Source organism: Dasypus novemcinctus, chromosome 4, assembly GCF_030445035.2.
Source record: "Dasypus novemcinctus isolate mDasNov1 chromosome 4, mDasNov1.1.hap2, whole genome shotgun sequence".
NCBI lineage: Eukaryota > Metazoa > Chordata > Mammalia > Cingulata > Dasypodidae > Dasypus > Dasypus novemcinctus.
This window is the reverse complement of record NC_080676.1, coordinates 72646126-72714788: the sequence shown is the minus strand read 5'-3', so window position 1 is coordinate 72714788 and position 68663 is coordinate 72646126. Positions and strand designations below refer to the sequence as shown.

Below are 68663 nucleotides of genomic sequence, written 5' to 3'. Positions count from 1 at the left end.
ATTATGGAGATTTGTTTGAACATCTACATTAGTTGTCTCAACTCCTTTATGTCATCTGGAGGCTTATCTTGATCCTTTAACTGGTCCATGTCTTCCTGTTTCTTGGTGTGGAATGTAATTTTTTGTTGGTGTCTTGCATCTGGCTTACTAGATTATTTATTCTGGGTGCAGTTTTTCTCTTTAGTTTAGGGCTTCCTGCCCTTTCTCCCTGGCTGGTTGCACATCAGGAGCCAAGGATGTAGTTTGTGGAATAAACTTGGGAGGTTCAAGCTGCCCTCATTGCCCCAGGGCCAGATGAAGCTTCTCCCAACTTTCTCCTTTGCCAGGAATAGGACAGAGTCACAGCTGTGTGGTATAACCCAAATTGTGCAGGCCTAGACTGTATTTGCCCAGAGAGAATGATGAGGCTTCATGCCCCTTTCTTCCCTGCCTGGGGCAGGAATGGAGCTGCCGGTGTGGGCAGCAATTTATGCAGTGCGGATCCAAGATGACCACAGTTGCCCTGGTAGACTTTCGATTATTCAGGCTGTGCCAGTCAAAGATATCTGTAGTTTCCTAGATAGGCTGGTGCGGGGTCTGCCAGCCTCCTCCCTGCCAGAGGTGGGGCTGAAGCCTAGGATAGGTCTTCAGGCCCATCTGGGTGAAAGAAACCAGTTCCTATCCTCACTGTGATTTTCAGTCCTGGCTTCCCCTCAGGCTGGGGGTGGAGTCAAAATGGTGGCCACTGGCCTCTTTCTGACTTGGACAGATTCACACCCTAGCTGTTCCTAGGGTTGTACCTTAGCCAGCCAAATCTACTAATCAATAGCCAAAATCAGTGGCCAACTGTGTCCTCATCCTGTTTTTGGAAAATGGAGCTTCCAATTCAAGCCACAGAATAGCTTCTGGGGCAGCTTGCTTGGCCAATGTAGGATAATCACTGGCCTCCATGGCTTGGCCGATAATTTCCTAAAGAGGTTGGTGCAGTCATCCCAGGTCCCTCCCTCCCAGAGGTGGGGCTGGGGCTTAGGTAGGCCTGCAGTCTGATTTGGATGGAAGAAAGCCAGTTCCTACCAGCACTGTGATATTCAGTTCGACCCGCTTCTCCTTGTGGCAGGCCGGGAGTTAAGATGGCAGCTACTGGCTGCTTTCTGACTTGGACAGTCTCAACCTTTAGCTGCTCTCAGGATTATACTTCAGCCTTCTGAAATGACTCATCAGTAGCTGAAGTTGGTGCCCAACTGTCTCTTCTTCCTCCGTTGTTGGTAAGTGGAGCTTTCAATTCTAGCCACAGAATAGCTCCCAAGGAGGCTTGTGCCTCCAGTGGAGGATGGGCACTGGCGTCCGTGGTTTGGAGCGTTCTACTTATGAATATTCTCTGCAGATGGGCAGTCTCTTCCTTCCATTCCTTCAAGGATGTGGCAGAATGCTCTTCTGGTCTCCTGGAGCCTCCAAGCAGGTGCTTCAGCTAGCTCCAGATAGCTCTGACTGTTTACTAAGAGCCCTGTAGCAGGAGCCAACCCTAGGAGCTCCTTACTCTGCTGCCATGTTGCTGGTTGTTCCCCCCTATATTTTTTATGTAACATTTATATAATCTAAAGCTTCTTTTAAAATAAAAATAAAAGAAAAAATAGACTTTAAGTAAAAAACTGTTATGAGACAAAGAAGGACACTATGTATTAATAAAATGGTCAATCCACCAAGAAGAAATAATAATCATAAATATTTATGCCCTTAACCACTGTGTCTCAAAATACATTAGACAAACACTGGTAAAACTCATGGGAGAAACAGACATCTCTACAATTGTAGTTGGAGACTTCAAGACAAAACTCTCATCAAAAGATAAACCATCTAGAGAGAAGATCAACAAGGAAACGGAGAATTTGAATAATATGATAAATGAACTAGACCTAACAGATATACACAGAACATTGCACCTCAAAACAGCTGGATATAAATTCTTCTTGTGTATACAAGGATCATTCTCAAGAACAGACCACATGCTGGGTCCTAACCAAGTCTACATAAATCTTGGAATACTGAAATCATACAAAGCATCTTCTCTGACTATAATGGAATGAAGATGGAAATCAATAACATGTGGAGAACTGGAAAATCCACAAATATATGGAAGTTAATCAACACTCCCTTAAACGATCAGTGAGTCAAAGAAGATATTGCAAGGGAAATGAGTAAATATCTTGAGATGAATGAAAACAAGAACATAACTGTGGCATTTTGAGATTTTTATGAATTCCAAACAGACATTGATTATGCTTGTAAACTGGTCTGTTCCTCTAGGTATGATACCCCTTTGACTGTATTAAATTTAGAGGTTTCACTTTTACTTTATTAAATCAAGATTAGGGTTTTGATTTGGTCATGTCATTAGGGCATGAAGGGTTGAGTCCCTGTGCCCTTGGTGGGCTATATAAACAGATGCTCAATCAAAAACACAGAAGATACATGGAGAAGAATACAGAGGAGGTGAGTCAGCTCCACAGATATGGCAGAGGCCCTGGAAGAGAGATGAGCCTGATAGTCTACAGCTGACCTTGTGAAGAGACCAGAACAGCTAAGTCCAGAAAGAAATAAGCCCTGAGAAGAGAGACAAGACCTGTGCCAGCCTACATCTGAGAAGGAAGAAACTGGGCCCATGAAGCCTTAAAAGGAAAGAGGAAGGCTGAAATCTTGCAGACATTGCCTGCCTTCTTGCTTCAATATGTGGCAACAGAGTTTGGTGAGAAAGTACCTCTTCAGTAACCTTGAATTGGACTTTTTAGGGCCTTGTGACTGTAAGCTTCTACCCCAAATAAATACCCTTTAAAAAGCCAGCAGATTTCTGGTACTTTGCATCAATATCCCTTTGGCTGACTAATACAATAACATATCAAAACTTATGAGGGAAGCAGACATGGCTCAAGTGATTGAGCTCCCACCTACCACATGGAAGGTCTCAGGTTTGGGTCCTGGTGCCTCCCAGAGAGGACAAGCAGGATAGTGAGCTGGCACGACAGGCAGGTGTGGTGACCTGATGCAACAAGATGATGCAACAAGGAGACAAAAAGAGAAAAGACAATGGGAGACACAACAAAGCAGGAAATTGAGATGGCTCAACCAATTGAGCACTTCCCTCCCACAGGGGAGGTACCAGGTTCATTCCCAGTACCTCCTAAAAAGATGAGCAGACACAGAGCACACAACAAATGGACACAGAGAGCAGACAGCAAATGCAAACAATGAGGGGGTGGGGGATAAATAAATATAATAAATCTTAAAAAAAAGAAGAACTTGTGGGATGAAGCAAAGACAGGGCTGAGAAGGAAAGTTTTAGTCCTAAACACTTACATTAGGGGGGGAAAAGATTAATATCAAAGACCTAACTGCACACCTGGAGAAACTAGAAAAATAAGAGCAAACTAAACCCAAAGCAAGCAGAAAGAAAGGAATAACAAAGATTAGAGTAGAAATAATGAAATTGAGAATTAAAAACAATAGAGACAATTAACAAACTCATAAGTTGGTTCTTTGAAAAGATTAATAAAATTGACAAACCCTTATGTAGACTGACAAAGAAAAAAAAGAAGTCACAAATAAATAAAATCATAAATGAGAGGTAGGACAATACTACTGACCCAACAGAAATAAAAAGGATCATAATAGGATACTATGAACTGTATGCCAACAAATTAGACAATCTAATGAAATAGGCAATTCCTACAAATACAAGAACAATCTACACTGACTCTATGAGAAATAAAAGAATCAACAGACCAATTACAAGCAAAGAGATAGAATCAGTCATCAAAAACCCCCAACAAAGAAAAGTCCAGGACCAAATGGCTTCACAGGTGAATTCTACCAATTATCCCAAGAAAAATTAATACCAATTCAGTTCAAACTCTTCCAAAAAATTGAAGAGGAGGGAACATTTCATAACTCATTCTATGAGGCCAACATCTCCTTAATACCAAATCCAGATATATAAGAAAATTGAAGACCTAATTTTCTTATGACTATAGATGCAAAAATTCTCAACAAATACTTGCAAATCTAACCCAACAGCATATCAAAAGAATAATACACCATTATCAAGTGCATTTTATCCCAGTTATGCAAGGGTGGTTCAACATAAGAAAATCAATTACTGTAATATATCATATCAACAAAACAAAGGAAAAAAACCACATGATCATCTCAAATGACACAGAAAAGGCACTTGACAAAATACAGCATCCTTTCTTGATAAAAACACCTAGAAAAATAGGAATAGGAGGAAACTTCATCAACATGATAAGGGCATATATGAAAAACCCACAGTTAACATCATACTCGATGGTGAAAAACTACTCATCTAAGATCTGAAACAAGACAAGGATGCCAGCTGTCACCACTGTTATTCTACATTAGACTGGAAGTTCTAGACAGAGCAGTTAGACAGGAAAAAGAAATAAAAGGCATCCAAATTGAAGTAAAACTTTGCTATTTGCAGATGACATGATCCTATGTATAGAAAGTCCTGAAAAATTCTCAACAAATCTGAGTGCTAATAAGCATATTCAGCAAAGTGGAGGGTACAAAATCAACACCAAAAAATCAGTAGTATTTCCAGACTAGTAATGAACAAGATGAGGAGGAAATCAAGAAAAAAAAAATTCCATTTACAATAGCAAGTAAAAGAATAAAATATCAGGAATAAATTTAACCAAGGATATAAAGGAATTATACACAGAAAAACTACAAAACATTGCTAAAAGAAATCAAAGAAGACCTAAATAAATGGAAGGACATTCATGTTTATGAATTGGGAGACTAAATTTTTTTTAAAGATTTATTTTTTATTTATTTCTCTCCCCTTCCCCCCGCAGTTGCCTGCACTCCGTGTCCACCCGCTGTGTGCTCCTCTGTGACTGCTTCCATCTCTATCAGCGGCACTGGGAATATGTGTTTCTTTTTGTTGTGTCATCTTGCTGCGCCAGCCCTCTGCATGTGTAGCGCCACTCCTGGGCAGGCTGTGCTCCTCTGTGACTGCTTCCATCTCTATCAGCGGCACTGGGAATATGTGTTTCTTTTTGTTGTGTCATCTTGCTGTGCCAGCCCTCTGCATGTGTAGCGCCACTCCTGGGCAGGCTGCACCTTCATTCACACTGGGTAGCTCTCCCTACGGGGTACACCCCACAGGGCACAGCACTCCCCATGCACATTAGCCCCACGCATGGGCCATCTCCACACTGGTCAAGGATGCCGGGGCTTGAACCATAGACCTCCCATGTGGTAGGTAGACGCCCCATCCATTGGGCCAAGTCCACCTCCTGGGAGACTAAATATTGTTAAGAGGTCAATGATACCCAGAATGATTTACATATTCAATGTAATCCCAATCAAAATTCCAATGGCTTACTTTGCAGAAATGGAAAAGTTAACTATTAAATTCATTTTGAAGGGCAAGAGGTCCTGAATAGCCAAAAACATCTTGAAAAAGAACAAAGTTGGAGGACTCACACTTTCTGAGTTTAAAGAATATTGCAGGAAAGTGGATGTGGCTCAAGTGATTGAGTTCCCACCTACCACATGGGAGGCCTGCGTTCAGTTTCTGGTGCCTCCTAAGAAAAGAAGATCAGCACACAACTAACAGACATAGCAGATGCAAACAACAAGGGGGTGGGGAGAAATAAATAAAATAAATCTTAAAAAAAAATAAAAAATAGAAAAATAAAAAATATTGCAAAGCTATGGTGCCCAAAATACATGGTACTGGCACAATGGTAGATATGTCAACCAAAGATAGATATATTGAGCATCAATAAATAGACCCTTATATCTATGGCCAAGTGATTTTTTACAATGCTGCCAAGTCCACTCAATTGGGAAAGAATAGTTTCTTCAACAAATGGGGCTGGGAAAACTGGATATTCATATGCAAAAGAATAAAAGAGCACCCTTATTTCATACCATATACAAAAGTTAACTGAAAATGACCAAAGACCTAAATATAAGAGTCAGGACTATAAAACTCCTAGACAAAAATGTAGGGAAGCATCTTCAGGATCTTAGGTTAGGCAATGGTTTATTGACATTACACCCAAAGCACAAGCAACAAAAGAAAAAACTAGATAAATGGGACCTCCTCAAAATTAACATTTTTTTTACATCAAAGGACTTTGGTAGGAAAGTGAAAAGACAAACTACTCAATGGGAAAAGATACTTGGAACTCACATATCCAGTAAGAATTTAATATCCAGATTATATAAAGAAATCCTACAACTGAAGGAAAAAAATATTTTAAAATGGGCAAAAGACTTGGACATTTCTCCAAAGAGGATATATGACTGGCTAAAAAACATGAAGAGATGCTCACTCACTATTAGGGAAACGAAAATCAAAACCACAATGATATTATCACTTCACACCCCCTAGAATGGCTACTATTTTTTAAAAATAGATAATTACAAGTCTGGAGAGGATGTAGAGAAATAGGGAAACTCATTCATTGCTGGTCAGAATGTAAAATGGTGCAGCTGCTGTGGAAGAGAGTTGGGCAGTTCCTCAGAAAGCTAAAAATAGTATTACCATATGAGCTGGCAATCCCACTATTAGGTATATACACAGAAGAATTGAAAGCAGGGGCTCGAGCAGGTATTTGTACACCAACATTCATAACAACATTATTCACAATTATGAAGTGATGGAAGCAACCCATGTGCCCATCAACCAATGAATGGATAAACAAAATGTGGTATATACATATGATGGAATATTATGCAGCTATAAAAAAAGAATGAAGTCTTGATGGATGTGACAATGTGGATGAACACTAAAGACATTATGCTGACTGAAATAAGCCAGACACAAAAGGAGAAATACTGTATGAGCTCACTGATTTAAAACAATTAGAATAAGCAAAGCGATAGAGTCTAGAATCTAGAATCTAGGTTACCAGGAAATGGGGTGGGGATAAGGAATGGGAAGTGAAGGCTTAAAATGTACAAGATTCCTATATGGAATGATGGGAATGATTTGGTAATGGATGGTGCTGAAGTGGCATATTACTGTGAGTGTAATTAACAGCGCTGAGTTATGTATGTGAATATGGACAAATGGGTAAGTATTGGGTCATATGTTACTAGAATGAAAGTTAGAAGATAAAAACATGGGGCTGTACAACACAGTGAACCCTGTTGTGGATGATGGGCTAGGCTTAACCACACAAGTATAAGAATGTACTCTTATGAATTATAACAAATGTATAACACTAATATGAGGTATTAATAATAGGGTGGTATATCAGGAAAAATACACCTAGTGTCAACTGTGGGCTATTATTAATAATAATATTTCAATATCCTTTCATCCATTGTAACAAATGTACCACACTAATGCAAAGAGTCAACAATAGGGAGATATATGGGAGCATTGTATTTTTTACGTAACTTTTCTATAAACCTTCACTTTCTCTAATTAAAAACCAACCAAACAAACAAAAAACTCACAATGAGATATCACCTCTCACCCACTACAATGGCTACTATTTTTAAAATGGAATGAATTTCTGGTATATGTGACAACATAAATGATTCTAATGTTTATTAAAATGTCAAGAAATAATCATAAGCAATCTTTGGAGGTTTTAGAGGAATCTTGAAAATAATGAAGACATGATGTTGAGTGAAATAAACCAAAGAAGGATATATATTGTATGATTTCACTTATATGAAAACACCTGGAATAAGCAAATAGAGTCAGAAAGCAGATTATAGGTTACCAGGGCTGGGTGATGAGGAGTTATCTGTTTTTTCTGGTTTTTGCTCCCCCCCCCTTCCCCCACCCTGCTGTTATTGCTGTGTCCATTCACTATATGATCTTCTGTGTCTATTTCTTGTCTTCTCGTTTTTCTCCTCTAGGATTCACCAGGATTCGATCCTGACAACCTCTGATGTGGACAGAGGTTCCCTGTCACTCGTACCACCTCAGTTCCTGGTTTCTGTTGTGTCTCACCTTGTCTCTCCCCTTTGTCTCTCTTTTTGTTGTGTCATCATCTCGCTGCGTGGTTCAGCGTGCGGGCACTGGCTTTCCACGTGGGCACTGGCTCACCGTGTGGGTATTTGGCATGCATTTACCAGGAGGCCCAGGGATCAAACTTGGGCATCCCATATGGTAGACAGAGGCCCAACTACTTGAGCCACATTTGCTTCCCAGGATTTACTGTTTAATGGGTACAGTGTCTGTTTGGGATAATGAAAAAGTTCTGGTAATAGATGGTGGTGGTGGTAGTGCAATACTGTCAATGTAATCAGTATCAGTGAATTGTACATGTGATGTTGGTTAAAATGGGAAATTTTGTGTTGTACATATGTTAATACAAAATTTTAAAAAATTATTTAGGCTCATTAGCAAAAATAACACTATACTTGTGTAATTTTTCAAGATTCTTCTAAAACCTCCAGATTGCCCACAATTATTACTTCCAGACATTTTAATATTAGATTCATTAGATAAGCATTGTGAGCCCTAATATGATTGCTTTCATTTCATTTAACATTTGCATCAAAGGCACCCTAATGGTCATCTAAGTCAACCCCTTCACTTTTATCTTTAGTCTTAAGAAGTTTTATTTTAAGTGATCATCTTCATTTTCTATATTAAACTTAACAGTTAGACTTAATTGTCTGTCAAAAGGCATGCCAATGCAAAGTGCCGGGAATCTGTTGGGTTTTATAAAGGGTATTGGGGCAAAAGCTTACAGTTCCAAGGCCTTAATAAGTACTTTCTCACCAAAGTCAGCTGCTACGTGTTGAAGCAGTATGGCTGGTAATTTCTGTGTTTCAACCTTCCCCTCTGGGCTTCCTCTCTCAGGCTTAGCTGCTCTGCTTCTTTCTGATTTCAGCAGCAGGCTGGCATAGGGCTGTCTCTTAGGGCTTCTTTTATCGGTCTCGGCTGCCCCACTCTTTTGCCAAGGTCAGCTCTTCACTTCCTGGGGCTTCAGCTGTTTGAGCTCTTTTTTGTCACATAGCAGGATCAAAATAGAGATCTCTCTCTCCCTGTAAGTCTGTTTGTGCAAGTGTCTGTTTATATCAGACCCACTGAGGGGCCAGGGACTCAGTCTGAGTCATATCCACTGCTATAGTCAAATCACACTCCTAATTGTAACAGATAACCTAATCAAAGGCACCTCAGCTTAATTGAATGCAGTCAAAGAATATCATACCCAGAGAAATAAATTAGTTTACACACATAATCTTTCCCTTTTGGGGATTCATAAATAACCTCAAACTGTCACAGGTATCCACCTGTTCGGTCAGATATATTTATTCTTTAGCAGTTGAAGAATTTACCATAGATAGTCTTTCAATTCTTAAGAATGTGGTATTCATTATGTTTGAGATTGTTTGGTCAGCCTTCTCGGGGAGACAAAAAGGTCCAGGAATAAGCCTTTAAACTATCCACCTGCTAGTCCTACACTACTATTTTTTTTTAACTGATTTTTAAAAAATATATATATATATATATATATATATATATTTTTTTTTTTTTTTAATTTTTCCCTCTTCTCCTCTTTCCATCCTGCTGTTTTTGCAATGTTGTCTTCTCATTTCCTCTCCTCTAGGATTCACCTATATTTGATCCTGGAGACCTCTGATGGGGAGAGAAGTTCCCTGTCAACTGTGCCACCTCAGTTCCTGGTTTCTGCTGCGCTTCACCTTGACTCTCCCCTTGACTCTCTTTTGATGCGTCATCATCTTGCTGCATGACTCACTTGCACACGCACTGGCTCACCAAGCAGGCACTCACATGGGCACTGGCTTGCGGTGCAGGTACTTTCTCTTCTTTTTCACCAGGAGGCCCCAGGGATTGAACCTGGGTCCTGCCATATAGTAGGCAGAAGCTCTATCACTTGAGCCACAACCACTTCCCCCTACAACACTATTTGAACACAAAAGTTCTATTGATATTTGGTCAATTTCTATGAAGAAGGCAGAGAGATATTAACAACGATGTAAAGTGGCCAGTCTTATACATCAAGAGCTATGATCTTTTTTCCATTGCTCAATCCATTTCAATATCTAATTTATATTATTCTACTCTTCTGGATTATTGCTGGACAATTGATGCACTATTTCTCCCCTGTAAGTTTAAGATACTATGACTTCTTCATAAAGAACTTGAAAAATTTCACACTGAATATTTCCTTGGAGTTTCTTCTCACTATGACCCGTTTCAAGCCTTGTACAATACACTGTTATATGTTTTCAGCACAGAAACTATACAAGGGGAACAGATGCTGCTCAAGTTGAGCACCTGCTTCTGATGTACGAGATCCTGGGTTCAATCCCTAGTACCTCCTAAAAAACAAACAAAAAAATAAAAAACTATGTGAAACCAGTGTTCAGGGAAGATTCACAACATGGTATCAAGAATTCCACCTTCTTTTATTTGTTCTTTTTAACTCAACTACCCTGTCTTCACCAAAAATGGTATAATCATATTCTTTATCATAGCCATAATTACCCTTCTTTAGCTACATCACCCACATTAATATATTTTTGTCCTGATCCTGATCCAAATCTTTGCCTAGTTTGGTTTTCCAAACCCCTGGTGTACCAGTGAGATGTTTGGCTGCAACATGGTACTCACCACAACAGCTTTGCAACCCTTCACTTTTTTTTTCAATCTCTAAAGTTAGGTTTCCATATTAGCAAGATTTTTTTTACATTTGACCTTTTTTAATCAATTGCTTTATGTAAAAGATATCATATTGGTTCAGGTGATGTGGCTGGTGTAGCTGGATCTGCTTCCACTTATGCCCATTCATTTCTCCAGGGACCTTAATTGCTTTCTAGTATGGAGGAAAATTCTTTTATTCAGAAACAAATTATATATCAACTTAAAAATTTTTGTTTTAATTTAAAAAGCATTAGGAAGTGCTTGAGTATGTTTAGAAATTGTTCTTTTAAAGAAATTTGTATTGGACAACAACATGCTTGCTTTTCTTCTAGTAACTGAACTAATTTCAGTCTGTCCCAATTCATTCCCCTTCAACCATAAGACTGGTTAAATGACCCAGGCTTTTACTAGTCATAATTAGTAACTTGTTCTGGAATGAGCATGTGACACAACATGGACCTATAGTCAGTCTTGGGAATTTTGGTAGAACCTTTGAAAAACAGATTCACTTCCAATTGGGATGATTAAGGGGTAGGAGACTATGTAGCTACACCCATGGGAAGCAGAGCTAACAGAAAGAAAAAACATCAGATATTAAACATCTTGTTCCAACGATGCCTATCTGACTATCCCTGGATTTCTCAGTTATATGAACTAATAAAATTACTTTTTAATTTCCTTAGGCGATTTTTAATTTTGTTTCTGTCACTTGCAGCAAGAGTCCCAGAATGTGACATCTATGAGATGTGAATAGCTGTTATGGAAACAGGATTGTGATCAACCTTGGAAACTGATTAGACATATGACTCATTTTTTTTTTCTGAAGGATTTAAGAATAATCCAATATTCATTGAGAATCTCCAAGATGGTAACTTGGCATGCATAATATTCTTAACTGATTTGACCCTGCTACCCTTTTCTTAGAAACATTAGTAAGGTTAATTGCTATTTAAGCCTCTATGTTTTACACAAAAGCAAGAACAGGTTTTCTCTTACAACTTGGAATGGATTCTTACCAAGAATGTCTTGCTAAGAAACACCTTTTTATAACAAATGTTATAACTAATGTAGTGACCACATTTGGATCAGGATGTGGACTTCTCTAAGGCAGGAGGCTGGACAAGATAACCAAGGTCCTTTTCAGGTAAGTAATTGTGCCTACTATTTTCCTGGAACCTGAAGTTACTTAACATAGCTGAGTCTTGAGGCATTAAAATGATGGAAATCACCCACTTTATTGATTTGGAAGAAGAAATGATAATATATGTGAAATGGCTGTTACATGGTCAGAATTCAATGAATATTAGTTTTCTTCCTCCCAGTTTGTTTTTATTTGCTTTTCTTTTTCCAAATTTTAATGTCATTTACTATATGAAGCATTACCCAATTGTCTTTGGCCAAGTGTCCTAAAATTTATATAACGGAATAGTTTAATTCTATATATAACAAGCAACTGAAACAAAAAATCAGAATTTTTTAACTACAAAAAGTGTTCCACAGTTCTTCAAATATTTTTATTGGATTTAAAATTCATTTAAGGGATATACAGATATACAACCAGTCTGATCAGCTACTAAAATATTTTGGCATCCCTTTATTTTTGTACCTAAGAGCCAGTTTACTTTTTCTCCATGTTCAATACTTAGCTTTGGTAAAATTTTGCCATGTTCTTCATCTGTTACTGAAGCATCAGTGTTTCCATCCTGCTTGGTATAAGTTGCTCTTTTAGTTTTTCTCCTGTGGGTATGTTTGGTAGGACTCTTCTGTTTTTTCTCAGCTTTCTTGCTTACATCCCACAACACAATCTTTCCATCATTGCCTCCAGTAAGCAACAGATAGGATTCTGGCAGAAAGCAGACCTGGGATACCCCCAAAGCATGGGCCCTAAATCCCAGTTCCTGTTCACACTTGACTCCCATTACCCTAAAAATTCGAACCTTACCATCCTCTGCACCACAACTAAAAATATTGCCACATGATGCCACAGAGACAGAGTGAGCTAGAGCAGGATTTAAGAGCTGACCAGGTGATTGTTGGTTTTCCATTTCTTCTGTTTCATCCTCTTGTAAATTTGTAATCCAAAGTGGTCGGGCTTTCTGAAGGTTCCACAGCATCACCTTTAAATTAGATCCAAAAGTCACACAGTCATAGACAGTTCTAGCCATTTTGCTCAACTATCATACTTAATTATTCAGGTTTTTAATAAAGACATCAAAATAGTCTGAGAAAATGGGGAGTGAATATAGCTCTAGTGGTTGCACCTGTTTCCCATGTATGAGGTTCTGGGTTCAATCTGATGTACCTCCTAAAAACAAATAAGCAAGCAAACAAATGGAAAAGCCAAGTCTCATTGGGAAGTGGGTATAGCTCAGTGGCTGAGTGCCTGATTCCCATGTACAATGTCCTGAGGTCAATCCCCAGTACCTCCTAAAAAAAAATTTTATATTTTAATTATAATTATATAATAATTGTATATTACATAATTATACATAATTTTTATTACTATTATAGTCTCAAAATGATTAATATGATAAATTCCCAGCAATATTAAAAAAAAAAAATAGACACTACCACAACATGCCTGTAGAATGCGACCCTGCAGGGAAAATTAAAATCAACGAGAAGTCAGGGAGAATTTACCAAAAAATAGATAACTTTCTAATAGCAAACCCCATTAAGTTGTAATACAAAATTTTAAGCAGCTGTCAGTTTAAGTCATTTAACCTTGTGTCTTCAAAGAGTATGAAATTTATTAATTTTAGTCTATGCTAATTACAAGACTTAATTACCTAACTAAACTAAATCTAGAATATCAGTGAAATAATTTCAGTCTGGAATGCTTTTCCTTTCCTTTCACATTATCCAAATGACCCATTCTAGGGGCTAACCCAAGTCTCTGTCCCTCCAAGAAGGCTTTCCTAACTATTCCAGTCTACTTCTCTTTCCCATATCTAATTCCTACAGTAAAGAATAATTATTAGCCTATTCTATTAATTGGCATATAGAACTACCTTGTCAATTTCTTGAGATTTAATTCATCCTTGCATAATTCTAGAAAAGAGCAGCAATCCCAACTGCTGTTGCTTAATTGGACACACTGGTATTGTAGTTGGCTTTTTGTTGGTCCCCTACCATACTGTTGGATCTACTAAGTTGATTTAATTTGAAGTGGTAAATAAAACCTGTTTACAACAAAACAAGAAACATAGTGAATGGATTTTACACTATAATCTGTGATTCATTTTCTTCCCATTGTAATCATTTGAAAAGGAAACTATTCTTGATACTTTGAAAGAGAACAGACAGCTTTATTTAACCATGTTGTATTATCCCTGAATTAGGACTTATAATTTAAAATGGACACTAGGATAACAATTACCTTGTTTAGAGGATCTAAAGCTTTTATCTGAATTGACAAGATTACCATTACTGATGCTATTAAGGATTTGGTTTTCTAGTCAGGATAACTTTCCTCACCAAGATACGATTACTCTATTAGCCTTTTTTTCAAAAGAAATGACATCTAATAACATTTATATTCTGTTTCCATTAGGGAGAGCACTGAACTCCAATTGGGCTGGATTTACAGTATTATACTAAGCGTTAGCAATCACTATTTGAGTAAAGCCAAAACACTACCAAATTGAAATAAACTACAGAAATACCAGAAAATGTAATACAAACAAATACAAGTACTGAAACTAGATACGAAAATAAGTCTATTAAAAAACTGAACACAAGGAAAATGGGTATTCCAGAATCAGACTGCTTAACTATATTGGCAGCTATCCTAGATCTCTCTCCACAGACCCCATATTTCCTGGATTATATTCTCTGTCCTAAGACACTCGCACACATACTGCATCCAAAGTGTTTTCATTAGCTTAAACATTTTTGTATTTGACTTAAATCATGTAAGTGTGTTAACAGCCAACCCAGATTCTAATTCCAGAATCATTTCCAAGTATTGAGGCTTCCCAGGTTGTTCCTAGCCTAGACAATTCTTATACTTTCTCTCCCTAACTGCTGAAGACTCCAAGGTGTTTCACACTCAATTTCTCAACCACCCATTCAAGCAGTATCAATCACCCTAAGCAGGAGAGCTAGAGATGCTAAAGAAAAAGAATCCAAGAGTTTGGGGTTTATGGTCTTAATAAATAAGAGAGAAAGTGGACTATTGGTAAATGTTCAGAAGTGAATGTGATCATGTTAAAGTAACCCTACTCAAAATTCAACCCCTGCACACACACAAAAATAAATTTCTACATAAAAGACTCATTTTCAAGTCAGAGTGTCTTTTATAAAAAACAAGAGCCGCCCCCCTTCATCCTGATCCTTAAGTGTTCGTATTAGAGATCTTTCAAACCCAAGAACAAATCCTCAAATCATTTGTTTTCAGATACAGAAATGAGAAAGAAAAAAAAATCATGTGTTTGCTACAGAAATATATGATGGTGTCAAATTTTCAAAGGTCCTTTTGAAAAAAAAACTACAGTTGGGTAGTGAATACAGAGGTATTTACTTAATATTATTTTTATTCCTTACACATGTATTATAAATATGTTGTGCCTATTTAATAAAAATCAAGCAGTCTCAGTATCTTAATAAATTACACTTTGTTCATTAAGTCCCTGTCTCTCTGAGTGAACTTTGCCTAATTATTAAAACCTATCTAAAATCAAAGAATATTTGTTGGCAAATGTAATATATGGGCCAGAGTTAGTAATATTTTGAGGATATTCTTTCAGAGTTTGCAACAAATGTTTCACAACAATGCAAGGTGTTGGTAGAAGGTTGATCTACGGGAGCACTATATGATGGAATGCAGGTCTGTTTTGTAAGTTCACAATATTTACTATATATTTGTTTTATGTATGTTCATGTATGAATGATATACCTTAATAAAAACATTTTAATGGAAAAAAAAAAGATGGGTTTGCTGAACATGGTAACAAATTCATTTCCTGCTTTGAGATAAAATGTGTTTTCTCAGGGAGAAATAACTCTCAAAAATTCTTTCCATTAATATGCCTACATTCTTGGGCTCCTTCCTAGTTTGACTATTCTTAAACAGTAGACTAACACTGGTTTTAAAAGGCATATACTGTAGAAGAAATTACAGAGTTTCAACTTCAATTAAGGATGGAATCTCTTTAAAAGCACAGTTGTGCTGTCTTAGCCACTGTTGTTACATCACAACCCAGTGCAGACAGTAATATACAGTGAACTTTTAACAATTTTTGGTAGTCAAATAAGCAATTACCTAGGCTTCCTTTCATACAATATTAATCTCCTAGACTGTTTTCTAACTGTATGGCGCTAAAACCTCTGGCCTAGAATTGAAGGCAAAATAGTAAATTTTGGGTACCTACTTATCTAATCTGAATAATACTGGTTACTTTTTGCATACCTAATTATCTAGTGCCATGTCTTGTGGTGAATTAATTAACCAGTGATTGAAAACTGGTATAGCCAAAAGAAAAAAGATTAGTCAAAGACCTGGTGATGGATGAGGATTGTGGTTAATAGTATATAAATACAAGAATGTTCTATAAACTAGAACAAATGTACATCACTATTACAAGGTGGTAAGAATACAATGCATAGGAAAAATATAATTAAAGTAATTTATGGACTATAGTTACCAGCAATATTGTAATAGTCTTGCTTCAATGTCAAAGAAGGTACCACATCAATGCTAAGGGTAAATAATAGGGGGCTTTGGGATTTTTTTCTTTTGAACTAAGGAAAACATTCAAACATTTACTGAGGTGATGATTGTACCACCATTTTGGATGGACTGTACAAGGCATGGGACTGTATAACAGAGTGAACCATGTGATGGATGATGGACTATGGTTAATAGTGCAAATATGAGAGCATTCTCTCATGAGCTATAATAAATGTACAATACTAATACATGGTGTTAACAATAGCAGGGTATATGAGAAAAATATAGCAAATGTAAGCTATGGACTATATAGTTAGTTGTAATAGTTTGATGATATTCTTTCATAATCTGTAACAAACGTTCCACAACAATGCAATGTGTTGGTGGAAAGGTGATGTATGGGAGTTCTGCATGTTACACACGATTGTTTTGTAAGCTCACAACTTCTCTTATAAAAAATACATATTTATAAAATTAAAATATAAAAAAATTTATATTTCTTTCATTTATTAAACCAAAATCTGCTTCTCTGAGATGTCTGCTATTTAGAAAAGCATAATGCATTTTCCCCCTCCAGAAACACCACACATAATGAGGTTTCTAGATGTATTTACAATCCTGATGGCCTTTCTCTGGATCTGGGTTAATTTGTTAATGCTCCTTTCAAAACTCAGCATTGAATACAATCCTTTGATCCTGGTCACCAGGACACAACACTTCAATTAATACATCCCAGAACTTTAAGCCAAACAACAGACCCAGCCCTTCCAACTTTTTTTAAACAACATAGTTTATAGAGAATGGGTGGTAAACTCTGACTTCAGCATGCCCCTTTGTTTTAAATAATGTTTAGAATCAAATATCTGAATTCTCAGGTTTTAGGAATACCTTAAAGCACAGAGAAAAACTAAAAGATTAATAATCACTGTGAATAAAATCTATTAGGCTTTGTCAGGCTAGTACTAAATGTGCAATAGACTTAAAGCTTATGGTTCATAAATGGATGTTAAGAGGACAGAAAATGCAAAGATACATTTAGCCCAATCAATGATTTGATTCTGTTAGCAAATCTCATTTAGAATTACCCAGGTACTCTCTGCAAAAGCATCACCTGCATATCCAGTCCACATGACACCAGGCTCTGAGGCCTCTGAGGCCGAAAAGCTACGGAAGAACAGATATTGGAATGTCTCTTCAGGGATCTGCTAACTTTCTTATTTTCCAAGTCTAGGATTTTGATTGCCCCAGAGTCATCAGCAGAAGCCAGCAGGTTTTCCGTTTCATTCAATGAAAGACAATTGATTTCTTCTTCATTCACATGAAAATGATCCAAGGAATCTTTGAGTGACCTGACATCCAGAATGCTAATGGATTCTCCATGTGAGGCATAGAGCTTGGTGGGGCAGGTTGGGGAGAATAAAACACTGGTAACATCATCAGCTCCTTGGAATCGCATGTGTCCTATTGGAGTCCCATCTTCACCCCAAGTCATGAGTTCTCCACCCTCTGCTCCAGAAGCCACTAGCGCTTCTTTACTTGCATTCAGACAGAGAATCGGAGAAGACTGTCCACCAGTCCACTTGACTGCCATAATGGCCCAGAAGACTCTGTGAAGGGGTAAAAAACTATAATTGCAGGTTTCATACGGTTTCATACAAAGATTTAACAATAAGCAACAAATACAATTTTAAATAACATTAATGAAAAGACATTTTACAATCTCATAATAATGCCTGCTGCAAAATGAGTACTCAAGGAATGTTACCATTATTACTTTTCCTTAGTAATAGGCTGGTCAAAGTGGCATGATAAATAATACACCAGTGATTCTCAAAGTGTGATCCCCAGACTAGCAGCATTTACATCACCTGGGAACTTGTCAGAAATACAAATTGACGCCATCCTAGACTGAATCTGAAGCTGGAGGTGGGACCAGTAATATGTTTAACAAGCCCTTCAGGTGATTCTGATGCATGCTAACATTTATATAATGCATATATAACATATATGATGTGTATAACATTTATATGACACCAATAATCTTCTGGGAAACTATTTAAAAATGCAGATCCTTGGGTCTCACAAAACAAAACTACACAATGTTCACACATACTATATAGATGAGTATAAATATAATGTATCCATATATATTATACATTCATAGTGTTTTGTATTACTGAAGGGAAAAAACATATATATATAAAATATACAGGATGTTAATTGTCACTGGGAAAGTGTGTTGGGGACAACAGTCAAAGGGAAGTCAAATAATTTTTAAATTAACTTTTGATATATTAATGACTGTTATTAAAAAAAAATTGGACAAAACATTTGCAGTATATTGCTTGTTGCATCAGTGAACCAATCTCCAAGCTGAGAAAACACACGGGTAAGGGGAAGAGGAGAAAGAATTTTGATAGTGCCAAAGCACCAGATTTCTCTGAAAAGCATAGCACATTCTCATGTGAAGGAAAGAATTTTTCAAAAAGATATTAGGTCAAAAGTGCCAAGTGTGAGTCAGTAAGAAAAGTCTTATCACCAGAGACTAATTCAGGACGTTATCTAATTTTATTCTCAAAACAATCCTTTGTGTTAGTATTATTCCACTTTACAGATAATAAAACTGAGTCTCCAAAAGGTTAAATAATTTTCCCAAGATGAGTTGTTCCTTAGGATTTGTACATGGGATTCAATATAAAGGGATCCCAAACTTTTAAATAATGAGAATCCTTTTCTAACAACTGGACAACAATTTTACTTATTAGTGTTCTTTGAGAATACAGAAAATGATTAAAGCTAATAATTCATTATTGTTTTTAAATGTACTCATACATACATATTTTTCTACCAGACTATCATCTACTTTCACTTATGCAACAGTTTTGCTTATGCGCAAAATTTTAGATTCCTGGTCCCCTGGGCACCCAGATCCATAAACTGGGAATCACCACTTAATACTACTGTGCCCTAACTGCCTGTTGAGCAAGGTAAAAAGGAAATTTGGGCAATTTATACAGTTCTAATGATCAGGTGAAAGGAAGCAAACAAATCTATCTGGATAAATTTTTCATTTCACAAGCCAAGGGAGAATTTAGCGAATGAAAAACTGCCATAGTTGTTCAATTATTTTCAGCTAAGACACCGGAATTTAATCCAATGGTATAGAGATAAATTTCCTAATATTTCTGAAAAAAAAAATCATTTAAAATAATCTAATAATTTGCCTAAAATTTCCATTTCCAACAACAAAGCTTCTTGTTTCCTCCCACTTTTAGATACGCACAAAAATTGTCTATCATCAAACTGCAAAACATCACTAATTTAGCAGTAATTTTGATAACAGAAACATGTCCACAAAATCAGATAAAGCAATTTGCATAAAAAAATGGGAAAAAGACAAAAATATACATTTTAAAAATTTCAGCAGAAGCACTCAATTAGCATAGAGAGGAAACTAATAAATAGATATGGAGCAAATAAAATTTAAAGGAGAGGTTTGGCAAGGAAATGACTCAGAGGGAGGTAAAGAGAGAACCTTAGTGGTTTGACTTTTTCTGACAAATACTGAAACAGTAGCTAAATAATTTTATGCCCTACTAACAAAGGTTCTTGTCAAATGCCCTATATTAACCAAGAAAAAGGGATACTTAACACAATCTAAAATGAAAGGTACCTATTGCATATAACTTAAAAGTTTTGTTTAGAGCAGTTAATATCTGAAGTATCTAATGCAGTATACTCAATAAGTGGGAAACCCTTTCGCATGGTCCTTTGGCTTATAATATGCATTAAATAGTTTTCCATATTGGACACCATTAACTGGTCTTCGAAATATGCATGTATTTTATATTTTCAATATTTGGAATTTAGCATGCACTTGTTTTGATGCATAAAAATTTACAAATGCTTACTATATGACTAAAATTAAACAGCTCAAATGAGAAAAAAAAGGAATCAATATTATTACTGAGCTTTAAAACTGTCATCAGTGGTGACTCCTGACCTAATATATGATAGGACAATACCTTATCTTAAAATATAAAATCTGAATTAACTACAGGGACATTTAAGTTAAAAATAATTTTGTTTTAACCCTATTATGAATCTTTAGGGTGTTGATCACTTATTCCCTAAACTGCAGTTTTAATTTGGTATGATGAATCAACTTTAAAGTCTAAAAGCTGACACTTCAACTTTAGGGTTTGCTGAGTTTTATATGCATACAGATTCTGCATCCCTACTGGGATTTTATGTTTTCTCTAAGACAAGTATGAGGCAAGGTTTCTAATACTTTTATTTCTAAATATTAGAAATTTTTTTTCTAATAATCCAAGTAAATGCTGAGTAGCAAAATTTTAGATTTACTTCGTAATCTAATTCTTCTCTGGAAAAGATCAACATAATCTTAAAGGTACTTTTGGTTACCCTAAACTGTGACAATCTAGACTGTAAATGAGTTTTTTACTACTATAAGGAATAATACAATTCCTATAAATTTTCCCATAATGCAATCAGTGGTAACTATGGCTCATCTCACAAGATACAAAGACAGTCCTACCTAAACTCTCTACACCAGAGTAAAAAACAAATTGCTAATCTCTAAACTATATGGCTAATATTCACTGATCATGTAGCTAGTCAGAAAATAATATAGAGACCTATTATGGGAGACTGTTAAGAAAAAAAATATTGGGATAACCCTAGAAATCCATATACTTTGTGAGGCTGTTAATTTTAGTCAATCAACATTTATCATGCAGAACACTAATGATTTAACCACAGCCTTGGAAATAACTTGTTTACTTGTCTACAAAATTTATTTGAAACACACCCAACACCATCACCAGAAAGTATTAAACAATCAGAATGCTGTGGTAGAAGGGTAGTGGGAAAAAATGTAATTCAATCTAGGTTAAATCAAAGCAAATGTGCAGATATGAGGTGTCAAGACAGATTCTTGTTTTTCCATTAATAGGACTGGAGAATCTACCAGAAATAGCTCAGTGCCACCATTTCCACATTCAGTTATCAAGACAAAAAGCTTTTCTTCTCATTCATAGATAATGTAAAGGAGGGTCAAGCACAGCAATTAATCATATCCTACTGTGAATTAGATTTAATTGGATAATAGAGCCCTTCCTTTCAACACTTAATGGGATTATAGAGTGGGTGGAAAAGGAAGGTGGGGTAATTTGGGAGCATTTTTGGAAAGGGTGGAGCACCACTGCTGGCAGTTCTGATTAGCCAAAGAGCAGAATGAGGGCACTGGACAAGGGAGAGGGAGAACGGTGGGGAGAGGGAGGTGCAGGGGAAAGAGTTGTAGAAAAAACCGAGTTAGTGAAAAGGCAAACTTGTCCTACCTTGATATCCTACCTGGGCCACTTGAGGGACAGACTATCACTGAAAGTCACCTCAATGACAGGACTAGATTAATACCAGAATTATCTCATCAGATCCCTCAATGCCTCTAACTCTCCTACACTGGAATAACAGGAAGAAGGCCAAAGTCTTTAACAACTGAACGATCTCTATTCTAACTACTCTTCTTCAGTCACACCTCCACTTATCCACTTGTCTTCTTCAATTATCTGTACCTTTAAAGCTGTTCATTTTGCTTGGCTCTTTGCTCCCTTCTCAGGTGGACCAACTCTACTTATCCTTAAAGATTTAAAAGAAATATAATTGCTTTCCAGACTAAACTAGTTCCTCCTTGGTGTCCAATGGTTGAAAGATTAATAAACTGAAAATGAACGAAATTCCCTAGTTTGCATTTACACTGCCATTTAAGATTCAAATGTGAGCCATAGTCACCATCACATCACAATAATCAGTATAGCTCAAACTTTCTCCACCTATTTGGGTGTTTCAAGGTTGGTTTTCATGTGGAGAAGCTGGATAGCAACCAAAATGATTGAAGGACTGTGGCACTGATATTAGTAACATGGAAAAGAATCTTACTGAGCTAGGAGAAAAAGAATCTAGGAACAAGGGACCAGCAAGTCATAATCAAACACCGTATATCAGAGAGTAGGGTAGAAGGTAGTTGCTGTTCTTTCGTTTTGGCTAGGAAACAAGAAATGGATTTTACACAGTAAGGAAACTCTAGTAAAAATTTCTTACATAAAAGTTGCAAGACACTTTAGTTGACAACTAAGGGAGTAATATAATTATTATAATTACATCACAGGGTTGTTTGGAGGAATTATATAAAAACCCACGTAAAGGATCTACTACAGTGCCTGCTCACACGGTGGCTCAAACGATGATTATTATTTTCTTAATAGATATTTTTTTAAAGGCTGTCAAAACCTTTTGGGTCACCTAGGAAAGGTAGTATGCCCAAATATTGACTAAATTATTTCCCTTCCAAGAAGTCATCTATAATTATAACCTCCATGTCATTCTCCCTATTGGAATGTTTAATTAAATAAAAACACCTTAATACACCTACTAAGCAGTGGACCTAGGAAAAACAATTTTCTCCAAAATAACTAGCATTTAAACGGCACTTGATGGCTTTCAAGACATAGTGAGGGTGAGCGTACAGATGTGGTGACCATATTTTCCAAATATAGGCTGGGACACACGTTCTGATAAGTACCGGTATTTAGGAAGACGAAAGGACCCGACCGGGAAAAGACGGCTTCGGCTGCAAGAGGCTCCAACTCAAGCCGAAGATGGCTAAGTCAGGACTTGGCTAGCAAGAAGTGGGAAGTTTCATGCATTAGGTTGAAGTCTGAAGCAGAAACCTAACTGACATAGGACCTAAACTTTATAGGAAAAGGGGTCCAGGAGAGCCAATGCGGGGCCACTAGATCAAAAACAGCAAAAGGCTCTGGAGAGTAGCCACGAACCCACGAGCGCCAGCCTCGTACCTGCGCTTCCCGCTCCCCTCCTCGGCGTCTCGTGATGACCTCACCCACGAGAGCCCAATCCAAAAAAGCGCAGGGCGCGAGGCGCCTCAGCCAAACAGTCACATCCGGGGCGAGAGGAACCGCGCGCGAGCTGGGCGTGCGCCCTTGCTTCGTGCCCTCAACAGGCATGGCGGAGCTACGGGCGCGCCGCGGGGAGGCCACGCGAGTCGGGCGGTTTCGGCGCCCGCGCTGAGCCGCGGAGCGGGGGAGGGGAGGGGAGGGGACGCCCGTGAGGCCGGCGCGTCTGCCCTCAGTGAGGCGGGGCGCGCGGCGGACGCCCGGGCTAGGGGCGGGAGAGGTGGAGGAGCCGGGCGGTTGGTTGTGAAAGGGGCGGTGAGCGAGCTGCTCGGGTCTCGAGCGAGGCTTGGCCTCCGGAGGAGAGACGGGGGGAAGCAGCGGTGGCGGCGGCCCTCGGGCCGGCTGGTGAGGCGATGGCGGCGCCGGCCCCAGGGACGGGGGCAGCCTCGGGCGCTGCTGGCTGTAGCGGTGGCGGCGCGGGCGCCAGCTCGGGCTCGGGCTCCGGGTCCGCGGGGGTCGGGGGGCGGCTGCCCAGCCGGGTGCTGGAGTTAGTGTTCTCCTACCTGGAGCTGTCCGAGCTGCGGAGCTGCGCCCTAGTGTGCAAGCACTGGTACCGCTGCCTGCACGGCGATGAGAACAGCGAGGTGTGGCGGAGCCTGTGCGCCCGCAGCCTGGCCGAAGAGGCTCTGCGCACGGACATCCTCTGCAATCTGCCCAGCTACAAGGCCAAGGTGAGAGAGCCCCGGGCCACGCCACTGCCCCCCAGTCCCGCTCCTCAGCGCAGCTCTTGTTTCTCCTCTAAGCTTCTGAGTCAGACGCCTCACCCCTCCTCGCCTCGCCCCGCCTCACCATCCCACCTTTCCGTGGCCCCAGTCCATACCTTACCTCCCCTTTTTGCCCCCTCCATGAAGATCCGCTTCTCCTTTGGATTGCTGTACACAGTATCACTGTTAAGTTCTGCTGCTTCACCCACCCTACTTCCGTGATCCACTTTTTAAAGGACCAGATGGTTTCCATCACTCATACTTTGGAATCTTTCCTCTTAAAGACAGCCACCCCCATTATTGTGCCTTTTAATACTCAGATCATTTTTCTCCCTGCCCTCCAAACAGACTCGGTTAGATCATCTTGGCTGCCTTGTTTCCTTCCTTAATACCATGGACTTAATTTCTAAGATCTCTGCTTTCACCCCACCTTCACCTAACCCTTTCCAAACTGATTTATAATTATAACCATTTTTTCCCCTTGAATTTAGCCCAAGTTCTCTTTAAGTCCTTCCACAATGTTGCAGGCTTATAAGTGTGTTCCTAGGCATCCTGCTAACTTTAAAGATATAGGCATTTAGAGAACATCTCTCACCGGCACCTTTTAACCGTCATAATTCTTCCTTATAGGCTACTTGTCCCACTATTATTGGCTACTTTCTTGCCAAGTTTGTCATCATTCCACCTTAATGGTGTATCTCTTCTGTTTCTCACCAAACGTGCTGACTGCAGTTTTGCTCTTTTTTTTTCTTCCTAGATTCTTTTTTTTTTTAAGATTTTTAATTTATTTCTCTCTCCTCCCCCCTAACATCCGCCCCCCCTTGTCTGCTCTCAGTGTCCATTCGCTGTGTGTTCTTCTGTGACCGCTTCTGTCCTTATCAGCGGCACCAGGAATCTGTGTTTCTTTTTGTTGCGTCATCTTTTCCTTTTTCTTTTTTTTTCTTCTTTATTTTCTTTTAAATGTTACATTAAAAAAATATGAGGTCCCCATATACCCCCCACCCTACCCCTCCCACCCCTCCCACATCAACAACCTCTTCCATCGTTGTGGCACATCCACTGCACCTCTTCCATCATTGTGGCACATCCACTGCACCTGGCGAATACATTCTGGAGAACACCTGCAGCACATGGATAGTGGTCCACATTGTAGTCCACACTCTTCCCCAGTCCACCCAGTGGGCCACGACAGGACACACAACGTCCAGCATCTGTCCCTGCAGCACCGCCTAGGACAACTCCAAATCCTGAAAATGCCCCCACACCATATATCTCTTCTTCCCTCTCCTGACCAGCCACCGTGGCCACCCTCCTAGATTCTTGTTAATATTCTTGTCTTTTCCTTATTCAAATAAAAATGTCAAGTAACAGGTTGTGGTAGGGCTGAGAGGACACTCCAGGCAATATAAACAAAGGGCCTCAGGCTTGAGTTCAGTTGAATGGATAACAGCTGTTTATTCAGTTTTATCAAATACTGAGATTATATATGAGAAAGGAAAAAGGCTGCGACTTGGAATGTGGTAAACATAAAAAAACACAATAATTAAAAAGGGAGGAAATCCCTTTTAAATGCTGTCAATGGGGGTTAGTATAAGAGATAAAATTTTTTCATGTAAAATTAATTTTTCTGTAATAAAGTAGGTTTTAGTTTCATAAGATAAGGAGCATTGGTGTTAAATATGTGAACTATCAAGTTGCATGATATTTCTTGCAATAGTGTATGTTGATTTCCTAGACCAGTATTTGTGCATAGTAGATGCCTAATGGATCCTAGCTGTAATTTATATAGTAGAGTGCAAAAGATTGCAATTTTGCCTGATAAGCATGTAAGTTTCATAAGTTCTGTTTACTTTTTATTTTTCCATAAAGTTTATTGTTTTTGTTCACTTACTTTAAATTAAGTTTTTGTAATTGATAATATTTAATAGCTAATCAGCTCACATAATTCAAGATTCAAAAAAAGTAAAATGGTATATAGGGAAATGTCTTTCACACTTGTACAAACCCAGCCACCAAGTTCCCCTTCTGGTAGACAGCCAATATTACTAATTTAATTTGTATCCTTTCAGATATACTTTAGGTTCCTGAAGTTATTAGTACTTTGTAAACCATTCTACTATGTGCATTATAGGTGTGGTAGACTTCCACTAATCACATGTTCATTCAAATGTTGCAGGAGATTTTGCTGGAATATATTGAGGTTGTAAATAGGTTAATTCAAAAAGACTCTGGCTAGAAAGGAAGTCCTCAAGCTAGTAGAGGAGAAAAAAAATGTAGAGAGAATTATAATGCATGTTAGAGATTGCTGTTTACTGTTAGAGGTCTAAAAAATATACTAGAAGTTCAGTGAAAGGAGAGATTTACAAGTTGTGTGGGGGTTTAGAGAAGCGCTGAAGCTGGGTTGTATTTCAGATGAATTTTAAAGAAGGGAAAAGAGATGAACACTTTAAGAAGAGGAAAAACCCTGAACAGAAGCAGGACAAGAGGAAAGCAAAGGGTTTGTTCAGGAAATATTTTTATTTAAAAATATGTTAATGCCAGGCACTCTGCTCAGTGTTGGGGATACAGTGAGGAGTAAAAATAGGCACAAACTCTCATGGATGCCTTGCCTTATGGAGCTTACAATCTATTGGGGGAAATAAATGTTAATCAAATAATCACATGGTTGTAAAATTGGTGAGTACTGTGAAAGGTAGATATGTGGTACTCCAAGTGTCACTAATAGCTAGTTTTTAGAGCTGTTTGCTCTAATGTAAAATCCAGGTTGTATATGGGACTTTTTTTTTTAAGATTTATTTTTATTTATTTATCTCTCCCCCCTCGTTGTTAGCAGTCACTGTCTGCTCTCTGTGTCCATTTGCTGTGTGCTCTCTGTCTGCTTGTCTTCTCTTTAGGAGGCACTGGGAACTGAACCTGGGACCTCCCATGTGGAAGAGAGGCACTCAATCACCTGAGCCACCTCAGGTCCCTGGTTTGTTTTGTCTTTCCCTGTCTTTCCTCTTTGTGTGTCTTTTGTTGTGTCATCTTGTTGCATCAGCTCACTGTGCCTGCCGGCTACACCGGCTCATCTTCTCCAGGAGGCACTGGGAACCAAACCCAGGACCTCCCATGTGGTTGGCGGAAGCCCAATTGCTTGAGCCACAGCTGCTTCCCTCTTTTTTTTTTTTTAATGTATTTTCCCATTTCATCTGAAAATTTTTAGTGTCTATTTCTAAAAGATAAAGGTACTTTAAAAAATATTATCACATCTAAAAAGAAGCTAGCAATAATTCCTTAATATAAAAAATGCAGTGTTCACATTTCCAATTGTGTTGTATGAAATGTTCTATTTTTAATTTGGAATTTATATAATCAGACTCTATATGAGGTTGCCATTGCAGATGTTTGATATGTCTCTTAAGTCTGTTTTAGTCTACAGGTTCACCCTCCATCTCCTTCACTTCTACCCCTACTGTGTAATTTATTTAAGAAATCAGGTTGTTTTCCCTATAGCATTCCCTCAGCCTGGATTTTGCTTCTTTCATCCTCATGGTGTTACTTAACATGTCCTTCTGTCCTCTGTATTTCCAATAAAGGTTTGATCAACTTAGTATAGATCACATTGGGGGGAGGGCAAAATATTTTTTTCCTAGAATCAGGTGGTGAGGGTATGTTAGAAAATAAGATCTAGAAAATTAAGTGTTGTGTGGTATACACTGAAGGTGGGTAGAGGGAAATGAGGGGATTGGTTGGACATTGTTAAGAATACCTTCATGGAAGTGGTACTACTGAGGTTGGTCTTAAAGGATGGTTTGGGGGAAGAAAGCAAGTAAGTTACTTCAGACAAGGAAAACAAGAAAGTAGGAAGGGAAATAAGAAGGACCAGATCTAGAGGACTTTGAAAACCAGGCAAAAGAATTTATAGTTGATATTGTAATAAATGTGGAACTAATTAAAGGTTATTGAACTGGGATGTGAGATAATAAAGTTCCTGTTTTAGAAAGACTAGTTTGGAGAGAATTCAGATAGAGTATTAAGAACCAAGATCTAGAGAATAAAGGGTGGTGAGAGGGGCAGAGACAGTAAGGTAACTGAAAAAGGATACAGTGACAGGTCAGTCCAGGAAGGTAGGAAGATGTCGAGTTTGAGGACGAGGTTGTCAACAATGGCAATTTGACAAGGTGAATAAGAACAGAAAATGCACTTAGAATTTATAAGAATTGGGAAACTGGCATGGGGAAGTATTAAACATTTTATGAGGAGAAATTATTCTCTTGAATTATTTATATTTAGTTCAGTACTGCATGTTTTGGGGACATTTTCTTCCATTTAATGCTATGTTCTGATCTTTTAGATGCTTAGAAGTGTTTGTATTATAACAGGAACAGATAGGGAAAAAATTAGGAATTCTTCAGTCTTAAAACCTCCTTATGAATATATAGGATACTTGAAGAATGCAGATTTTTAAAAAATCTTTGCTCTACTGTAGAGCAACAATGAAACAATAAAGTGTTGACTAATGGTAAATGAACACAGAATGAGGGAACTGCATATCTGACTTCTCTTTGGTGCTTTTGCATTAACTAGCTATTGACTTTGCCCAATACAGCCTTTTAGGTCTGTGTCCTCATCTCTGAGTTGGACTTGTGATCTTTAAGGTCCCCTCCAGTGTTGACATTCTGTGACATTAACTCTGTGGTTAATTTCTCAGGTTAACTAGATCAATAGGTTCTAGCCTGTCATGGTTTCCTGGGCTGCTGTAACAAAGTACCACCGACTGGATGGCTTAAAACACTAGAAATCTACAGTCTCACAGTTCTGTTCAAAATCAAGGTGTTGGCAGGGCCATCCTCCCTTTGATGTCTATAGGGAAGAGTCTGTTCATGCCTCTCTTCTGGCTTCTCATGGTAGCTTGTCCACAATCCATGGCATTCTCTGCCTCAGTCATCACATGGGGTTCTCCCCTATGTCTTTTGTGTCCTATTCTCCCCTTAGTTATAAGGACACCAGCCATATTGTATTATGGCCCTCTCTAATCCAGTTTGTCATCATCTTAACTAATAATGACTTCAAAGACCATATTTCCAAATAAAGGCACATTCACAGAGTTGGAGATTAAAATTTGAACATATCTCTTGAGGGGACAGTTTGAATAAAGGAAAGAAGAAATTTAAAAAAAAAAACAAACCAAATGTTTTAAATTATTGAAACAAGAGAGTTATTTGTATAGTTGGTATTTTCATACTGTATTTTAGAAGCTTAAAAAACTATCATCTAACTTGTCTTAAAAGTAGCAGCTGCTCTTAATAATTCTCTTTATACTTTCCAGTGGTTGAATTTAGATATTATCTAGGAAATTATTTGATTTGGTAAAATGAGAGTGGTGATGTCTCAGTATACGAGTAATACCTAACAAGGAGGCTGAGGATCTAAGATAGTTTGTGGTTACTAAGAGTTTTCATAAACTTCAGAGCTGCTATGACTAAGGTCTCTATTTTACTTAAAATATAATTATTTTTGGTGATAGCATTGCCAACATGAAAACTGTATCTCTAACTTTTTATATAAAAATATCAAGTATAAACAAAATTAAAGAAAATAGCTTAATGAACAGGCTCAAAATTCTAGTTTCTTGTTTACCCCTCACACTATCCCATTGCACTCCTGGATTATTTCACAATAATTGCCAGAAATCATTATTTCATTCATAAAATTTCACTATTATCTCTAAAGTGTAAGGATTCTTGTTCTATCTTATAACTTTTCTTTTTTTACTTTTTGTATAAAAGAAATTGTGGATTTACAAAACAATTGGGCATAAAATACAGGAGTCTCATTTACCACTCAATTATTAATACCCCACATTGGAGTGGAACATTTGTTACAATTGATGATAGCACATTTTTATAATTGTGCTATTAACTATAGTCCATGGTTTAACACTTTTGATGTTTTAAGAAGTGTATTTGGAGGAATTACCCTACAACTTAGAATTTTAGTCAAATCCTGAGTAAACTATTTGGCAGTTATTTTTTATTTTTTATTTTTTTAAGATTTACTTCTCTCCCCTTCCCCCCCATTGTCTGTTCTCTGTGTTCATTCTTTGTGTGTTCTTCTGCATCTGCTTGCATTATATGGCGGCATTGGGAAACTGTGTCTCTTGTTTGTTGCATCATCTTGCTGCTTCACCTCTACGTGTGTGCAGCGCCACTCCTGGGCAGGCTGTGCTGCTTTCACGTGGGGTGCACTCCTTGTGCTTATGATAATAAGCATTTAATGTCTCAATATTTGTTTCCTAATATATCTTCTATATATGCCCCTGTGTGGCATGGCACTCCTTGCATGAGGGCCAGCTTACCACATGGGTCAGGAGGTCCTGGGGATCGAACCCTGGACCCTCCATATAGACAGATGCTCTACCACTTGAGCCACATCTGTTTCCCAGCTGTTATTTTTAATGTTAAACAATTTGTGATTTTGGTTTCCCAACCTGAAACTTTCTTCATTTTTTTGGAAATGCTCAATGTATTATTTTAAAGATATATAATTTTATTATTTAAAAACATGTAGCCTAAGGTTTGGGTACTTTTTAGGACTTAAGAAAAATCAAATTTCTATTTCTTTGGTTTCTTATCTTTTCAGGTACGTGCTTTCCAACATGCTTTCAGCACTAATGACTGCTCCAGGAATGTCTACATTAAGAAGAATGGCTTTACTCTACATCGAAATCCCATCGCGCAGAGCACTGATGGTGCAAGGACCAAGATTGGTTTCAGTGAGGGCCGCCACGCATGGGAAGTATGGTGGGAGGGCCCTCTGGGCACTGTGGCAGTGATTGGAATTGCCACAAAACGGGCCCCCATGCAATGCCAAGGTTATGTGGCGTTACTGGGCAGTGATGACCAGAGCTGGGGCTGGAATCTGGTGGACAATAATCTACTACATAATGGGGAAGTCAATGGCAGTTTTCCACAGTGCAACAATGCACCAAAATATCAGGTGAGAAACTCAATATTTTCTTAGGTGTGGGCCTTTATCAAAACACTACTTAATTTTTTTTAATTTACAAGTTTTTATATAGCATCTTTGTATGGCTTTTTGGTGATTTATAAACAATGGTGTAAGAGGCTTTTCTTTACTCTTATCGTAATAAGCATTTAATGTCTCAATATTTGTTTCCTAATATATCTTCTACCTTGAGCAATCCATCTTTTCTGTAGGTCAGGGGTAGTTAAACTTTTTCTGTAAAGGTCCAGATAGTAAATATTTTAGGATTTGAGGACCATATAATGTCACAACTACTGAATTCTACTATTGTAGCACAAAAAGCAGCCATAGACTATGTAAAAGAATGAGTGGGACTGTGTTTCATAAAACTTCTTTTACAGCCTGTAGGACTTTGGGCCATAGTTTGCCAACTCATGCTCTAGATTGTCATTTTTCCCATATCATGACATATCTAAATCTTCTCTTTATAAATACCTCCACCCCATAAATGCATATGTGTACATGTATATACATACTCACTCTCTGCTATTAATAAATCTGTTTGTGGATTCAAAGCCCAGGAGATGCCATTAATTTCTATAGAGACAAGGAAGTTCAGGTAAACTATTGCTGCACATTTTATTCTTTTATCTTAGCCTGAAGTCACACTCATTTGATTCTAGAGTCAAATTGTAGTTCCATTTGTTTTTGTTCTTTAAAAAAGCCATATTATTATTATAGATTCAGCAGTCTTAAAATATAATAATCTGGTAAGAAATTGAAGAATTATAGATTGTGTATTTCAGAGCCACATTTGGCTAGAGAACTCTAGCCTCATAATGGCCTCAAGTCAGACATACTAGAGTGGATGGATTTTCTTTCACAGAATCTTTTCCTCACTGTCCTTTTAGGCTCTTCAAAGATCCGTCAGAAAAGGGTGTATGGGCTTAATAACCACTGAAGATGAAGCCCTATGACTAGGCTTGTGATGATTTTGTAGTGAAAGTCCTTAACTCTTTTTCAGAGAGCATACTCTGTATAATTTCATTCCTTTTAAATGTATTGAAACTTGTTTTTTTACCCAGCATATGGTCTATCTTGATGAATGTTCGTGTGTGCTTGGAAAAAAAGTATATTCTCTTATTGGATGGAATGTTCTATAAATGGCAGTAAGGTCAAGTTGGTTGGTAGTTTTAAAGTCTTCCGTCTCTTTATTGATTTTTCTTTCTACCTATTCTATCATTTACTGAGGAGTTTTGATATCAACTATTGTTTTAAATTTATCCTTTCAGGTCTGCCAGTTTTGTTTTATTTTGTTGTTTTTTTTGAAATGTATTTTGGAGCTCTGCTACTAGGCATATATACATTTCTAATTGTTTTATTGCCCTAGCTGATAAACTCTATTGTCATTGTAAAATGTCCTTCTTTGACCCTAGTAATACTCCTTTCTCTAAGTATTTTGTCTGATACTAATATAACCAGCTATAATCAGCTTTCTTTTGCTAATTATGGTATGTCTTTTTATTTAAGATTTATTTTATTTATTCTCCTCCCCACCCCCGTTGTTTATTGTTTGTTGTTTGCACTCGCTGTCTGCTGTCCGTATCTGTTCATTGTGTGCTCTCTGTGTCTGCTTGTTGTCTTTTTTTTTTTTTAAGGAGGCACCAGGACCTCCATGTGGGAGGGAGGCACCTGATCACTTGAGCCACTTCTTGTTGTATCCCTGCTTGTTGTATCTCTCATTGTATCTCCTCATTGTATCATCTCTTTGTGTCATCTTTTTGCATCAGCTCGCTGTGCCAGCCCATCATGTCAGCTCACTGTCTTGCTCGTCCTCTTTAGGAGGCACGGGGAACCAAACCCGGGACCTCCCATGTGGTAGGCAGGTGCCCAACTGCATGAGCCACATCCACTTCCCATGGTATATGTTTTTCCATCCTTTTACTTTCAGTCCATTTTTTTTTTTTTTGTATTTAAAGTGGTTCTCCTAGATAATATATAGTTAGGTCTTGCTTTTTATCCAGTCTAGTCTTACAATCTCTGCCTTTTGATTGGACTGTTTAGTCCATTTACATTTGCCGTATTCGGTATTCTCTTTGTGCCTCTTTTTTATTCAATCTTTTTTCTCTCTATTCTTTGGATTGGATAATTTCTATTGCTCTATGGTCTACTTCATGGGTTCTTCTGCCATCTCAATTCTGTTGTTCAACCAACCTCATGAATTTTGGTTATTGTACTCTTCAGTTCTAGAATTTTTTTTTGTTTTTTTTTTAAATATAGTTTCCATTTCGCTGTTGAGATTCCCTATCTGTCCATTCATTATTACTACATGTTTCTTTAATTCTTTTGTCATGTTTATAATAGCTGTTTTGTAGTCTTTGTCTACTAAATCCAACAGTTAGGCCCACTTGGAGTCAGTTTCTGTTGACTGCCTTTCCCCCCCCCCCCCCCCGAATATGGGTCATACTTTCCTTTTTCTTTTCTTATTTAGTAATTTTTGTTGTTGTTGAACAATTGTTAATATATAGAAGTGACTCTGGAATGTTTTGTCCCTCTAGAAACTGTTCTATTTTTCTGAAGTATCTTGGTTTTCTTGTTCTAGTAGGCAGATAATGTGCCTGGATTAAACCGTAAAGTCTGTCTCCCATGGTGTGCAGCCGCAAATGTTTTGTTTTGTTTTTTTCAGTTTTCTCAGCTTCTAACTTCTGCTTTTTCAGCCTCATTCCCTGGATGTCTCCCATGTGCCTATGTAATATAGTAGTCAGACAAGGATTTGAGCAGAGTTTCTGCTTTCTGCTCCCTGTTTTATTTATTTATCCCCCCCCCCCAGTTGTCTGCTCTCTGTGTCCACTCACTGCATTCACTGTGTGTTCTTCTGTGACCGCTTCTATCCTTATCAGCAGCACTGGGGATCTGTATTTCTTTTTGTTGCATCATCTTGCTGTGTCAGCTCTCTGTGTGTGTGGCGCCATTCTTGGGCAGGCTGCACTTTCTTTCATGCTGGGCGGCTCTCCTTATGGGGTGCACTCCTTGTGCATGGGGCTCCCCTATGCAGGGGACACCCCTGCATGGCAGGGCACTCCTTGCACGCATCAGCACTGCGCATGGGCCAGCTCCACATGGGTCCAGGAGGCCCGGGGTTTGAACTGTGGACCTCCCATGTGGTAGGTGGACGCCCTATCCATTGGGCCAAGTCCGCTTCCCTGCTCCCTGTTTTATGTGCATGCTGTATGCTCAGTGAAAGGCAGAGCAAACACGCAAATTTCATTAGAGTCATTCTGTCTTCTCGGTTTTATCTACTATAAAATTAGGATAATTACTAGCATTGCTGTGAGGATTAAATAATACATATAAAGTGCAAAACATATACAGCCCCAAATTATTATTTTTTCATTTCTGTTTTTATTGTATTTGAGGTGTAGCAGTTGTGGTGGTGATGATTTAGAAGTTCTTAGGTCCATAAATCGGATGTAGATTAATCTGTGAGTTGGGCAAAGGGAGGAAAAAAACCTGATGTTAGCAATTATTTGTGATGGGAAAGACCCTCAAAATAACTGCAGACATTGCTATGATCAGGAAGTTGGTTTTTTGGGATTTTGTTTTGTTTTTTTTGAGGTACCTGGGGGCCAGGAAAAGAACTGGATATATTGTGCTTCCAGTTTCGCTTAACAGTTAGTCCTGCTGTTTTTATAACAAACAGATGCTTCAGAGCAGTGGACCACAAAATGACTGTTGAATAAGCCTATTCTGTTTATTTTGTCATAGTCATATAGTTCATGATTATATAAGCTCCATATTGTATGATGAAGTGCTTTGTAAACTTTAAAGCTTTTATATGTTTGTTTTATTTTAGTAATTTGAGAAGGTTATTTAGACAGCCTTTTTTTTTTGGTAAAATTTATCAAGTTATAGATTTCACTGGTAACATTCTTAAGAAAACCTTCAAAGAGAAAGTAAATAAAATTTGGAGATTGTTCAGGGTAATATTTAAATTTTCAGTATTAAGTGTAGACCCTGGGTAAGTCTTAACCAAAAAAAAAACCCCAAAAAACAAAAACCAAGAAAAACACCAAAATAAACATTCCTGATAGATTGACCTATGTTCTTCCTTCTAGTTGTTTCTCCCTTACCAGAAAACTTCTCTTCTGATTTTTCTACATAAATTTTAGAATATATATTCTTAATATTTTTAATTTCTTGATTTGTTTTAGTGTTTCTTCTAGCTATGCGCTTGGGGGGTTTTCTAACCTTCTCTTGATGTTTGTTTGCAGATAGGAGAAAGAATTCGAGTCATCTTGGACATGGAAGATAAGACTTTAGCTTTTGAACGTGGATATGAGTTCCTAGGGGTTGCCTTTAGAGGACTTCCAAAGGCCTGCTTGTATCCAGCAGTGTCTGCTGTATATGGCAACACAGAAGTGACTTTGGTTTACCTTGGGAAACCTTTGGATGGATGACAGTAGCTTTCTTGGGATGAAAGACTGAATGGAGGCGAGGTCTGCTTGTGGAAAGTAGAATCATGAAGTGACAGCGTCATACATGCATGTCCAAGAAACATCCTGAAAAAAAAACACATGAAATTGTAAACTGGAGAAGCAACTCTACAGCAGTGATTATCTTAGTGTTTCCTCTTTCTATCGGGCCAGAAAAATCCTCAGGGTTGCAGTTGGTTGAGTGGGCAGTTGACATGTGCATGTTGCAACAGATTTTGTCTCTAAGTTAGCAATGTGTTATTTCCAGCTTTAAAGGTGAGATTTTAGAGATGCTGTAAAAGGGATAAGATAAGGATATAGCAAGGTTTTTAAGTAGTTTGTAAAGAAAAACTGATCCCATTTTACAACTGCCTGTTCTTTCTCCAATCCCTTTTTTCCAGCCAGCTTGACTATTAGAAGAGTATGAAACTGGTTGGGTTTTTATTTAATATTTTTAATATATTGAGAAGCATGGTCTGCCTGGACTGCACTTCTCTAACAGTGGGATAAGATTGTGCAGCTATTTTAAAAGTTGTATATATATATGTGTGTAAAAAAAATTGTAAAAAACAAAAAAAAAAGGACAAAGGGGTTGCTTTGTTCTAGGTCAATCTCTTAAAAACCACTACATGGTACAAAATTAGAATAACATTTGGGGACAATTGGATGACTACAAAGGAGAAGATTTTAAAAGGAGGTGTGTTGTATTGGCTTATTTTGTATTATATTTGGCTTACAGTTTCCATAGTTATTGCAGTCTGACTTTTTTTAAAAAACAGCCAAAATTATAGTAAAAATATCCTCAAGCTCCTGGCTAAAGATTGAGGGAAGGCAAATCTGTTTATAATTATATATATATATCAAGAAGGATGATCTAAGCATAATAGTAATATGCATTTTTAGTATCTGGTTTATTTCTCAGCTCTCAGAGAAACATAGACAACAACATAGACCATTGTCAGTTGCTCTTATAGGCCCCAAATATGAAAGCTGTTAATTATCACCGCTAAGAAAATAATTGATTATTGGCTCTTTTATTTTATAATTTTATAATGCAGTAGATAACTATAAAAAAATTTTCGGATTCCATATTGTTTACATCATGCAACAATCAGCCTCAAACTCTCCATTGGGGCTATCAAGAAAATGTTTACTCACCCATCTGAAACAGTGCCAACCTGAACCCAGGTTAAGAATTTCTTAATCTCATTGTAGATAATTGCCCCCATGGGACTTGAAATATAACACATATAACACCTTGCGCTGAAAACTTCAGGTTGGCAACATTTTGAAGATTTCATTGTAGAAGAGCTTAACATTAATTCCTATTCTGAATTTTTAACTGATAAATATGATTGCACTTCACTAATATTATTGCAGCACAACACACATGATCTGAAATTTTCTTTTGTTAGAAGAGAAACAAACATCTTTCTGTATGAAAGTTTAAATTGTATGGTTTCAAATACATCTTTGTGATAAGAATTAAGACAAGTGGAATCTTTGTACTTTTTAGGTTATTGCTGTATGTATATTTTGTCTTAAATCTAATAAAATTAGGGTCAGCAAGCAAGGTGACTGGGGTTCTTGGGTTGTTCCCTTGAGAGTTAAGATTATCAATACTCCAATGAAGCAGAGGATTTCAGCCATACAACAAAGATTTATAACTGTGGCCACCTGAAAGGTTTACAGGTATTTACTGTGTATTTGGTGTGTTGCTTGAAGGTAAAACTTTGTAAAAGATTATCTTTTTGACTATCTGTGTCAAGAGAAATCTCCTGGAAACCATATTTAAATAGTACAGAGTGAAATTATATGTTAAATGTATTACAGAATATAGCTGCTACAGAAAGTGATTTTTCTTTGTAATAAAATAACTCGATTTGGCAAAAGTTTGAAATTTGGTTAAAGAGAGCTGGTTCAGGATGAAGACTGCCTAGGTAGAACACTATGAAGTCCTTTAGGTACTTGTTTCTTTTTCAGGTTGTGGTATTAACAATTCGAAGAGCTTTTGCTTAGAGTTTTGTTTATACTTTGTTTTTTCTTATTATTAAACATTCCTTTGCAACAAAGTTTTGAAGGTGCTGAATAGAAAACAGAAACACATGGTTACTGCATATTGAACCTAGAATCAGTAATTGCCTAAATATCTAAAGGGTCATTCTTATCTCAGAGATTTAAATTTCCAACTATCCTATTGAAAACTTTATAAAACAGAGGTTGATAGGATGAGCAGCAGGAGAGTGAAAAACCTTCATTTATAAAGGCTGGTAAAATAATTTACTATTGGAGACTAAACAGTACAGAATATTAAATTGCTACAACAAGGAAATGGAATCTCTTCTTCATTGGTGCTGAGGTAACATTTAGGTAGAAAACAACTGCACCCTGAAGATTAACTAGAAATCATCTATACCAATGGTTCTTACCCTCAGCTGTACTTTGGAGTCAAGTGAGTTTTAAGTAATATTGATACTTGGGTCCTGTACCTTGAGAATGTGGTATTGGTCTGGGGTATGACCTGGCCATCAGGATTTTTTAAAAACTTTCTAGGTGATTTCAATATGCTGCCAAGATTGAGAATCACGAATTTAAAATTCACCTTAAGTTTTCTCATCTGCAAAATAGATGCTCCCTCCCTTTACTACCTCATAAAGAGGGAAAGTGCTTGCTGCGCTTTTAAAAGGCAAAGTAGTAGTTTTCGTATTTAGATAAACTATGATGAGGGGAAAAAGTGTAATTGAATTTGCTTTATTGACTTAGGAAAACAGGAGCACTCTCTCTGGTTCTTTCTTTTTTTTTTTTTTTCTTTCTTTTTTTTCCCTTTGGTTCTTAACTTCAGTGAAGGATGCAGATATGGAAGCAAACATTGCCAGTACTCTTATTCATATTATGTTCTGTTTTAATTATCTGATTTTACATAGGAAAGGAAAAATATTAAGGCTTGAAGTCTTTAATGGTCAATAGCTCATAATTAAAACTTTCATACAAGGAATTCTGTGGTTGATAGATAATTTTCCTAGTAGTTATGTTACTTTTGGATGCTAAACTTTTCATCTCATTCATATAAGTTTAGGTAAAGCCAGTAGGTTTTGCCCAGGTGAATATATAAAGTCATAACTCAATGATTAGACATCTGCTTTTTAGATATAGTTTGACTAAAAAAAGAGTTTCTAAAATAAGAGGCCCTACACCATATAGAAACTTTTACATTATAGTTAACTTTCAATTAAGTTCCCAAACTACTGTCTACATTGACTATAATATTAATAGCTTTTGATCATTTGAAAAATAAGCAGTTTCACTGAGTCCATTTTGAAGCCTTTGTTAGGAAAGAAGAGTCCATACCCAGTCCAAATGCTGTCCTCATTAATTCCTCTAATTGAATGTAATCTCTCCTTCCTTAAAATGTCCCTACCTTTATATTTATCTATACTTCTTATACTGTATTACTTTATAAACTTATATAATAATATATTTATTGATTATTTATTGGTATCTTTTCTACCCTAAACATTTTAAGACAGGATCTCTGATAGACTCATTTTTGTGCCTCACGTTATCAAAGCCCAAAAGGCAGGTGCATACATATATCCTGAAGGAACACATGAACTATGTTGAAAGACAAAAGCTCCTCTGAAATTAAAAACTAGTTGCAAAAGGTGGATGAGGATGAAATTCTGTGTACTATTCCAAGTGAAGCAGGAAGGAAAGAGATGCAAATCAGAGGCTAGTAAGGAAGAAATAATTATTGTGAATGCATTTTAGCCATTCCTCTTTATTCATAAATATTAGTAAACTCTGATATTTAGTTCTTGGTGTAGATTTCATGTTGTTTAGAAGTAAAATTAGAATTCTGTATTTTAAGTCCTTTTGAACTTGTTTTGCCTTAGTTTCTTAATAAAAAATTAAAACAAACATTAACCACCTGTGATTGCTTACATTTTAAACAAGAACTTTTTTACACATTGGTGAGAAAGAAAAATTGGGGTGCCTTAAATAGATAAAGGTAGTGATGGAATTTATAAATTCCATGGCTTTTTAATAATGGAAGCCGCAATTTCCCAGGGTTAGAATGGAATGTGGACAAGGAATAGTAATTGCTAGGATCCTGTTCCCCTATTGCCTCCACTCCCACCCAACAGGTTTCTTGGCAATGGCAAATGTTTGCCAAGAGACAGCCTTGCTAATCATGAACAGGCTGAGGAAATGGCTTCTGTGACCCAAAGATTAAGAGAATCAGTCAATTATTCCTATCACCAGAAGTTGCTTGGTTTGTTAACCTTTATACAAAGGGTTTTAATTTTGTAAAGTAACATTAAGTAGGTGTAAAATTTCCACATTTATCTTTTGTTTAGTGGGAAGACATCAGGCACGGTTTACCAGTCTGTTGTCCTAATTTCTCTTTTGGATCCTCCTCCAAACCGTTTGCTTTTTATTTAATGTTTTCATTAAAAGATTGTTGAGAGCAAAATGTTCTCTAGTCTTTAGAAGGTAGTTTATTAAAAGAAGTTGTCCCTCAGGATTTAAGATTGTCATTCAGTTCATGTATGTAGGATTTTATGACGAATAACTCAAGAAATAGGAATCGTTTAGGGAGTTTCTATAGATCACCCGGTTGATAGTGCTCAATTTCTGTTTTTTTAAATGCTAATATGCAAAGTTAAAAATAATTGGAAGCATATGGTAATGGGAATAGACACCTTTGTTTATTTTAAGGTAGCTAATTTGTTCATTTTTTTCCAAACAATGTTTAAAGGGTATTTTATTCATCCGTGCCCCTTTATTGGTGCCTTCACTTTTAAAGGAAGGGAGGCCTAAGTAAATGTAAAACAGGAATAAGACTTTTAAATGACATCCCTTCAACAGGCCAAAGAACAATATAGTTCATTACCAAATTGCCCAGAGCAGTAGAGGGCCTAGCTTAGATGGCCACTTGCTAAAAGGAGCATTGGGAGCAGAAACTGCCTGTGTTGAATGTTTGGAAGCAGCCAAATGTATCCTCTCTTTCTAGACACAGCCTACAGAAATAATGAACTTAAGTGCCTATGGAGCCCCATAGAACCTACTGTGACTCCCTAGGGCACTTTGGCTTTTATGTGGCCATAGTTGAGCCATGGCTTCTGAAATTGCAATGTTCCCTGCCCACCCATCTGCTAGCCAGCCACTCATTAATGTAGAAAGAATGTAAAAAGCCTTGCATAATTCATTAAATATTTCCTGAGGACTCATTATATACCAGGCTCCTGCCAGGTCCTAGGGAGGCAAAGATGAGGGAAAAAAATCTAAACCAAATACAGACATGATCTGTTAGGAAGTTGCTCACAAGCTATGTGGAAAGAGACTACCTCAGAACACTGGAATAATCCTTTAATGGAGGTATGTATGAGGTCCAGTGCAGCAAAGGAGTTTTACTAAATGCGGAGTGATACTTAAACTGAGTCTTAAAAGATGAGTAGAAGTTAATGGCAATGGATCCACTATTCTGGGCTGATGAAATATATGTGTATTGTTACAGAGATGTAAGTAGACCCAGTATGTCTGGGACCAGGGTACATACTGGAGGAGTGGCAGAAGAGGGTGTGTAGCCGGATTTGGGACTAGATCATAGTTGTCATGCTAAGGAGTTTGGGTTTTATCCTATTGTCATGGGGATGCCATTAAAAAGTTTTCAGTAGGAGCAAGGCATGATGCATCATGTTTTAGAGTGATTACTCCAGCTGCAAAGGGCAGTAAAAAAAAAAGGTAGGAGATTAGTTAGGAAATAGACCTAAACTAAGGCATTGACTGGAAGGATGTAGAGGAGGGCATCAATGTAAGCAATAGTCAAGATAACTAGACAGCATATGGATGTACAGAGTAAGGCACTTGTTTTGGCATGGATATTTGGAAGAAAAATGGTACTCTTTTTTTAAGATAGGGAATTGAAAAGGTATAATAGATTTAGGGAAATACCACACTAATGAAAGAAGTTGTTGATGTGAGCGGAGTGGGGGGTGCAGGGAGTGGGGTATATGGGAACCTCTTATATTTTTTAATGTAACATTGTGCGTGATCTATGTGTCTTTTAAAAAAAAGATAATAAAAAAGAGGATTTAATTCCCTTCCCCCAAAAAAGGTGATGAGTTTAGTGTTTTGTTTTTTAATCCCCCTTCCCAACATGGCTTCCTCATCTATTTGCTCATTATTTTTGCTCATCGTCTGCTTGTTTATTCTTTAGGAGACATTGGGAACTCCCGTGTGGGAGGCAGGCACCCAACTGCTTGAGCCATATCTACTCCCTGCTCATTTTGTTTTTGCTTGTTGTCTGCTTGTTAATTTTTTTCTTGTCTGCTCATTGTTTTTGTTCAATGTCTGCTTGTTATTTGTTTGCCTTCTTTACGAGGCACCAGGAACCAAACCTGGGACCTCTTATATGGGAGGCGGGTGTCTAACTGCCTGAGCCATATCCACTCCAAGTTTGGTTTTGAATGTATCAAATCTAAGGTAGAAGTACTCAAAAGGCAGTTGGAACTAATAAGTTGAGTTCAGAAGAGAGGCAGGCTACAGACCTCTGAACAGCAAGTGAGAGCTGATAATGTGTTGCTTTCCTCTCGGCTTTACTGGCCTCGTTAGCCTCCACAATGCAATGGGCAGAGTGAAGGGAGAGTATGCCTAGAGTAAATTGAAAGGATAATCAGTTGCCCCTTTAAGTCACCACTCTACCAACTGAAGTCTGGGCCCTTTTTTTAGCTCCCCTACCCCACACCTCACAGCATTCCCACTTCTGAGGAACAATCCCAAAATTATGAGTTTTTCAAGTGCCTCTTTCTTTTTTTTTTTGCTTTTTTTTAGGAGCTCAATAATTTTCGACCACTTTTGTTTTAAGGCAAGAACACTGGATTAGTAGTATTTCAGGTTCTAGTCCTGAGAGCACTGCTAGCCATGACATTCCTGGACAGATTTCTTCCCTTTTAGGGTTCTTTTATATTTGCTAAAATGAGAAAGTTAAGTTAATTCAATGGTTCTCAATTGGGATGATCACCAGAATCACCCAGAGTATTAGTCAGCCAAAGGGATGGTGATGCAAAGTACCAGAAATCTGTTGGTTTTTATAAAGGGTATTTATTTGGGATAAAAGTTTACACTTATAAGACCCTAAAGAGTCCAACTTAAGGTTGATTTCTCACCCAGAGTCAGATGCCATGTGGTGAAGCAAGAAGGTGGGTAATCTCTGCCGGGTCTCTCCTTCTTTCTTTTAAGGCTCCATGGGCGCAGCCTCTTCTGATCTTAGCTATAGGTTGGCATAGGCCTCACCTGCTCTGTTCTCTTCAGCTGCAAACTATCAGGCAAATGGCTTGTTTTTCCTCCTGGGCTGCAGGATCCTCTTCCATGCCTATATCTTCTTCTGCGTCTCCTTTTTTTTTTAAAGATTTATTTTTTAAATTTATTTCTTCCCATCCCTCATTGTTTGCACTTGCTGTGTCTATTCGTTGTGTGCTTGTCTTCCTTTTAGGAAGCACCAAGAACGAAAACCAGGACCTCCCATGTGGGAGGGAGGCACCTAATCACTTGAGCCACTTCCACTCCCTGCTTGGTTGTGCCTCTAGTTATGTTTTCCTCCTTGTGTCTCTTGTTGCATCATCTTGTTGTGTCAGCTCGCTGCATCAGCCTGTTGCATCAGCTTGTCTTGCTTGACTTCTTTAGGAGGCACTGGGAATCAAACCCAGGACCCCCAATGTGGTAGGTGGGAGCTCAATCACTTGAGACACATCTGCATCCCATTCTGTCTCTTCTTTTTTTTTTTAAAGATTTATTTATTTATTATTTCTCCCCCCCCACCCCCACCCCCACCCCTGTTGTCTGTTCTCTGTGTCTGTTTCTGCAGCTTCTTTATCTGCTTCTGTTGTCAGCGGCACAGGAATCTGTGTTTCTTTTTTTTGTTGTTGCATCATCTTGTTGTGTCAGCTCTCCATGTGTGCAGCACCATTCCTGGGCAGGCTGCACTTTTCTTTTGCGCTGGGCGGCTCTCCTAATGGGGCGCGCTCCTTGCGTGTGGGCTCCCCTACACGGGAGACACCCCTGCGTGGCGCAGCACTCCTTGCGTGCATCAGCACTGCGCATGGACCAGTTCCACATGGGTCAAGGAGGCCCGGGGTTTGAACCACGGACCTCCCATGTGGTAGGCGGACGCCCTAACCACTGGGCCAAGTCCGCCGCCCTCTGTGTCTCTTCTTGAGTAAGTGTCCACTTATATAGCCCATCAAGGGGTGGGGAGTTAAAATGAGTCATGCCCTACTGATGTGGTTGAATGAAAGCCCTAATCTTGATTTAATTAAGTAAACATAAAACCTTTGAATTTAATACAATCAAAGGGTGCCACGTCCAAAGGAAGATACCATTTTACAAACATAATATCTTTTTTGGAATTCATAAATAATATCAAACTACTATACCTGGGAATATTTTTTTAACTCTTTATTAAGATATAACTGACATACAATAAAATGCACATATTTAAAGTGTATAATTTGATAAGTTTTGACATATGTACACACTCATCTCTATCAAGATAATATATATTCAAAAAGCTTTTAAAAGATAAGATGTCCAGGCAAATTACATCCAACAGGGGAAGTGGATGTGGCTCAAGCAATTGGGCTTCCACCTACCACATGGTAGGTCCTGGGTTCGGATCCTGGTGCCCCCTAAAGAGAAGACAAGCAGACAAAAAGCACACAGCGAATGGACACTGAGAGCAGACAGTGACTGCAAACAATGGTGGGGGAGAGGAGATAAATAAAATAAAACTTAAAAAAAAAATCCAAAGGGGTAGGGATATGGACTTAGGTATCAAATTTATTTTTCAAGTTCTCAAGTCATTCTACTCTAGAGTAGAAGACCACCAGTCAGAACTGACATTTGAGGAGTCTGAGTATGGAGGGAACATCTCTTTTATGACCAGGAAACATTTTTAAAAAGCTCTAGCCCTAGACACAGAGCAAGTCAATGGAAGAGTTAGAGCAAGTACCCGAGGCATCTAATATTTCCTCTGTTGGTCTTTCCATGACTCTGCCTGTCCCTTAGTGAGCTAAATATATGCAGTCATTTATGAGAGGTCAGTATCCTTAACCAGGTTTCTTTTCAGTAGCAGTGAATTTTTTGTCCCTCTTGAATGAAGGTAGCAATGAAATCTGGATGCTAAATCAATTGAGAAGTTGCACCTATAGTTTGTCACATCTTAGAATCAATCTTTTCACCTCTTTGAAAAAGAAGGAGATGCAATGGAAATTTCTGCAGAAAAGATATAATAAAAAGCTCTTGCGTTTTCTCTATATCAATTCTGTAAGTTCCCTCTGGCCTCAGGAGGCAACTTTTTTTTTTTAAAGAAGTATGGAGGACCTGGTATATGCAAAGCAAGTGCTCAACCACTGATCTACACCTGCTGCACTGAAGGCATCTTTGATGCTGGGTTTGATTGTTTACTGGAACAAAAGGGAAAGGCCAGGAACAATTTTAGAGGTGTTACAGATTAGTCGGAAAGTCTTCTGTCAGGCTGCATTTGTAACCAATCTTTTTTTTTTTTAAGATATATAAAAAAAAATTTTTTTTTTTAATTTCTCTTCCCTTCTGCCCTGACCCCAGTTGTCTGTTCTCTGTGGCCATTTGCTGTGTGTTCTGTGTCTGCCTCTATTCTTGTCAGTGGCACCGGGAATCTGTGTCTCTTTTTGCTGCATCATCTTGCTGCATCAGCTCTCCATGTGTGCGGCGCCACTCCTGGGCAGGCTACACTTTCTTTCACACTGGGCGATTCTCCTTATGGGGTGCACTCCTTGCTCATGGGGCTCCTCTACGTGGGGGACACCCCTGCGTGGCACGGCGCTCCTTGCACACATCATCACTGCGCGTGGGCCAGCTCATCACACAGGTCAGGAGGCCCTGGTTTGAACTGTGGACCTCCCATGTGTTAGGTGGATGCTCTATCTGTTGAGCCAAGTCCGCTTCCCTGTTACCTAGTCTTTGTAAAGTAAGTAACATGGTGGTTAAGAGCGCAGAGTCTGGAGTTGACTAACAGGATTCAATCTCCAGTTCTACCACTTATTAGCTCTGTGATTTTGGGCAGGACATTTGATTTCTTGGTTCCTTAGTTCCCTTACCTGTATGTAAAAGGGAGGAAATAGTGCTACCTACCTTAAAGGGTGTTGTGAAGATTAAATGAAAGGCATGTTGAGCTGCTTGGAACAGTGCTAGGAGCCTAGTAAACACTTCTCGTTATCATCACTAAACTGTTCCACAATTGATAATAACCATTAGGAGCCAATCAGGAGAGAAAAGCAATTTTAGTTACTTTGTGTGTGTGTAAAATACAAAACTTTCAACTCATCTGGTTCTAAAGTTAAGGAGAGGAAACATTTAAAAAATATTCAGGGAAACGGACTTTGGCCCAGTGGTTAGGGCGTCCGTCTACCATATGGGAGGTCCGCAGTTCAAACCCCGGGCCTCCCTGACCCGTGTGGAGCTGCCCATGCGCAGTGCTGATGCGCGCAAGGAGTGCCGCGCCACGCAGGGGTGTCCCCGCGCAGGGGGCGCAAGGAGTGCGCCCGTGAGGAAAGCCGCCCAGCGTGAAAAGAAAGTGCAGCCTGCCCAGGAATGGCGCCGCCCACACTTCCCGTGCCGCTCACGACAACAGAAGCGGACAATGAAACAAGACGCAGCAAATAGACACCAAGAACAGACAACCAGGGGAGGGGGGGGAATTAAATAAATAAATAAATCTTTAAAAAAAATAAAAATAAAAAAATAAAAAAAATAAAAAAAATAAAAAATATTCAAAACCATAGAAATTTGAGGTAGATTAAGCAAAAGGAATTTATTAGAGAGATACAGGGGTATTTCACAGAGGTCCATGGCAGGAATTCAGCTGAACTGCGTGAGGGACTTGGACAAGGCAACGGAAAGCCACTGGGAGCCCAGGAGTACCACTCTCCCTTGTCCCTTAGACATCTCGTATGCTTTCCCTAAACTTTCTCCTTCTGCATGTACACATTGTGGAAAATGGCCACCCATCACTGTCCTCTCTTTCAAGAGATCAACCCAGGGTGAGATTGGAGTCTTGTAGTCCCAATTCCAAATTCCCAAGGTTGGGACTCCGTTCCCCGCTGCTAAGCCAATCTGCGATGGTCATGGGGTGGAGGATGGGTTCACGCAGCACCTGAGAGGCTGTAGGGACCCAGCCCCGTGACCCTACGGCTGCCAGGCGGTGGGGTTGGGGAGGTGTTGACACATTAACAAACATACTTTTATTTCAACGTTTGACCATATAAAGAATAGCATGTTTGGGGATCCCAAGAGAAAAAAACAAAAAACAAAAAACAAAGGAGACTAAAAGGGGAGAGAAGAAAAAGGTACAGAAGGGGAGAGTGAGGCAATCTCACAGAGTGATGGAGACTCACAGGCCACCCAGAGGGAAAGGAGCAGCAGTCTTAACACAGACTCTGGAATCCTGCCTTGCTGAACCTTTGCTCTGGGAGGCAAGAGATGCTGCCTGTCATACAGGAGCTGCCCCTTGGCAGCAACTGGTTTGCTAAATCAAAGGCAAGAATTAAAAGCTCAGGTCTTTTGGATCTTGAAAACAAACAAAAAAAGAAATGATGTTTCTTATCTCAAACTTCTGCTTTAAGACAGAGACTAAAGACTGGTGAGGTTTGAAACTCAAAGAAAAGCCAGCATTTTGTTGGGTTGATTTTGAATAATTTGCACCCAGATGCTCCTTGGCTGCTCATTCTGAGCATTAAAAACGAGGATAATGTCGCCGTTAAAAAGTTGCTCCCAGGTGGATGGGGGAAGTTTGGCAGTGGATGGAGCTGATAGTGGTACAACGATGTGAAGAGGGTTGTTGATGTTGGAGTGTGAGTGTCAACGGGATTGGGGGGTGGTTGGGACAGCCATTGAGCTGGGGGAGGGGAGGAAGAACAGGTGAACACTAGGGAGGTAGACGACTGTGTTTGAGAATACAATTGTGGGAATGTACTTTGGCATCTATGGCAGAGGAGGGTCACTGGTGCAGGGTGTCAGTGGTGGGGGATTTGTGAGAAAGGGTGTACCTGGGACATGCCTCTATGGAATATGAATGTGTTCATGTCATCATAAGGAGTCACCTCAGTGTGTGGAGACCCACACAATAAACAACAAAATATTAAACTCCCTTCCTGGGGAGTCCTGATACATTCTCCAATAGAATGGCAAGAATATCTAGAGTACATAGGCAGTACCTAATAAAAGAAAACAGACCAATAGGCCAAGCCCTCAATTTTAATGCTTGTATGTATGAACCTTATTCTTGTAAAATTGAAACTTAGCCTAATAATATCTATTGCCTAAGAGCTACCTCCTGAAAACCAACTTATTACTCATATGTGGCCTCTCTCTAAGCCAAACTCAGCAAGTAAACTCACTACCTTCCCCCAGGCATGGGACATGACTCCTGGGGATGAGCTTCCCTGGCACTAAAGGATTATTACCAAGTGCCAACCAGCAATACATTTGGAAAAAGACCTTCACCAAAAGGGGAAAATTAAATACAAAAGACTTTTTATGGCTAAGAGATTTCAAAGTGAGTCAGGAGGTCATTCCAGAAGTCATATTTAAGTCTCAGATGAATCTCACTAATTGCCATAGTAAACAAAGTCTCAAATGGGTCTCCCGAGGGCTCTAGAGATATCTGTACATAATATGCAAGGACATAATCCCATGAAATCATCTTTTCATTGGCAGGCCATACCTTGGAATATTTGATAACCTATTTCCACACTGTAAAAGGGTTAGGCTCATTTATAATTTCTCTACAAAAGATTCTTCTACTCCTTTTATTTGAACCTATAATTAACACTAAATACATTAAATCTATGTCCCAGAGACTTACATCTTTGGTCTGTTCATATGCCAGTTGAGTCCTGAATCTCAGTAGAGTTGCAACCAATACCTACTCTCCAGTTCACTGGACTCACCCAGGACAACTAACAACATAATGATGATGGACAATATCCATCCCAAAAAGCAGAGTATCTACAATTGCAAGCAAAACAGTTCAATCTATCTGCCCCATAAGGTCTAAGCTACCTGTCAATATGAAGCAGGGCAGGCATCACCATCCCCAAACCCTCAAGACTGAGGAATGAACAAACACAAATGGGGAATGCAACCATGGACCAAAGTAGACTTATTATTGTAGTAATGGAATAACTTGTAACATTGATATAAAGACAGAGGTTACTATGGGTTCTGAGGGGAGAGGGAGGGAAGAATAGGTGGAACACAGGGCATTTTTAGGACAGTGGAATTGATCTGCATGATTTTGCAACGATGGATACAGGCCATTACACATTTTGTCAAAACCTATAAAATCATATGGCATAAAGTATAAACCAAATATAAACTATTGACCATAGTTAGTAGCAATGTTTTCAATATTTTTTCATCAATGGTAACAAATGTATCACACTAATGTAAGATGTTATTAATTGGGGAAAATATGAGAGGGGAAGAGGTATATGGGAATTACCTAAATGTTTTTTTAAAAAATTTATTTTATTTATTTCTCCCCCACCCTTCATTGTTTGCTCTCGCTGTCTTCTCTCTGTGTCTGTTCATTGTATGCTCTTTATGTCTGCTCATCTTCTTTTTAGGAGGCACTGGGAACTAAACCCGGGATCTCCCATGTGGGAGGGAGATGCCTAATCTCTTGAGCCATATCCACTCCCTGCTTGCTCTGTCTGTCATGGTGTTTCCTCATTGTGTCTCCTCATTGCGTCAATTTGCTGTGCTAGTCCATTGCATCAGCTTGCTGTCTTGCTTGTCTTCTTTAGGAGGTACTGGAAACCGAACCTGGGACCTCCCATGTGGTAGGCAGGCACCCAACTGCTCAAGCCACATCTGCTTTCCATCTGCCTATATTTTTGATATAATTCTCTGTAACCTAAAATGTCTTTAAAAATAAAGGTAAAAAAATGTTGCTTCCTCTCTTCTGGGCATTATGCTTACATCTTTCATAGATGCTCTTTCCTGGAGATCCCAGAGGCTTGATTTTTGTTGCTATGGGGATACTGATATGAATTGAGGGTCAGAGCCTGGAGGGAAGTTTGGTGATGAGGTGAACTGAAAAAATATTTTAAGGAAAGTGTAGCAGAAGAATTATGTGTTGAATCCTCTACTGCTTCAACCAAGTGAAGTATTCCTGCTTTCTCACAGAGTGAAACTTAGAGCTACAGATTTTGAGGTAGAAAAGGAAGATGGGAGCAAGTAAGCACCTGCCCAGGGAGGTCTTAAGAGGACCTAAAACTGCACACTCAGACCTCTTTTCCTGCCCAAGCCTGTATGTGTATCCTGATTTCACAACCAATTGTGGCCGGCCTCACTCACACCTAAGTCCCTGACTTGGGGACTCCAAGCAGAGCTGAAGGCTCTTTCAAGCAGCTTCCCTGCCTAGGAGGAAGTGCAGACTATGGACAAAAGACAAAGAATATTACAATGCCTTTCCCCGTGTGCATCTCTCTTTCAGGACCTTATCAGAGGTGGGTGGTTGGAAATTTGAATGAGGCCTTCTTGTCTCTTTTCCCCCTAGAATCACAACTAGCAACAAGAATAAAATATTAAGTTCTGCTAGTTCAGATAAGCCAATATGAAGCTCACATTCCTTGCTTTGACTGTTCATTAATCTTTCCAACATTTAAGGAGTACCGCCTGTATAGCACACACAGTGCTGGTACTGCTAGGACTAGGTCCCTGCACTCTAATAGATGTTGTGTTTACATTCTGAGCATCTACTTGATACTTTACCTAATGTCTTAGTTTGCCAGGGCTGCTATGACAAATACCACAGACTGGTTGGCTTTAAAAACAGGAGTGTATTATCTCACAGTTTTGTTGTTGTCAGCAGCACGGGAATCTGTGTTTCTTTTTGTTGCATCATCTTGTTGTGTCAGCTCTCCATGTGGGCAGCACCATTCCTGGGTAGGCTGCATTTTCTTTCATGCTGGGTGGCTCTCCTTACGGGGCACACTCCTTGCGCATGGACTCCCCTAAGTGGGGGGCTCCCCTGCATGGCAGGGCACTCTTTGCGTGCATCAGCACTGCACATGGGCCAGCTCCACACGGGTCAAGGAGGCCCGGGGTTTGAACTGTGGACCTCCCATGAGGTAGGCAGATGCCCTATCCACTGGGCCAAGTCCGCTTCCTCCTATCTCACAGTTTTGGAGGATGGATGTCCAAAACGAAGATAATGGCAGGCCATGCTCTCTCCAAAGTCTGTGGTATTCTGCTGGTAGTTTGCTGGCAATCATTCTCTGTCTTTGTCACTTGGCAATTTGTCTCCTCCTCTGTATTCTTCTGGCTTCTATTCCTCCTGTTCAGTCTTCTGGATCTCTGTCTAGATTTCCTCTCCCTATAAGGACTCCAGTCATATTGGATTAACCCCACCTACTCACCCCAATTGAATCTGACCTCATCTTTATAGGATCATCAAAGACGTTGTTAACAAATGGACGTTAGGACATGAACTTGTCTTGTGGGGGACACGATTCAATCCTCAACCTATACTACCTCATTTATTTATTATAACATCTCGTTATTCATATTTTATAGAAGAGAAAACAGACTCAGAGAGGATAAGTGACTTGCTGAAGTTACACAGTTTTATGTTTCAGAGTGGAGATTTGAATGCATATCATTCTGAGTCAAAACCTTGGTCACTTTCCACTCAGTGGGGGAGGCAGGTAAACATCCAATAACAAGGAAAGTGCTCTCAAAGAGACAGAGTAGTGGCGGGAGTGGTTAACTGGGGGGTCAGCAAAGACATCCTGATGTCTGTTTTATTCACCAAAACTGGGGAGACAAATGGGAACAATACATGTTCCCTGCCCTCAAGGCACATCCAGGGAAGCGGACTTGGCCCAATGGATAGGGCGTCCACGTACCACATGGGAGGTCCACGGTTCAAACCCCGGGCCTCCTTGACCCGTGTGGAGCTGGCCCATGTGAGGTGCTGATGTGTGCAAGGAGTACCCTGCCACGCAGGGGTGTCCCCCGCATAGGGGAGCCCCATGTGCAAGGAGTGCGCCCCGTAAGGAGAGCTGCCCAGCGCGAAAGAAAGTGCAGCCTGCCCAGGAATGGTGCCGCCCACATGGAGAGCTGACACAACAAGATGACACAAAAAAAAGAAACACAGATTCCCGGTGCCGCTGATAAGGATAGAAGTGGTCACAGAAGAACAAACAGAGAGCAGACAACTGGGGGGTGGGAGGAGGGAAGAGAAATAAATAAAAAATAAATCTTTAAAAAAAAATAAAGGGAACATCCAGGGTCTAGACTAGCCCCTCTCTGCTTCCCTTTTCACCTCTGTGAAGTATTTCTTCCTAGCCTGATTGTTAATTATGTTCACCAGTAACTATACCTATATCTGGAAACCTAGTGGAGTTGCCAGATAAAATTCAGTTCCCCCAGTGAAATTTGAATTTCAGATAAACAATGGATAATTTTTTGTTATGAGTAGGTCCCAAATATTGCAGACATACTTATACTAAAAAAGTATTTGTGTTTTCGGAAATTCAAATTTCATTGAGCATCCTGCATTTTTATTTGCAAAATCTTTTACTCCTAAAACCCAGCCAGAGGCATCTTGTCTGGTCCTGATCACAGCTGCCTTACCCTTGCCTGGCTCTGGGCATCTAGTCCCCACCCAACCATTCCTCATATGCTGTTGCACATGCCCTAGCACAAGAGGCAGGTCTGCTACTGCTACTGCAGAAAAAAGGTTTCATCATATTTTTTTGCTTTGCTTACTCTTAGAGCACCTTCCTGGTGCCACATTGACAGGCTGGCACCATTGGCTGAACCTGACAGTAGAAATTGGCAGAATTTCATCTCAAAGGAAATGGTCCAAGACAGGAAAATGTTGAAACAGCAGAAGTGTGGCCTAGACTCAAAGCACTGACTGTTAGAGACATCTTCCACTTAGCTGGCTGAAAGAAGTGGTTGTTTTAGTTACTTTATCCTTTTCTCAGTTAGGGTCCCAGGTCCCTCTTTCTCCTTTTCATTTTTTCACATACTTACTAAGGACCTACCATGAGTACCATACAGTCAGGCAGGCAAAGACAATCTTGCTTTCAAATCTCTCATAGTTCAGTTGGGAAGCCAAGACCTGTCTAAATATCTGCCACCTATAGCAGAAAATGATGATGCCCCAGGGAAGTGCAGAGAAAATGCTATGAGACTTTAGAAGAAGAGGACATTTTTGGGTGAGGAATGAGGTTCAATCCAAGCAATTTCATGAAGGGGATATGATTTGAGCACAATCTCAAAGGAAAAATTGCATTTAAATATGAATCAATATGCTATAAAATTGTTGAACTCGAGTTCATTACTAGCAATTTATCAATTTAGCACTTTATCAAATGACGAGCTCACTCAAACCTTGTTCCTTTTAATTATAGAACTTAAAGCATTTTCTACCATCTTCCAATTATTATGATTATTTAATTTATTTATATGATTAATGTAATTTTGTGGTTTTGGTTTGCATTTCCCTAATGACTAATGATGTTGAGCACCTTTTCATGTGCCTATCAGCCATTTGTATTTCTTCTTTGGTGAAATGTCTGCTCAAGTCCTTTACCTATTTTTAAATTGAGCTTTCTTTTGCTGTTGAGTTGTAGGAGTATCCTACATATTCTGGATATTAAACCTGTATCATATATACGATATCCAAATATTTTCTCCCACACTCGATAAGGTCCTTTGATGCTCAAAAGTTCTAAATTTTGAAAAAGTCCAATTTATCTAATTTTTCTTTTGTTGCTCATGCTTTTGGCATCATTTCTAAGAATCCATTGCTTAATACAAGTCCAGAAGATTTTCTCCTAAGTTTTCTTCTAAGATTTTTATGGATTTTGCTCTTATATTTAGGCCAGCAATAAATTTATTTCTGAAGATTTATTTTATTTTATTTTTCCTTTATTTACCCCCACCCCAGATTTGTTTCCCATTTCTCTGCTTATTGTTTGCTCACCTTCTTCAGGAGGCACTACGCACTGAACCTGGGCCCTCCCACATGAGAGGCAAGTGCCTAATGGCTTAAGCTACATCTACCCCTGTGGGAGGTGGTATCTGCTGGCTTATGGCATCTACTCGTTGGGGCAGGAGGCAGTGTCTAGCTCCATTGTGGCGGGAGGTTGACTCTAGCTCATTGCAGTAGGAGACTTCTTCTGCTTGTCTTCTTTAGGGTGCACCAAGACCTGAATCCAGGACCTCCCATGTGGTAGGTGGGTGCTCAATTGTTTGAGCCACATCTGCTTCCCCATTGATAAATTTTAAGTTAATTTTTTAATATGATGGTTCCAAATTTATTCTTTGCATGTGTATATCCAATTGTCCCAGAACCATTGGTTGAAAAGACTATTTCTTATTGAAATTTCATGGCATCTGTATTAGTCAGCCAAGGGGTGCTGATGCAAAACACCAGAAATCTGCTGGGTGTTATAAAGGGTATTTATTTGGGGTAGGAGCTTACAGTTACCAGGCCATAAAGCATAAATTACTTCCCTCATCAAAGTCTATTTCCACACATTGGAGCAAGATGGCTGCTGATGTCTGTGAGGATTCAGTCTTCCTGGGTTCCTCTGGGCTCAGCACCTCTGTTTCTTCCACAAGGTCAGCTGTAGACTCTGAGGCTCTCTAGGCTTTGCCTCTCTCCACAAGGCCAGCTGTAGACTATCAGGTGAACAGCTCTGTCTCTTTCCCACAGGCTCCAGCCAAGACTTCAGCATCAAACTCCAATATCCAAACTCCAACATCAGAAAACCCACAACTCTGTCCTTTGCCATGCCTTTTATCTGTGAGTCCCCACTCCTTGGTGGGTGGGGACTCAATGCCCTAATGACATTGCCCAATTAAAGCCCTAATCATAACTCAATCAGGTACAGATCAGATTACAAACATAATCCAATATCTATTTTTGAAATTCATAACCATATCAAACTGCTACAGCATCCTAGTCAAAAATCAATTGAGAAGCAGCAGGAGTTAGAGCTGGAGCTGTGATATTGTCCTCAGAATCTATGTACTTGGGTCCTAGACCTGGGGATGGAGGCTTACTGCTTTGCTTTTCAGTGTATGCTTCCAATGGATGTAGTCTATTTGCAATTGCTGGGGAGTTTTCAATTGTTGCTTCTGACACTCAATTGAGTGAAGCATACCCAGGTCAGCCCCAAATGTTATAAAATAACAGACAAAATAATCACTGGATGCAGCGTTTTTTTATGGAAACTGTTGCACACTAACGAAAGTTATTGAAACAAGATTAAAGATGTTTAAGTGTTCTAATATTAAGGCCATGACGATGGGAGCAATTGCTACAAAGCTGTCTACAATAATACTTTGTTCATGATGCTTCTTTCCACATTATGCTTACATCATTGGTGGACTTAAAGAAAAGAAGAGGGAAATGGAAGTGGCTCAACTGATAGAGTGTCCGCCTACCATATAGGAGGTCCAGGATTTGATACCTGGGGCCTCCTGACCCGTGTGGTGAGCTGGCCCATGTGCAATGCTGCCATGTGCAAGGAGTGCTGTGCCACACAGGGGTGCCCCACGCACAAGGAGTGTGCCCCCCAAGGAGAGTCGCCCTGCGTGAAAAACGCAGCCCGCCCAGGAGTGGCACTGCGCACATGGAGAGCTGACGCAGCAAGATGACACAACAAAAAGATAACGCAGATTCCCAATGCCGCCTGGTAAGAATGCAAGCGGACAGAGAACACACAGTGAATGGACACAGAGAACAGACAGCAGGGGTGGAGGGGGAAATAAATTTAAAAAAATAAGTCTTAAAATAAAAAAAGAAAGGACAGGAGTCATATACAACTTTGATCCAGTAAGATCTTACCAGAGAGACTCCTTGAAGGCTGGAGGCTCAGCAAGTGCCAATTTTCAGTTCCTAGTTGGCAACGAGGTTGGTTTTAAGAATATGCAGAATGTGGAGCATGTTCTGCTGTCCTTGGACAAAGCCATGCAGCTGGTGAAAAAATGTTTTTATTTTTGCAGCAGAGAGAGATGTGTCCACTGGAGATGCACTTAAGATCTGCATTGTTACCAATGAGGGCATTAGGGAGACCATTCCCCGAGGAAGGACTGATTGGTATCCTATTACCATTAATCAGGTGAAAAATCTTAATTTTGCATTTTCTACTTTTAATTTTGAAATTTAAAATTTCATTTTTAATTTTTTAAAATTAAAAATGAAACTTGAAGTACTTATCTCACTATAAATAAGATCTTCTCAAAGCAGGACAGATCTATGATGTAGAATTTCTTCCTATCATTTTCTCCATTTTCCCCACACATTTATTTTTTTTGAAACTACTTTGTCAAGAATGCAAAAATTGGGCAGGGGGACTTCTGGGGAAGATGGAGAAGTGGGTGTTCAAGGACTCAGGACTTCCACCGAAACAACTATTAAATAGGCAGGAACTGTCTGAAACAACTTTTTTGAAACTCCAGAGACAAGAACACTGTACAAGATTTTCAGGAAGACGGCTGACTAAAGACAAGGACTCTCTTCTCTTCCAGAAAAATAGCTAGAGGACAGGCAGAAACGACCTGGAAAAAATCTTCTAAGGTTTAGGACACCTGGGGAAGGCTGATCAATGCCCAAAAGAGAGGGAAAAAGGCAAAGGATTGTGAAGGCAAAACTGAGTTAAAAGCCACAGCTGCAACTGCTGGCACCCTCCCACACTCTATAGATATTTTTGAATTTTCAGGCCTTGGGCCCAGCAGCTACAGACAAGGGGAACACAGAGCTCCACCTCCACAGGAAAGGGGAGAGACAGGGACACAGCCCAACACAGACTCAGCTTTGACCCACAGATTTGGTCGCTGTGTCCCAAGAGCCCTTCCAGGCTGGGGGGAGCTGCACCACTGTTTGTCTTGGGAGCCCACAAGGGACTGAAGAGATGCAACCCTTTCAATTTCCCTCTGTACTCACTGATTGTTGAGGATACAGACAGCTGTGAATTAGATCCTACCCAGGAAAAGGGAAGGAGCTGCCAGCAAAGGTTGGAGAACAAAACCTCTGAGAAAGTTTGAATTGCGAGGTTCTTAGCCTCCAGGCAGGATCCTCTATCACATTGATCTGATCCCTGTCTCAGAGAACACGATCCAGAAAGGATTTGGACTGAGAGGGCTGTCAAAGAGCGCCATCTTCTGGCAGAATGTGGAAGTGCATGTGCAGAAATTAAAAGTAAATAAATGAGAGGCTTTTTCTGACCTTTACAGCCTCCCTCCCCAAGGCCCTTGGAAGTGGGTCTGCAACCCATTACAGTCCAGGTTCCAGATTTTAGCAACTAACAAGGACAATGATAACGACCCAGAAGAAGTTGAACCAAGAATCAAAGGAGAACAGTAACACAGTCTCCCACCACTAAATCCCTAAGAAAAAGAGAGAAATTGAACACCTGACTAAACTCACCATCCTAATCAGATGCCTAGACATCAGCAAAAAATTACAATCCATACTAAGAAAATAGAAGAAATGGCCCACGAAAAGCAATATATCAAAATTCTAGAAGAGACCCAGGACTGGAGACAAGTAATCACCAAGATACACACAAATTTCCAAAATCTAATTAATGAGTTGAAAGACAATATGGCTAAAGAGATAAACGATGTCAAGAAAACATTGAGGGAAGTGGACTTGGCCCAGTGGTTAGGGCATCTGCCTACCACATGGGAGGTTCGCGGTTCAAACCCCAGGCCTCCTTGACCCATGTGATGCTGGCCCACGTGCAGTGCTGATGCGTGCAAGGAGTGCCCTGCCATGTAAGGAGTGCCGTGCCACGCAAGGGTGTCCCCCGCATAGGGGAGCCCCACACGCAAGGAGTGCGCCCCATAAGGAGAGCCACCCAGCACGAAAGAAAGTGCAACCTGCCCAAGAATGGTGCCGCACACACGGAGAGCTGACACAACAAGATGATGCAAAAAAAAGAAACAGATTCCCGTGCCACTGACAACAACAGAAGCAGACAAAAGAACATGCAGGGAATGAACACAGAGAACAGACAACTAACTGGGGTGGGTGGGCGGACGGGGAGGAGCAGAAGGGGAGAGAAATAAAAAAATAAATCTTAAAAAAAAAAAAGAAAACATTGAGGGGAAGTGGATTTGGCTCAACTGATAGAGCATCCGTCTACCACATGGGAGGTCCAGGGTTCAAACCCAGGGTCTCTTCACCTTCACCTGTGTGGTAAGCTGGTCCATGCTCAACACTGATGTGCACAAGGAGTGCTGTGCCACACAGCAGTGTCCCCCGCATAAGGGAGCTCCACATGTACAGAGTGTGCCCTGCAAGGAGAGCCACCCTGCGCAAAAAAAAAAAAAAAAAAAAAAAAAAGCTCAGCCTGCCCAGGAGTGGTGCCACACACACAGACAGCTGATGCAGCAAGATGACACAACAAAGAGACACAGATTCCTGGTGCTATGGACAAGAATGCAAATGGACACAGAAGAACACACAGTGAATGGACACGGAGGGCAGACAACAGGGTGGGGGAGGAAGGGGAGAGAAATTTTAAAAAATAATAATAAGTAAAAAGAGAAAACATTGAGGGAAGCATATGTGGCCCAAGCAATTGGAATCCCATCTACCACATGGGAGGTCCAGGCTTCAATTCCTGGGGCTACCTGGTGAAGGCAAGCTGGCCTGCATGGCAAGCTTGCCCATGCAGCGATCTGGCCCATGCAGAAGTGCTGACCTGCATGGTGAGCTGGCCCAAGCAGAGTGCTCTTCTGTGCAAGAGTGCTGGCCCATGTGGCAAGCTGGCCCAAGCAGAAAGTTGGTGGAGCAAGATGATGCAACAAAAAGAAACCCAGAGGACAGACAATAAGAGACACAGCAGACCAGGGACCTGAGGTAGTGCAAGAAATTGAGCACCTCTTCCCCACTCCAGAAGATCCCAGGATCAGTTCCTGGTTCTGCCTAAAGAGAAGATAAGGGGACACAGAAGAGTGCACAGTGAATGGACACAGAAAGCAGACAACAGGGGTGGTGGGAGAATTAAATAAATAAATCTTAAAAAAGAAAAAGAAGAAGACATTGAGTGAACACAAAGAAGAATTTGAAAACCTGATAGACAAATAACAGAGCTCATAGGAATGAAAGATACAAAAGGTGAGATAAAAAACACATTAGAGGCATACAATAGCAGACTCAAAATGATAGATGAAAGGATAAGTGATACTGAAGACAGAACAGCTGAAATTGAAGAGAGAAAAGAATGGAAAATTTGAGCAGGGACTCAGGGAGCTGATGATAACACAAAATACAATAACATACATATCATGGAAGTTCTAGAAAGAGAAGAGAAGGGAAAGGAGGCAGAAAGAGTATTTGAGGAAATAATGGCTGAAAATTTCCCAACTCTTATGAAGAAATCAACTTACATGTCTAAGAAGCACAGTGTAGTCAAAGACAAAGAGAAAATTCTGAGAGCAGCAAGGGAGAAGCAAACCATCACATACAAGGGATGTTTATTAAGACTTAGTACAGATTTTTCATAAAAAAATCACAGAGGCAAGAAAACGGTGGTATGATACAATTAGGATATTGAAAGAGAAAAACTGTTGAGAATAATTTATACAGTAAAATTGTCCTTCAAATATGAAGATAAATTTAAAATATTCACAAACAGATAGTAAGGAGGTTTGTAGAAAATATTCCACCTTTGCAGGATATAGTAAAAGAAGCCTTACAACCTGAAAGAAAAAGTAAGGAGAGAGAGGCTTGGAGGAGAGTATAGAAGACAGAATATCAGAAAGGATAACCAAAAGAGTAAAAAGATAGACAAAATAAGATATGATGAAGTGGACTTGGCCCAATGGATAGGGTGCCCGCCTACCACATGGAAGGTCCACGGTTCAAACCCCGGGCCTCCTTGACCCATGTGGAGCTGGCCCACATGCAGTGCTGATGCACGCAAGGAGTGCCCTGCCACGCAGGGGTGTCCTCTGGGTAGGGGAGCCCCATGTGCAAGGAGTGCACCCTGTAAGGCGAGCTGCCCAGTGTAAAAAAGTGCAGCCTGCCCAAGAATGGTGCTGCACACACAGAGAGCTGACACAAGATGATGCAACAAAAAGAAACACAGATTCCTGGTGCCACGGATAAGGATAGAAGTGGTCACAGAAAAACACACAGTGAATGGACACAGACAGCAGACAACTGGGGAGGGGAGAAGGGGAGAGAAATAAAATTAATAATAATAAGATATGACATATGAAAGACAAAGGATAAAATGGTGAAGTAAATAATGCATTTACAGTAATATCATTGAAAGTGAATGGATTAAACTCCCCAATCAAAAGATATAGGCTGACAGAATGGATAAAAAATCATAAGCTATCCATATGCTGCCTAAAAGAGCCTCACCTTAGACCAAGGGATATAAAGCGGCTGAAAGTGAAAGGCAGGAAAAACATACTACATGCAAACAGTAATAAAAAAAGAGTGGAGTAGCTATACTAATATTAGACAAAACCGACTTTAAGTGCAAAGAAGTTATAGGAGATACAGAAGGCCGTTCTACATTAATAAAAAGGAATTGTGATAAATATCTAGCACCTAAACAGGGTGCTCTAAAGTACATAAGGCAAACTCTGGCAAAATTGAAGGGAGATATAGACATCTCTACAATAATAGTTGGAGAGTTCACACACCACTCACATCATTAGCTAGAACAACTAGACAGAAAGAAGATCAACAAGGAAACAGAGAACTTGAACAATATGATGAATGAGCTAGACGTAACAGACATATACGTAACACTGCACCCAAAATCAGTGGGTTATACATTCTTCTCAAGTGCTCACGGATCTTTCTCCAGGATAGACTGTATGTTAGGCAACAATGCAGTTCTAAATAAATATAAAAAGATCAAAATTATACAAAGCACCCTCACAGATCATAATGGAATGAAACTGGAAATCAAAAATAGATGGGAGGAAGCGAACTTGGCCCAGTGGTTAGGGTATCCGTCTACCACGTGGGAGGTCTGTGGTTCAAACCCCAGGCCTCCTTGACCCATGTAGAGCTGGCCCATATGCAGTGCTGATGCGTGCAAGGAGTGCCCTGCCACGCAGGGGTGTCCCTGCGTAGGGGAGCTCCACGCACAAGGAGTGCGCCCCGTAGGGAGAGCTGCCCAGTGCGAAAGAAAGTGCAGCCTGCTCAGGAATGGTGCTGCACACATGGAGAGCTGACACAAGATGACACAACAAAAAGAGACACAGATTCCTGTGCCGCTGACGATAATAGAAGCAGACAAAGAAGAACATGCAGCAAGTAGACACAGAGAACAGACAACTGGGGTGGGGAGAGAAATAAATAAATCTTTAAAAAAAAATAGATGGGAAAGAGATAAGATCACAAATGTGCAAAGCCTTAACAACACATTCCTAAATAATCAGTGGGACAATGATGAAATTGTAAGTGAAATTAGTAAATATATTGAGACAAATGAAAATGAGAACACAACTTATCAAAACTTATGGGGGAAGTGAATGTAGCTCAAGAAGTTGGGCACCCATCTACCATGTGGGAGGTCCCAAATTTGGTTCTCAGTGCCTCCTAAAGAAGACAAGCAAGATAGTGAGCTCATGCAATAGGATGACACAACCAGATGATACATCAAGGAGACACAATGAGCAGACACAGTGAAAGACACAGCAAGCAGGAAGTAGATATGGCAAAAGTGATTGGGCACCTCCCTCCCACATTGGAGGTCCCAGGTTTGGCTCCCAGTGCCTCCTAAAAAGATAAGCAGACACAGGGAACACATAATGAACAGAAACAGAGAGCAGAGAGCAAGCACAAAACAATGAAGGGAGAGATAAATAAAATTAAAATAAATCTTTAAAAAAACAACATTATTCATGCCCTCAAAAAGTTCTCATTTAAAAAAAAAAACTTATGGGAAACAGTGAAGGCATTGCTGAGAGGGAAATTTATAGACCTAAATACTGATATTAAAAAAGAAGAGCTACGTGTGGAGCTGGCCATGCGCAGCGCTGATGCGCGCAAGGAGTGCCGTGCCACGCAAGGGTGTCCCCCGCGTGGGGGAGCCCCACGCGCAAGGAGTGCACCCGTGAGGAGAGCCGCCCAGCATGAAAAGAAAGAGCAGCCTGCCCAGGAATGGCGCCGCCCACACTTCCCGTGCCGCTGACGACAACAGAAGTGGACAAAGAAACAAGACGCAGCAAATAGACACCAAGAACAGACAACCAGGGGAGGGGGGGAAATTAAATAAATAAATAAATCTTTAAAAAAAAAAAAAAAGAAGAGCTAAATGAAAGATCTAATTGAATCACTGTAGAAACTAGAAAAAAGAGCAGCAAATCACCTCAAAGCAAGCAGAAGGAAAGAAATAATAAAGATTAAAGCAGAAATAAATGAAATTGAGAGCAACAACAATAGAGAAAATCAACAAAGCCAAAAGTTCATTCTTTGAGACGATCAATAAAATTTTTTAAAAAGATTTATTTTTTATCTATTTCTCTCCCCTCCCTCCCCCGCCCCCCCAGTTGTCTGCTCTCTGTGTCCATTCCCTGTGTGTTCTTCTGTGACCACTTCTATTCTTTTCAGCAGCACCGGCAATCTGTTTCTTTTTGTTGCGTCATCTTGTTGTGTCAGCTCTCCATGTGTGCGGTACCATTCTTGGGCAGGCTGCACTTTTTCGCATTGGGCGGCTCTCCTTACGGGGTGCACGCCTTGTGCGTGGGGCTCCCCTATGCGGGGAACACCCCTGTGTGGCAGGGCACTCCTTGCACGGCATCAGCACTGCACGTGGGCCAGCTCCACATGGGTCAAGGAGGCCCGGGGTTTGAACCGTGGACCTTCCATGTGGTAGGTGGGTGCCCTATCCATTGGGCCAAGTCCACTTCCCAGACCAATAAAATTGACAGCACCCTAGCTATACTAACAAAGAAAAAAGAGAGAAAATGTAAATAAATACAGTCAGAAATGAAAGAAGAGAAGTTAAGATTGCCCCACAGAAATAAAATGGATCATAAGAGGATATTATGAGAAACTGCATGCCAACAAATTAGACAACCTGGATGAAATGGACAAATTCCAAAAAATGCACAAACAACCTACACTGATGTTACAAGAAATACAAAAACTTAACAAACCAATCATATTCAAAGAAATTGAATCTGTCATCAAAAATCTCCCAACAAATAAAATTTCAGGATCAGAAGGCATCACAGGTGAATTCTACCAAGCATTTTGAGACAATTTAACACCAATCTTGTTTAAACTCTTCCAAAAAAAATTGAAGGGGAAGGAAAATTACCCAACACATTTTATTAAGCCAGCATCACCCTAATACCAAAGCCAGATAAAGATACTGCAAAAAAGAAAATTACTGACCAATCTCTCTAATGATGCAAAAATTCTCAAGAAAATACTTCAAAATAGAATCCAATAGTATGTCAAAAGATTTATACATCATGACCAAGTGGAACTTACTCCTGGTATGCATGGCTGGGTCATCATGAGAAAATCAATCAATGTAATTCACCACATTAACAAACTGAAGGATAAAAACACACGTGATCATTTCAACTGATGCAGAAAAGACATTTGATAAAATCCAGCATACTTTTTGATAAAAACACTTCAAAAGATAGAAATTGAAGGAAAATTCTTCAGTATGATAAGGGTGTATATGAAAAACCCACAGCCAATATTGTACTCAATGGGGAAAGGTTGAAAGCTTTTTCTCTAAGATTGGAGACAAGACAAGAATGACCATGGTCACCATTGTTAGTCAACATTGTGGTATTTTTTAGGAGGCACTGGGATTGATACTGAGACCTTATACATGGGAAGTGGGAACTCCATCAACTGAGCTACACATGCTTCCAACACTGTTCTGTGCTAGAAGTTCTAGGTAGAGCAATCAGACAAGAAAAAAGAAAGGAATCCAAATAGGAAAAGGGGAAGTAAAACCCTTACTATTTGCAGATGACATGATCATATATTTAGAAAATTCTGAAATGTCTACAACAAAGCTACTTGAGTTAATAAACAAGTTCAGTAAAGTTGCAGGATACAAGATCAACATGGAAAAATCAGTAAAGTTTCTGTACTCTAATATTGAACAATCTGAGGAGGAAATTGGGGGGCGGGGGGAATTCCATTCCATTTACAATAGCAACAAAAAGACTCAAATACCTAGGAATCAATTTAACCAAAGAACTACAGGGCCTATATTGCAAAACTACAAAACAATTTTAAAAGAAATCAGTGAAGACCTAAACAAATGGAAAGACATTCCATGTTCATGGATTGGAAAACTATATATTGTGAGGATGTCAATCCTACCCAAACTGATCTATAGATTTAATGTAATTCAGTAAAAATTCCAACAGCCTACTTTACAGAAATAGAGAAGGGAATTAACAAATTTGGAAGGGAAAGTGCACCTGAATAGCTAAAAACATTCTAAAAAGGAAGAGCAATGTAGGAGGAATTTCACTGCCTGACCTTGAAACATATTACAAAGCTACAGTGGTCAAAACAGCATGGTACTGGTGTGAAGATAGACACTTCAATCAGTGAAATAGAATTGAAAGTCCAGAAATAAACCCTTACCTCTACAACCAACTGGTTCTCAACAAACCTACCAAAGCCATGTTAATGGGACAAAGCAGTCTCTTCAACAAATAGTCCTGGGAAAACTGGATATCTATAATCAAAAAGAATGAAAGAGGACCCCTATATCACTCCCTACACAAGAATCAACTAAAAATGGATCAAAGTCCTAAATATAAAAGCTAGGACCATAAAATTACTAGAAGAAAATGTAGGGAAACATTTTAAAGACCTTGTGGCAGATAGTGGTTTCTTGGCCCTTCCACACAAAGCATGTGCAACAAAAGAAAAAACAGATAGATGGTACCTCCTCAAAATTAAACATTTTTGCAACTCACTGGACTTTGTCAAGAGTGGAAAAGCAGTTGACTCAATGGGTGAAAATATTCGGAAATCACATGTCTGATAAGGGTTTAATATCCATGGTATACAAAAAGATGCCCCAATAAACAATAAAAAGATAACTGACCTGATTAAAAAATGGGCAAAAGACATGAATAGACATTTGTCCAAAGAAGAAATGCACTTGGGAAAAAAAACACATGAAAAAATATTTACCATCACTAGTGATTAGGGAAGTGCAAATCAAAGCTACAAAGAGATATCATTTCACACCTATTACAATGACTGCTATTAAAAAGTTAGAAAACTAAAAGTGTTGGAGATAATGTGGAGAAATAGGAGCTCTTATTCACTTTTGGTGTGAATGTAGAATGGTATAGCCATTGTGGAAGACTGACAGTTCTTAGAGAAATGGAATATAGATTTGCCACATGACCCAGCAAAACTCCTTCTGGGTATATGCCCAGAAGAACTGAGAGCAGTGACAAGAACAGACATCTGCATACCAGTGTTCATAGCAGTGTTATTTACAATTGCCAAAATTTGAAAACAATCCATGAGTCCATCAACCGATTAATGGATAGGTAAACTCTGGTGTATTCACATGATGGAATATTATGCAGCTGTAAGAAAAAATGAAGTTGGGAAGCATTTGACAACATGGATTAAACTGGAGTACATTATGTTGAGAGAGGTAAGCCAGATGCAGAAAGACAAATATGGTATTATTATGCTACTATGAACTAAATATATTGTGTAATCTCATGGAGTTAACAACCTGAATACAGAATGAGGTTAGAGAATGGAAAGCTGAGGGTTTTACTTGTACAAAATTGGTAAAAAGGATGTGTGTTAATATTTGGAAATAAGTAGAAAAGGTGAAAGCACAACACAATGTTTTTAACAAGCAATACTATTATATGGGTATGACAGTGGTTTAAAGGGAAAGTCTAAGGTCATGTATATTATTAGAAGGAAAGCTAAAATATGTGTATTAGTCAGCCAAAATATGTAAAATACCAGATATCTGTTGGCCATTATAAAGGGTATTATTTGGGTAGAATCTTATAGCTACCAGGCCATGAAGCATAAGTTACTTTCCTTACCAAAGTCTGTTGTCACATGTTGGAGCAAGATGGCTGCCAATATCTGCCAAGAGTTCAGGCTTCCTGGGTTGCTCTCTTTCCAGGACTTGTTTCTCCTCAGGCTCAGCTGCCCTGCTTTCTCCACAAGGCCAGCTGTAGACTATCAGGGAACGGGCTTGATTCTCTCTAGGCTCAGCTTTTCTACTCCTTTGTGTGCTTACTTCCTGGGCTCCAGCTCAAAACTCCAACTCCCTTCTCTGCAGTGTGGTTTCCCTGTGAGCCCCTGCCCACCAGGGGCCTACTCATGTGGCCCAATCAAAGACTTAATCATTATTTAATCAAGTAAAAGTGAAACCTCTGAATCCAATATAACCTAATATGCCCAGAGGGAAAGAAAGTTACATATATAATCTAATATCTATTTTTGGAATTCGTAAACAATATCACACTGCCACAATATATAACATGGTACTGTATAATATAGTAAAACTGCATGTGAAATATGAATATTGGTAAAATTGCATAAGACTCTTTTTCTTTGAAACTGAACTAATATATGTTAATAGTATAAGACGTTAATATCAGACAAAAAAACCCCATTATGCTAAGTGAAAGAAACCAGACACAAAGTAGAACATATTGTATGATTGCATTTATCTAATATGTAAATACAAATAAATTTATAAAGTTGAAATTTGATAGTGGTTATATAAGGCTGGGGAAGGATAGTGGGATTGAGAGGTGACTCCTAAGGGGTGTGAAGTTTTTATTTTTGGAGTAATAAAATTGTTTAACATTTTTTTGTGGTGATGAATGCACAACATTGTGATTATACTAACATCCATTGATTAGAAACTTTGGATAGATTGCATGGTATGTGAATATATAACAATAAAACGGTTTAACAAATAAATAAGTAAGTAAGTAAATGTTTAAGAATAGCCAGAAATAGTAGCTATGTATATCAGAGGAAGAATAGAGAGATTGAGAGGGGAAGGATTTTCTTTGTTTGCCGGTTTTTTGTTTATTAGTATTATTGAAATAAAGAAAATGCTCTAATTAAAAAAAAAACTGTAAAAGCACAAGGTGCAAAATGGAAACCATAATGGAAACTATTGCCTATGGTTAGTAGCAGTGCTTCAATATTTGTTCATCGATTATAACAAATGTATCATACTCATATAAAATGCTATTAATAGGGGAAAATGTGTGAGGGGGAGGGAGTGGTATATATGGGAATCCCCTACATTTTCTATGTGACCTTTCTGTAACTTAAAACTTCTTTGAAAATAAAGTGGGAAAAAAAATAAAAAGAACACTGCACAGCATCCAGGGAAGAGCAGGAGGAAGAGGTTTATAAATTATGGTAAAGAACAGTAAATTGCTCTTTCTGCACAGGAGCTACTGGCACCCATAACCCACTTTTGCAGCAGATCACTATGGGGTTCATCTCTGGCTAGCTGCAGTTGACAGAAAGGGATGTAAAAATACTCTTCCCCCAAAACAGAAGTGTGCATTACTGACCACTGACCATGGCTTTTGATTAGCAAATTCTGATTGCGGGGTCCTGGCTCTGAGGGCAGCTATTGCTTCAACCCACTCTGGACAAAGGCAGCAGTAGCCATTGTTATAACCCTCCTCTGACAGGGGTGGACGTGGAAATTTAAAGACCCAAGGCTTCCTTACAGCTGCAGGGGAAACTTAGCTGAAGGGCTGCATTTTCTGGGCAGATCAGGAAAGCTCAGCTTTGGGGATCCATCGGAGAAATTTTTGGGCCCTTTCCTGGTCCCTTCCTCAGGGCACTTGGGAGCTGATTTGTACCCCCTGTGTGGGTCTCTGGCCCTGTTTTGGCCAGGAAAGATTGAATTGGGAAAGTTCTCCCCAGCGCGTCCCTCCTCCCAGAAAGTGTCCTCCAGGCAAAGGCAGTATGAGATAATAAAAAGATTATTAAAAAGTATAGAGGTGGTCAGTCTCAGACAAAGACCTGCCAGCTTCAGATACCCAGGAGAGGTCAGTTCATCCTCTGGAAAACAGAGAGGACAACAAAACTCTTGTAAACAGGGATACTCCAAAACAACTAACAAGCAAAACCCCAGGACAAGAAAGAAGCCCAGTCAGACAGGGAAACTGCACAGTGCTTTCAACTAGGCAGAACTTCCTGATAGGTAGGCTGTAGCTCAAGAAAATGTCTTATCACCAGCTAGTACAAAACCAGGAAACACACATCCTAGGGAGTAAGTCCCAGACTTAACATTTAAAAATTTACAAATGTGCAGTGTGCAACAAGAGTAAAAGACAAACAAAGAGACAGGAAACGATGGCCCATCTGAAGGAAGAGGAGAAAAACACAGAAAACACCAGTAAACAGATAAGAGTGTGGACATATTGAACAAAGACCAAAAAAAAAAAAAAACCAAAAAACTTAAAAATGATTAAGGAGATGAAGGAAAGTACAGAAAAAGAGCTATGATATATCAGGAAAACAATGAATGAACAATATAAGAGTCTGAGTAAAGAGACAGAAATTTTAAAAAGGAACCAAATGGAACTACTGGAGATGAAGACCACAAGAATTGAAATGAAAACTGTCCAGGAGGGTTTCAAGAGCAGAATAGAGCTGGCACAAGAAAAAATCACAGAACTCAAAGACAAGACACTTGCAATGAGTCAGGCTGAGGAATAAAAATGAAAAAGAAATAGTAAAAGCAAAAATAGCCTAAGATAGCTATGGGACACCATCAAATACATCAATATATGTGTTATGGGAGTCCCAGAAGGAGAAGAAAGAGAGAAAAGGGCAGAAGGAATAGTCAAAGAAATAATGACAGAGAACTGCCCAAACTTACCAAAAGACATAAATATGCACATCCAAGAAGCTCAGAGAACACAAAACAGGATAAACATGAAGAAAATACATTCCGGCCTGTACTGATTACACTATCAAATGCAAAAGAAAAGGAGAGAGTTCTGCAAGCTGCACGAGAAAAGCAATGTGTTACATATAGGTGAATCCCAACTAGGTTGAGTGCCAATTTCTCATCAGAAACAATGCATGGAGGCAAGAAAGCAGTGGGTTGAAACAAAACAACAGTAAGCAAAGAATTTTTTGTATTTTAT

The 68663-nt window shown here is 39.3% G+C and overlaps 2 protein-coding genes and 2 pseudogenes across 4 annotated transcripts; 2 read left to right on the top strand and 2 right to left on the bottom strand.

Annotated features, from left to right (window-relative positions):
- Nucleotides 1–9528: 9528 nt before the first annotated feature.
- Nucleotides 9529–10673, bottom strand: LOC131278348 (adenylate kinase isoenzyme 6-like; annotated as a pseudogene).
- Nucleotides 10674–12137: 1464 nt separating this feature from the next.
- On the bottom strand, nucleotides 12138–24223 carry WDR53 (WD repeat domain 53). Of its 3 annotated transcripts, none has more exons than XM_004465872.5 (3): nucleotides 24134–24223; nucleotides 17428–17923; nucleotides 12138–12762 (listed from the first exon to the last, which is right to left on the bottom strand). In XM_004465872.5, the coding sequence occupies exons 2-3, from the start codon at nucleotides 17905–17907 to the stop codon at nucleotides 12169–12171; spliced, it is 1074 nt and encodes a 357-aa protein (XP_004465929.1). In that variant the 5' UTR covers nucleotides 17908–17923; nucleotides 24134–24223; the 3' UTR covers nucleotides 12138–12168. The 3 variants fall into 3 exon arrangements, with proteins under 3 accessions (XP_004465929.1, XP_004465928.1, XP_004465927.1); XM_004465871.5 differs by lacking the exon at nucleotides 24134–24223 and adding an exon at nucleotides 22918–23247; XM_004465870.5 differs by lacking the exon at nucleotides 24134–24223 and adding an exon at nucleotides 23192–23239.
- On the top strand, nucleotides 23485–39374 carry FBXO45 (F-box protein 45). The gene is made up of 3 exons (XM_004465869.4): nucleotides 23485–23979; nucleotides 30634–30990; nucleotides 35250–39374. The coding sequence occupies exons 1-3, from the start codon at nucleotides 23662–23664 to the stop codon at nucleotides 35433–35435; spliced, it is 861 nt and encodes a 286-aa protein (XP_004465926.1). The 5' UTR covers nucleotides 23485–23661; the 3' UTR covers nucleotides 35436–39374.
- Nucleotides 39375–54538: 15164 nt separating this feature from the next.
- LOC101427047 (proteasome subunit beta type-1 pseudogene) lies at nucleotides 54539–56880 on the top strand (annotated as a pseudogene).
- The last annotated feature ends 11783 nt before the right edge of the window (nucleotides 56881–68663 follow it).

Bases quoted from the DNA above. Each gene is read 5' to 3' on its own strand.
- FBXO45 (XM_004465869.4), top strand. From the start codon at position 23,662: ATGGCGGCGCCGGCCCCAGGGACGGGGGCAGCCTCGGGCGCTGCTGGC. The intron at 23,980-30,633 runs GTGAGAGAGCCC...TTATCTTTTCAG, and splicing joins TGCCCAGCTACAAGGCCAAG to GTACGTGCTTTCCAACATGC. The intron at 30,991-35,249 runs GTGAGAAACTCA...GTTTGTTTGCAG, and splicing joins ACAATGCACCAAAATATCAG to ATAGGAGAAAGAATTCGAGT.
- WDR53 (XM_004465872.5), bottom strand. From the start codon at position 17,907: ATGGCAGTCAAGTGGACTGGTGGACAGTCTTCTCCGATTCTCTGTCTG. The intron at 12,763-17,427 runs GTGATGCTTTTG...TCTAATTTAAAG, and splicing joins CATGTGGACTGGATATGCAG to GTGATGCTGTGGAACCTTCA.